Source organism: Barbus barbus, assembly GCF_936440315.1.
Source record: "Barbus barbus genome assembly, chromosome: 16".
Taxonomy (NCBI): Eukaryota; Metazoa; Chordata; class Actinopteri; order Cypriniformes; family Cyprinidae; genus Barbus; species Barbus barbus.
In genome coordinates, this window is record NC_136744.1 from 18,928,396 (window position 1) to 18,989,343 (window position 60,948).

At 35.8% G+C, this 60,948-nt stretch overlaps 4 protein-coding genes across 6 annotated transcripts; 1 reads left to right on the top strand and 3 right to left on the bottom strand.

Annotated features, from left to right (window-relative positions):
* Positions 1-23,148: 23,148 nt before the first annotated feature.
* Positions 23,149-26,991, top strand: LOC306882022 (CUE domain-containing protein 2). The gene is made up of 9 exons (XM_079436449.1): positions 23,149-23,426; positions 24,014-24,088; positions 24,167-24,310; positions 24,419-24,480; positions 24,693-24,817; positions 24,904-25,074; positions 25,555-25,619; positions 25,729-25,789; positions 25,875-26,991. Exons 2-9 carry the CDS (start codon positions 24,015-24,017, stop codon positions 26,019-26,021), a joined length of 849 nt encoding a protein of 282 aa, XP_079292575.1. The 5' UTR covers positions 23,149-23,426; position 24,014; the 3' UTR covers positions 26,022-26,991.
* A 2,250-nt stretch (positions 26,992-29,241) lies between these two features.
* On the bottom strand, positions 29,242-38,604 carry LOC306882328 (hypoxia-inducible factor 1-alpha inhibitor). The gene is made up of 8 exons (XM_079436876.1): positions 38,264-38,604; positions 36,744-36,994; positions 36,031-36,179; positions 35,716-35,861; positions 33,769-33,875; positions 32,044-32,107; positions 31,848-31,958; positions 29,242-31,076 (listed from the first exon to the last, which is right to left on the bottom strand). The coding sequence occupies exons 1-8, from the start codon at positions 38,414-38,416 to the stop codon at positions 31,020-31,022; spliced, it is 1,038 nt and encodes a 345-aa protein (XP_079293002.1). The 5' UTR covers positions 38,417-38,604; the 3' UTR covers positions 29,242-31,019.
* Positions 38,605-43,624: 5,020 nt separating this feature from the next.
* Positions 43,625-49,149, bottom strand: LOC306882309 (protein Wnt-8b; the record flags this gene model as incomplete). Its single annotated transcript, XM_079436848.1, has 6 exons — positions 43,625-44,188; positions 45,155-45,297; positions 46,290-46,415; positions 47,042-47,180; positions 48,543-48,576; positions 49,079-49,149. The coding sequence occupies 6 exons, from the start codon at positions 49,147-49,149 to the stop codon at positions 43,625-43,627; spliced, it is 1,077 nt and encodes a 358-aa protein (XP_079292974.1).
* A 1,520-nt stretch (positions 49,150-50,669) lies between these two features.
* Positions 50,670-60,334, bottom strand: LOC306882313 (acyl-CoA desaturase-like). Of its 3 annotated transcripts, none has more exons than XM_079436854.1 (6): positions 60,269-60,334; positions 57,487-57,682; positions 56,146-56,276; positions 54,057-54,262; positions 52,760-52,992; positions 50,670-52,471 (listed from the first exon to the last, which is right to left on the bottom strand). In XM_079436854.1, exons 2-6 carry the CDS (start codon positions 57,665-57,667, stop codon positions 52,272-52,274), a joined length of 951 nt encoding a protein of 316 aa, XP_079292980.1. In that variant the 5' UTR covers positions 57,668-57,682; positions 60,269-60,334; the 3' UTR covers positions 50,670-52,271. The 3 variants fall into 3 exon arrangements, with proteins under 3 accessions (XP_079292980.1, XP_079292978.1, XP_079292979.1); XM_079436852.1 differs by lacking the exon at positions 60,269-60,334 and adding an exon at positions 58,039-58,103; XM_079436853.1 differs by lacking the exon at positions 60,269-60,334 and adding an exon at positions 57,875-58,058.
* Positions 60,335-60,948: the final 614 nt, after the last annotated feature.

The window sequence follows — 60,948 nt, forward strand, 5'->3', positions numbered from 1 at the left end:
ATTCAATGTGTTCCTCACATTAAGCTATTGTATATCTTCGGAAGATTCAAAATATAGTGAAATAAGTCATATAGACCACTTTTATTGTGTTTGTTGTCCTTTTGTAATTTGACAGTTTGTGTTAAGAACTGCCATTGTACTGAAAAGACCTGTGTTTTAATTTAACAAAACATCCTTTTCTGTTCCACAGACATACTGGTTTTGGAACAACATGAGGATGAGTAAATAATGATAGCATTTTCAATGTAAAAATTTTTTAAAAAAAAATACTGGATAGATACTGGATTTAAAACAGGCTCTGTTGTTGCTGTTGGTCACATCCCAACGGCAAGATATGCAAATCTGTGTGTGAGAGATGACCAGATCTCTCAGGGCTGTATATGAAAGAAGGTGAAGTGGTTTCTGCTGGCAACTAAATCCCTGTTTGTGAGCTTGGTAAAACACACCGCTGGAAGCACTCAGTTCTATGCCCCCAGCACACACGGCCTGACATGGTCAGGGTCATGCCTGAGTGCCTCGGCCTGCCGTCCTTTTACAGCCACTCTCCTCTCTCACAGCTGGGGTGGCAGGGGGATAGACAGCTAGAGAGCAGAGCTTCACACCGGCCAGCTGTACAGGGCAGGAGGATGCACCCGCTTTGGGGAAAATTCATGTTGTTTATAATTGGGGCCACAACCGGAGGGGGATGAAGAAAAGGGGCAATGAATGTCAACAAGACAAGACAGTGAACATTAAAGCATTTTATATTTCAGCCTAGACTGGACAGTTTTTTAATTATTCATTTTTATATTACATTACATTATATTATATTATATTATATTTGACCTAGGACCTGGACACTTTTATATTATATTTGACCCTGGACAACAAATCCAGTAAATATATGGGTCAATTTTTTTTTATTTGAGGTTTATACATCACCTGAAATAAATAAGCTTTTAATTTATGTATGGTTTGTTATGATAGGACAATATTTGGCTGAGATACAACTATTTGAAAATCTGGAATCTGCAAAAACAAATCTAAATATCGAAGAAAATCGAAATATTGAGAAAATTGCCTTTAAAGTTGTCCAAATTAAGTTCTTAGCAATGCATATTGCTAATCAAAACGTTTTTATATATTTACGGTAGGAAATTTACAAAATATCCTTATGGAACATGATCTTTACTTCATATCCTAATGATTTTTGGCATTTCAAAAAATCAATAATTTTGACCCATACAATGTATTGTTGGCTATTGCTACAAATTTACCCATGCGATTTATGACTGGTTTTGTGGTCCAGGGTCACATTTATTATATTATTTATATTATATTATATTATATTATGTCCTTAATGTGTAGTGCAGAACTACATTTTTCCATTCATGCAAAAAGTTTTTAAAATGTCTAAACCAGGTGCTTCCCCCTCCTGTGACACATTATGAACATAACAAAGCCTGTCCTAAATTACAACCGTGTTCTTTTCCTATCTGAATCTCATTATCAGATATTGCAAGAGCAAGGTTTGCTAACAGTTCATGCATTAACACACAAGGGAGGGCCAGCGCATACCCACATTTCAAATACAAATGCTCCCGAGTGCCATGTTATAGCAACAGTATCCTGAAAAATAAGAGCCGTTTTGTCTGCTTCTTGAAGGAAGCCCCCGCCCGACCCTCCCTCCTGACAGCTGACCATGCTGCAGTTTGCCCATCACTGATTAATAAAATCTCCATTCTCCCTGCCGGCAACCAACCGGCACATACCTTGTCTGTGGCTGTTGACAACAACATCAGTGAGTGAACTGTTCAGCGTGGATACAATAGCATTATGTACCGAACAAGGCTCAACAGTGAACACAAGCGCTGATTTCATTTGTAAAACACAGACCACAAAAAAAAAAAAAAAAAAACTTAATCGGACGAGGCAATTAGCAGCGTTCTTCCTGAGGACTTTGCTTTGCCCCTAACCTTTACACAACAGTTTATGTGAAAGGATTTGTCACCTCCACTGTGAGGCCGTCTTGGCTTTTCAAAAATACATAATAGGAGGAAAGAAAGGGGGGGGGGGGGATCTTCCAAGCCTCCGCTGAGGATTTGGGCACTTATATAACTCCCAATTATCAAAACTTCTCCAGGCAGCCTCACAGTCCTCTGCACTGTTTATATGACTCACAAAATATCTAATACTCAACTGTGTATAATGCCACTGTGGCCACATGACTGCAGAAAAGGCTCTTGTGCTTTCTGCCCCACTGAGTCAGGCATAATAGGTGTCTTGAAGGCTCCAGGCTCAGGCCAGCAATGCTAACAAAGCCTGGGTGGCTTGCAGGGAAGAGCATGTCTTCAAGCAACTTGCCAAAAACTAATTTTCAGGAGCACTCAGGGATTTCCTTAGGATGCTTTGGTGGTGCTACGACATGGCAGGCTTTAGATATCATGGCGCATGAGGGATCTAGGGGTGCATCGCATAGAAACGACCAAAATAAAAGCTGTAAACCTGAAATTTAACAAAAGAAAAATCTAAAATGCTTTCTTTTTTAGAATTTAAAGGAATAGTTCTCTCAAAAACAACAATTTGCTGAAAATTCACTCACCCACATGCCATTCAAGATGAAAATCAGCTTGTTTTTCATCAGAAAACACACAAACTTTGCATTACATCACTTGCTCACCAGTGGATCCTCAGTGAATGGGTGCCGTCAGAATAACAGTTCAAACAGCTGATAAAAGCATCACAATAATCCACTAGTAATTCACAAATAATGTCTTGTGAAGTGAAAAGCTGCATTTTTTGTAAGAAACAAATCCATGATTAAGGAGAATAAATATGAAAACAGTCACTTCTAGCCAAAATATGCATCCATAATAATGCTTCCTCCAGTGAAAATGTCAATCCCCTGTTGTGCTCTCACATCAAAATCCACTGCCAGACATGTTTAGAACTTAAACAAGCTTGTAAATTGTGCATATTTCTCTCCTGGTTCAGACTAGATGACTTTTACACTGGAGAAAGCAATATTTAGGATAGAGGACACATATTTTAGCCAGAAGCAACGGTTTGAAGTTAAAAATTTATTAATAGTGACAAGTTTATTACAAACACATAGCTTTTCACTTCACTAGAGTTGTGTTGATTACTTGTGAATTATTGTGATGTTTTTATCAGTTGTTTGGGCTCTCATTCTGACGGCACCTATTCAATGCAGAGGATCCATTGGTGAGCAAGTGATGTAATGCTAAATTTCTCCAAATGTGTTCTGATAAAGAAACAAAATCATCTACATCATGAAAGGCCTGAGGGTGAGTACAATTCCTTTTTGGGTAGATTATTGCTTTAATGAAAAACTGACGTTTCTGAAATTCTAAAAAAAAAATTGGTTTTAATTCTATAAATCAGACAATATTTGCACCTGCCTCTGTAGGTCAAATAACACAGTCCCTCTGGATTAAAAACATTCTGTGGAAATCAACAGGAAAAAAATGGGCATTAGCCTCAATTGAGACCGCCCCCCTATCACTGACCGAATCTTTCACTCTTCCTCTCTCGCTCACTCTCTTTCCCCTTGACTTTTGCTCTCTCCCTTTAGGCCCACGTTAATGTACCTGTTTACCTGATGGGTGGTCTTGAGCCTGGCTCAAATAAAGCCCCTTTCCCCTGAAGATCTAAGTGTAGAGTAGCTGCTAATCCGATTTCAGGAAACAACCAAGCCGCCCTCTAGCTTCCCAGCTTATTTCTACACCGCCAGAGGGAGGAGGTGAGGCGGGGGTGTGAGGGGGGGATGCATCATTCAGCAAATATTCTGAGCCAGACTTCAGGACCACCTAACCTGTGGCTTTTATTGCTGACCCCGTAATGAGGAGGGGAATATTACCTTTTCACTGCCTGTGCTTTCTTAACTACGCTCTGCCCTCGTGGGGACATTACAGTGGCCAAATATAAAGCCGGGTTTCATGAAGCCCGGGCTTATCTGGCCTCAGAAAGTATGTGAGACATGCCAGTGAACAAAGGCCCGTCTCTCTGCCAGCAAGCAGGGTGAGGGGATCTCTTTCAGTGGCCACAGATTGCCCTGTGTTCCCTTAATTGACAGACCCTGCCTGGCTGGGACAAAAATGACATGCAGCTGCCCCTGGCCCGGCCTGCACAGGTAGACCACCTTTCAACAGGGAAATTGTCTCCAATCCTCTATTCTGCATGGGGGTCCTATACCCAAGCCTGAAAACCATGGCAGATAATTTATGACAGACCAAAAAGCAATTAACATTAAAAAATAAAAATTAAATGAGTACAAATTAAAAAATAGATAAAATAAAAAAGTTAAATAATAAATAAAAAAAAACAATTAAATTGATGTATGGCTGACCAAGAAAAAGAAAAAAAAACACAAATTTCAAATCAACAATGAAAATAATATAAAATAATATTAAATAAAAAAGTAAAATAAATAAATAAAATACAAATAAAAATAACTGAAGAGAAAAATAAAAAGAGATTCATTTATAATCCTCAACAATAAAAAAGAAAAGGTAAAATAAAATGTAATGAAATAATTAAAAAAAAACAAATACTAAATTGATTAATGACTGACCAAAACGCAAAACATGGATAAATATTAACAAATCAAAAATAAAATAAAATATTAAAATTTATGCATGACTGATCAAAAAGCAAAACGATTTCATTTATAATAATCAAAAAGTCAAAAATAAAATAAAATTAGACAAAATAAGATAAAATAATGAAATTATTTCTTTTTTCATGTGCATGTGATCGTCTATATCTGACTGCATACAGGAACACAGTGACTCTATATGAAAATGAGGAGGAGGGCTGAAAGGGGTTTTCTCTGTTGAGAAGAACAGATGCAGACTATCCATCCTCTGGTCTCACTGTGTCTGCCCAGTTTGGGGAAAGCATGGCCTCAGCTGGTCAAACATAGGCAATGCAGTTCCTTAAACACTCCCTTCCAAAATATTTCAGTTTGTATCAAGCCATTATATTCATGCCTAAACATTATTTTAAATGACACTTGAAATGAGAAATATTTCTACACTGCTATGAATTCAAGAAATCATACATGTCTCTATGCCTTAAACAGCATTAAAATAATGTACTCTACTGTTGTGTTTCCATTCTGGCAGGAATTAAGCCCATCGCTGCCACTGACATATGTGACCTTGGACCACAAAACCAGTCATAAGTGTAAATTTTTCGAAATTTTGTTATGATAGGACAATATTTGACCGAGGTACAACTATTTGAATATCTGGAATCTGAGGGTGCAAAAAAAATCTAAATACTGAGAAAATCCCCTTTACAGTTGTCTAAATGAAGTTCTTAGCAATGCATATTACTGATCAAAAATTACGTTTTGATATATTTACAGTAGTAAATTTACAAAATATCTTCATGGAACATGATCTTTACTTAATATCCTAATGATTTTTGGCATAAAAGAAAAATCGATAATTTTGACCCATACAATGTATTTTTGGCTATTGCTAAAAATATACCCCAGCGACTTAAGACTGGTTTTGTGGTCCAGGGTCACATATTACAGGTTTCAGTCCACACCTCACAGCTCCAGAATAACACATCTTCAGTGTGCATTAAACAGTGAAGAGCTGAACACATCCGCAGACAGATGACACCACCTCACGTGTGTTTCAGCATGGGCCGGTACATGTGATCACTGACATACTGTATACGATGGCATCAGAACATGAGAGTGTCACTGCTGATCCCTGATGTACTGTCAGATGTCAACAGACCCCAGGGGTGTCTCTTTCTGCTGGGAATACCACCGACCATACGGCATCTGTCGCTGCCGCTCAAATCGCTGAGTCTCACCCACACCACGCCAGACCTGAGCTACAACACACACCACTGACGGCCAGATTTAACAAGCTCTTCAGGCTCTTCCAAACCCTTACCCATTTTTTTTGGGCTTTTAAGATTACATTTTGTATTATAATCATCATAACTTTCTAACATATTTTTAATAAGTGAAACTGGGTCTAAATGTCACATGGGAAAGATCTGTACTTTAGGTTAAGGCTGAGTCAAAACAGCAGTGATTTTGTATGTTGGCATTCAATTTTTAATATTAAATCTTAACAAAAGAAATCATATTTTTGCTTTAGCTCTGTGGTAAACAAGTGAACAATTAATCACACTGACATTCCATTCAAAAATTATCTGTTATGAAGTTTTTTTTAACAGTGCTGTCAAATGATTAATTGCGATTAAATCGCACCCAAAATAAAAGTTTTTGTTCACATAATATATGTGTGTGGTGTGTGTATTTATTATGTATACATAAATACACACACATACAGTATATATTTTGAAAATATTTACATTACTTTTATATACTTATATTCATATAATTTATATTATATATAAATATATTTAATATATAAACATAACATTAATCTTAAATATATACGTGTGTGTGTGTGTGTACTATTTATTATTTTATTTTTGAAAAAAGTCTCTTATGTCCAAGGCTGCATTTATTAGATTAAACAATACAGTAAAAAACATTAAACATTATTACAGTTTAAAATAACTGTTATTTTAACATTTTAAAATGTAATTCATTTCTGTCATGGCAAAGCTGAATTTTCAAAGCTGAATAGTCTTTCAGTGTCACGTGATCTTTCAGAAATCAGAAACTTTTCTTGTAATTATTAATGTTGAAAGCAGTTGTGTTGCGTAATATCTTAAAACTATATCCTAATATCTATAACCGTCACATTTCTTCATTATTTATTTTTATCACTTTTCACTTAAATTTTTTTTAGAATGCTTTGATGAACAGAAAGTTCATTTAAATTAAATAAATATTTCTTTGTATCAATTTAAAGTGTGCTTGCTAAATAAAATTAATTCCTTAAAAAAAAATCTTACTGACCCACAAATGTCAACTATATAATAAAGCTATATTTTTCATATTTATAGATAAGTTGTCATACTTTTAGGTCAATCGATTTTTAGTATAATTAGATTTTTAATACAATATTATAATTTGATTTGATTTTGACAACAATAAATATCCATACAATAAAAAATGTTGATATGCCATCTATAATCTCCAAAAAGCCATCTTTAAACCGCTTTAACATTTGCAGTTTCATGAATTGTTTTCATAAACGTTTTGCTGCTTACATTTTGTTAAAAAGCTTTGAGGTTATTTACGGTTCCCATTGGTAACAACATTGTTCCCATTGTTATGTTCCCAACAACTTGCCCCACATAGTGACAACAAGGGCATCAATGTGTGTTCGATGAACTGTAGTTTTCTTTCAGCGCAATGCTAAAAAATAATGTTTGTAGTTTTTATAATATGTGTCCATACAGAAACTGACTCCCCAAAATAATGTGCCATCAGAAACATTCACGGAGTAAAAAGTGCCCCAGTTTCCCCATTGCTAAAACTAAAGTTAATTCTAGAACAAATTCTCTCAATACAAATGTTCTTTGAGATATAGAGAAACAGCTCCTACACTAATTTAACAAAGATGTTTCAAATGTTTTAGACAAACACATGTGCATATATTGCATACGTGGGACAGGTAGAGGTAAAGAGGCCCACATAGCAGAGGTAACTCCAGATGGAGAGAGAGAGATAAAAGACTCCCATCTCGGTCTTGCCTCACTGTTACCTGAGGAACACCACTGAAGTCAATAAAAGCCCTCTTGTGTCTGTCAGAGCTCTTTCACTGCTCTCTTTGATGGCCCATCACTCTAGCGTTGCTCAGAGATGACCTTGATCCCACACTTACTCCACCTCCCGTAAACAATCGCTACACAGTCCCGCTCCCAGCCGCTTAACAGCCCACACATTACAAACAAAGCTAAATAACACATGGCTTTGAATGTGAAGAGCCATTTTCTCTGGTACCCGAGTGTCTACACGGGAGTCATCTTTACCTGTGTCTGGAAATTACAGAACCTTGATAAACACGCTGTAAATCAATAATTAACCATGAGAAAACAAAACAATATTTTGAAACTTGGAATATCTGTTGTTGCTATTGTTTGTTTGTTTGCTATTATTTTTTTTTATAAACATTGGCTTGCATGTTAAAGTCCAAAATGCTTTATTAGTAACATTAGGAAATTTTCTATTTAAAACTACCTCAGCAAAATATATATTTTTTTTTGTTATAGAAAAAACAATCTAATAAAATACAAATCTAACTCATGCCGTTCCCCTGAGCAAGATTTCAGTTCAAGATATTGTCTGAGGACCATGTCTGTTTTAAAATAACTTGTTTTCTTTGCTTTTGTTCTCCAAAATACTGAGGAAGTCTGAGATGGAGAGGTAGAGCTCTCCAGAGTGAGCAATGGGTATAAATGACCTCTCCACCGGCTCCCGAGGAACACTCAAAGAAGCGAGTCTCGTCTCAAGCACATAAAATGTTATTGCGTGCTCAGTGGAGCTGTAACCAGGGCACCAACAATAGCCATCACCGCTAAAGAGCTTTTTGGCTCCAGTGGGGAGCTAATGAAACTAAAAGAAAACAGCACTAATACTAGTACTGGTGCCCAAAATGGCCTTAACAATTAGGAGTCAGCTAGACTCAGAAATGTTGCAGGGCAAATGCCTCTTTGCAGGAAAAAGGATGACAAACATGCAACCCAACTGACATATTTATGCTTATGAAATACAACATCTGACATGTTTCCAACACCAAACATTTATTTAGAAAATAGAACAGATTTTTGTTTTCAAAATAAGTAAATTTTTCACCGTAAAACATTTAATTTATCATCTATATGTTTGATATATTTAAAGTATGATACATTTTTAAGGGTTTGTTATATTATATCCATAATATATTAACAGTAGCAATTGATATACAATCGTATATTTCCTAAATATTTTTTATAATCTCTTTTAACTGCTTGGATTAGGCATTTTGAGGAAGTATGAAGAATATCAATTGTTGCTTTTGTCAATTAATATTTAAAAAAACAATTCCACTGAAATTGTTTCGTTTTTCATCAGGAAAATGTTTGATAGCTCAGTAAATCAAATATAAAGATCAATCTTTTTATCAGTACATCACTGCAAATGTATTTCCTGGTATTAACTCTTAATGACTTCCTCATTATAGCAAACCCACCAAATACATCACACATAAAACATCAAACACCAGATATTTGTAGATTAAATCTTGAAATGTGTTGCATATTAATAGGTATTGCATTTTAATACTCAAATTTCAACTCTATAGCAATCTCCTAAAGGGCACAAAACATTGAGCATCAACAGTGAACAAAATGCTCAATATATCATAAAACAAATATAAATTCAGTGTGCTTGGCTAGCGTGACAATTTTCACACAAGAGCTTAAAACACAGCAAATATTTCACACTTCTCATTTACACTCTAAAATCACTCCGGGTTTTGTGTTATAAGCAATATACTGACAGTGCATAGGATACACTGAGCTCTGTCCAAACTCAAAGATGCAAACATCCAAATATCATCATTTTAAATTGATTCCTCAAAGAATAAAGCATTAATACCCCAAATTCATGAGCAGAAAGTGAAATACAGTCTTATCATCACCTTTACATAAAAACCATGAAGTGCAGCAACTCATCCACAGCATATTTAAGTATAAGTGCACGACGATACAACAAGCATCCACACACTCAATCGTTACAGAGCTTTATTGCTATGCTCATCGCTGTAATTTCCCAACTGCTGGCCACTGATTGCCTTTCAGCCCAGAGGTGAATATTACATGCTCACTTAGCACCTGAGATCAGACAGGCCTCCGTGTGTCTTCCCCTCCACTGGATACTTGGCAAAGCAAAACTCTGTGAACATAGTACAAACTACACTTCATCCACCTCAGACAACAACATCTGTGATCAGAACAGATAAACATGTATATTTGTGCAGTATGTCTGGGCGTAGATGTGTGCCTTACGTCCACACTCACATTTTAACTGTACTTAAAATTATTAATATGTAACTTTAATTTCTGAGCTTTTATTTTAAATAAAATAATTTACATTATCATTCAAAAGTTTGGGATAAGATTTATTTAATTTTTGGAAAAGAAATTCATATTTTTATTCACCAAGGATGCATTAAATTGATCAATAAAGATCAGTTTCAATGTCAAATATGATTTCTAAGGGATCATGTGACACTGAAGACTGGAGAAGTGACTGCTGATAATTCAGTTTTGCCAACCCAGGAATAAATTACATTTAAAATATATTACAATATATTTTAGAAAAGCCCCAAAACATGTGATTATTGTAACAGAATATATGATTAGAGATATACATTTATATGTTGTAGTTTTATTTCTATACAATTAACTTCTGGTTGAAAAAAAAAATCTTGTTTGGTTTAACCAGTTGTTGGTTCATGTACACATACAGACTGATATTGCGTCTCATCATTTGCTCCATGGGTGCCTTATTTTTAGGACGCCATGTCAAATTAAAAGTAGTTACTTTGAAAAACACTTCTCAAGATCCCTGCATTCTGTTGTTATTACAGCATCAGGCTGTGCTGACTTGCAAAGAGATTCACAATTGACTAACAGAAATATTGTAGTCAATTAACAAATAATTGTGTACATTTCTTGATCACATTATTTCCAAATTAAATCAAGCTAAACTGACAACCCAATATGTAATTGACCACTTTAACCATCAATATTTGTTAAATATTTTGAAACGAGCACAAAAGAAGACCAGTATTAAGATTTCCATTTATGTCATTTAACTCCAGGACAAATAAGAGCAACAATCACTTCTCCTTCAGTGTGAGTTGAATGCATTAGAACGCAGTCAATGTGGCTGAGAGGTGTTTTGTGTATTCACAAGCAGCGGAGGACTTAACCCTGCTATAGATGGGTGAGAATACAATAGCTAAGGCACCAGGGGTCTGAAACTATACACTTTAATAAAGTCAACGGCTAAATGAGGAGCTGCTATCGCACTCACGTTACCAACAACAAGGGCCGCACTATGCCTCAAGGGGCTTTGTTTTCCACAAATATGCTAAGCTAATGCAGACCCAAAAACACAGAAACCTGATCACAACTCAAGGCTAAGGTTGTTCAGGTTTTAGCTGGTGTAAAGGGGTTTTGTACAAGCAACACCAAGAGCTTAGTTGTGGAACTTGAGCTTTTAAAAAAAAAAAAAAAGTCAGCATGCTAAAACATGAAACAAAGCAAGCCGCTCGGCTCTGCTCTTAGCTCTGCATCGATGGCCTTCTTGCTCCGTGTTGGCGCTGGGCGGCACGCTACCTGATGGCTATCCCCAGGCCTGTGTTTGAGCGCTAAATAAATTGTTATCTAGTGTGGTTTTTGTCATTTCTGGTTTGGTGCCAGGAACATCCCTCCCAGCCACCTGTCTTTAGATAGAGAAAGAGAGAGAGAGAGAAAGAGCAGGGCGAGGGAGAGAGGCAAACTTTGGAGAGACTCTCTTTTGGGCTTCCCATTTGGACACAGGAGAGGTCGTAACCTCCCTCTTTATTTTTCCCAAGGCTGTTGGGCTAATGAAGTAACAACAAACTGGGCCGGCGGCTAATTTGGAGTGGCATTTCCTGGCCCCTCTTGGCCCACGGAGATGTGTTTCATTTTCTCTTATCAGTGCTTCAGTCATGTGGCTTTCCGCATGGATGCCCCTGTCTCCCCCCATCGCTGGCCTAATGGAAACTTCGTTAATGTCATTAATCTGCCGACTAGGACATGCACTAAACACACATCAGCCTGTTTGTACCAGAAAACACCAGAGGGCTGTTTAGACTTGAGCGTCTCGCGGAGAAAAGACAATAAGAGAATTTCATCATCTTTATTTGTTTGTGCAGCAGCCATTTTGGGAGACAAGTTCATGAGTCACGCTTGGTGCCCTAGAGTTCAACCTGAGAAAAAAACCTCAGATAACGTCAAATACACGCTATTACATATAAACACATATTGAGTATCATTTACTAATTCCCTCAGCTATAAAATTCCTAAACCAGGGGTTCCGAATTCTTTTTTTTTTTTAGACATAGCCCCAACTCTAGAAAAAAGTATTATATTTTAAATACATTTATTTCATACTAAGTATAGTTAAAATATATGAATATATTTACTGACAGACTAAAGACTTACTGATATCAAAATTATAATTAAACTTTATTTGGCGTACTACTTGTGCACAATGCATTTCAAATACATTTAAGTATTTTGATTTTACATTAAATTATTATAATTTTATATTTACATTAATATTTCAAGTTTAGGTTTATTCTTTACAAGAACTAACACTACAAATTACAATACAAATGTTTCCGTTTCCAATTATCAAGCTTTTAACATGACAAGCTTAAGCTTTTATTTTGGCAGAATATTGTTGAAATTCTGTAAACTTCTGTTCACAAATAAAGTGAACCTAGCACACATTCTGTTCCCAAATGCATGTTAAAATACTGTTTTAGGCAACCATGCCACATAGGAATAGTTCACCAAAAAATGAAAGTTTTGTCATCATTTAGCCACTATCATGTTGTTCCAAACTTTTAGGACTAACTTTCTTCAGTGGAACACAAAAGAAGATATTTTGAGGAATATTTTGGCCGTGGGGTCAAAACAAACACTTGACTCCACTGGTTTTCACTGTATTGGAAAAAAAAAATATCTTCTTTTGTGATCCACCGAAGAACGAAAGCCACACAGCAACATGAGTGTAAGTTCATAACGCAAAAACTTTCATTTTTGGGTGAACTATCCCTTTAACTAGCTTCCGATTCATCTTGGTCCGAGCGCTTCACTGTCGACTCACGCACACAAAGAGAGACGCTCCCTCCCCTGGTCGTATTAAAACAGAGGGCTCCCTTAATGCCACCTTAATGACGAGTCAGGTGACTCGCGGAGGCCGCTCTAATTAAGAGGCTTCATTCACACATTCCCTCAACTCCATGAATGGACACTCTAAGACTGACATGTCATATAGTTCCATTCACTGCGAGCGAAAACACGAGGGGGAGCAGAGCTCAGCTGGGAGGGATGGGTAACCGAGGGGACATTTTCTTTTGTGTGGCTCTAAGCTTCTGGGGCCAAATGCCAGCGGGCTAACCCCTGCGCTGGCTGCCCATGTGTTTCTCCTTCCTCCCAAACGGAGTAATTAGGAAGATCTTAATGGGTTTCCAGGTTTATTAGTGGCCAAGAAAACCTTCAAATGTCACTTTAATTAAAGGGGATTCCACAGACAGCTTGTGTGGCAATGTCAACCGCTCGAAAAAATCCTTGTTTGGGCAGGAGTAGAAGAACGGGCCAAGTCTTGAATGCACACAAAGAAACATGAAGTTCTAAATGGCAGCTGTCTAGACGTGTGGTCAGAGACAAAATAGATCATTTGACCTCGACCAAACATTAAACTGACAGTGATTATCTGCTTATAAATGCCACACATGCATATACGAGTCCCTTCCTTTCATATCAGCGGCGGCAATCCGACTTCCCAAAAACCGTACCATTGAAAACGCACCCTCCCAAATTATTTTGGGGGATGAATTTATTCCAGGCATATCCTATGCTCGTTCATGCAGGATATAAAATCCTAGATTATTTCTTGCTTGGTTAACCTGCATCCGGTCGCCTCGTTCACAAAACCACTCTAATGTTGCCATTAGTTATGCTTCTATGGTGGCCAAAAGATGAATCCTGAGGTCTCCACATTCAATAAATGTGTACATGAATGGTGGAGGAAGATAAAATATATCTCCAAGATAGAGAAGGGGCCAGTTCATTGCTGGAACATCAGAGGGGGAGATAATTAATCAATATGAAAATGACATGGGCTCCACTGAAAATCCGAAGCATGTAAAAGCCTTTCTGATCTGCCTTTTTCACCTCGAGGAAGCTTCAATATTAATTATCTTTGAGAAAAGTACATACATAGTTGTCTATATTATATATTGTGTTTTTGCTGCTTCGTACATTGCCTATTTGGATATTATTCTTTTATTATCTGTGTCCTGTTGCTGTCTTTCTGTTGAACTGTGGAACTTCTGTCACTATAACAAATTCCTTGTATGTGTAAACATACTTGGCCAATAAAGCTCATTCTGATTCTGAAAAACAACAAAAACGACAACACTGTGACACAATAATTTTTCTTATCTTTTCTTTTTGCACAAAATACAATCTTACATTGCATATACATTTATATTGACCTGGTAAAGTAACAATTATTTTTAGAAAAGGTCTTATATATATATATATATATATATATATATATATATATATATATATATATATATATATATATATATATATATATATATATATATATATATATATATATATATATATACACACACACAACTTAAAAAATTTGGTATTAAATACAAATTATTATTTAAGAATTTTAATTATTATTTAATTATCTGAATAAAGTCCACCCTAGTATACTAAAAAAGGTGTAGAAAACAATTTTACTTAGAAATTGCTAGTAAATTCCACAATTAATTAAAAGACAAACAGCAAGTGGCATAAATTAAACATGAAATTTTCAAGTAGAATTGTCTTACTTAAAAAAGCATTCTATAAAGTGTATCCCAGATACAAGTGAAAAAAGATTTAATTTAACAGAAAAAAACCTATAAAAATATACGAAATATAATATATACCCTTAACACAAATACTGCAAGTAGCAATAAAAATTGTAAAGGTTAGTGTCAATAAAAATGAGGCTAAAACAACTATGCCTCTTAAAACAGCTTGCGGGACAAACACACTTTAACCTTTAAGTTAGAGGTGCTTTTGTGGAAGGGGGAAGCTCAATTCAGTAACTGCAAGTAACTGGTGTTGTCTCACTGGGAGAAAAGACAACTTTTCGGAATTTTATAACACAGGTGTGGAATCGTACAAACCAGGAGCCTGGAAAGGTGATCTGGTAATTGGCCATGGGAAAAAGACTGTGTGTCAAGGGATTGTCTGTAGTAGATAAGAGACAGGAACTTGTAATCACTTTTTTTATTAGTATGTGCCAATCTACAACAACAACGCAAATCATCAACAACTTCAAACTTCAGAACACCCCAGAGACACAGTATCATCTTCATGGAACTAAAATAATTAATATGTTCTATATTTGGATGAGAGAATCCATTACATCTTTAATTATCGGAGTTAGGATGAAATTATTAAGGAATATTCTCTTTTTTCTGACACTTTCATAGTAAATAAAAAAAAAGAAAAGAATAATGAATCAAATTATCTGCATCTCTGAGAAAATATACAGAGCTTCACAATGAGTGAAAGACAAACACAAAAAGACAAACGACTACAGTTGTATCATTTGAAAATTAAAATGGTTGGTTTAGAGTAGAAAGTACCCTGCAATTTTTTTGCACAAAGTGCAGAGCCCAGAGACTACCGCCCGTATTTCATGCTGCGAATTGCATCTGGTGGCAGCAAAGCGAAACAGCAAGCTTTATTTTCTTCAGACAGTAATGCTAGCGTACCTTTGGCACAGAAAGTCAGCGTCTCTCATAGCTCACTCGGGGCAACTCAGTCAATGGAACAAAGTTAGAAGAATGGAATACAGTCTCTGAACAAAACACACACATTGGCGAGAGAGCAGGCAGACCGGGGCTGGAATTCCACTCGCTGTGCAAGATGAGCAATATGGTGACGGGCAAGAAGCGCAGGCACAGGGCCCTTACGCTGAAGCCAAGCATGTTTTCTTCTTGAAATAACCTGTATTTTCATAAGCAAGACAATCTTTACAGAGGGCAGGTGAACCCTGTAACCACTTGTGCATCCAACTGCAAAGGTCTGGCTGAGCTTAATCTAATTGTGAAAGGTCTATTTTGCTGTGCACTTCTTGTGCTGAAAACATATGTGCCGCATTTACAATGATAATAAACAAAGGAGCAAAAAATCGAATCCAATTATGGCAACTCAAACTACTCAAACTGTGCAGAGATAGCCATGAGCTATTAATAAAGTAACTGTTAAAGTGTCAATAACAGTTGTAACAATTAAATCCTTGTCGATATCTTATTGAAGTGAAAAAAATGTTCCCAACAGAAATCAAAGGCCTGTTTGAGATGAAATGTACAAAAGGTTCATCAGAGATATCACACAACTTCAAGTGTGGAAGCCCAATTTTGTATTTAAAAAGTAAAACAGTTCAAATAAAGTTAAAAGTAAAAAATAAAATCACTTTGTGAGAAATAAGGCCACAATTATCATAAATAGTTGCAATGAGTTTCAAAAAGTTGAAAAATTAAATTACATTCAGAGGAAATAACCTTGCAGTTGTGAGATATATAAATACAATTGTGATATAAACTAATGACTTACACAAAATAAGTAAAGTTGCAATTACAAATAGCCATAATTCACAGCCATAAAGTTGCAATTATGATAAAGTCACAGTTTTGATATAGTCACATTTACAAAAATTAAAGATACAATTATGAGACATAAAGTTGCAATTATTAAAAATAAACTTGCAATTAGAAGAAATAAAATTGCAGTTACGAAATTTGAGAAATTACGTTTCCATAACAAACAGTGAGCTACCACATATTTAAAAAAAAAAATCAGTACCCAGGTACGAAAAAAAGGGATGCAGAGGGATGATTTCAATTCAACAGCTAAATTTTCATGAATGAACTATAACAAAATGTCACGTAATTCATTCTTATGTCCTTAGACTTGAGCATACAGGGCGATGGCAGCACCTTAGTGTAAATGCAGATGAAGGTTGAGTTGTTTGCTCAGATTGCATTTCCACCTTTATTTATGGATTCCCTCCAGTGGCACAGACATCATGTTTTGACGCGGCTCTAATGTCAAGATAAGATGAAGAATCACTTCAAGGTGCTCTCTGACACAAGATAAATGGCAGTTGACCTGAAGACACCAGGAGGTGAGGAGCCTTGTGGCACTGTTGTAGTGCTGCTCTAAAAACATTTCCTGTCTGTCTTGAGAGACACCACACCTTTGGGCCATTTTTGACACAGGTATATCTCATCTATGAAAACTTTGAGATAAGGCTGAATGAATGAGCCTGCCTGTCCATGCAAATAGCTTAAGCCTATCACATCTGTTATTTTTGAAGTTAATGCCACAACATAAAATGCAACAAAAGGAGGTTTAAAGTCAAGTTTGTTGGCTTCTCCAAGTCGTTACATAAACATAAAAAGTATATTGTTAAAACTTATCTCACAATTTAAAATTCTAAGAAAAAAAGATCTCTCTCACTCTTCAAATTTTGGTTTTGGTGACAAAAACAACATCTTCTCTCGAAACCGAATCTGAAGGAGAAAAACCGTATACACAGAGTTACTCAACTGCATGAACGCATGCCCAATTCTTCTACATTATTCTCTGAGCCGCGTAAATGATCAAACCTGATGACAGTCTCAGTCTGAGGAAGAGACAGAGCCTACAAAAGGGAAAGTGACAGGCCCTTCTACAACAGATGTTTCTACCGAGGGGAGTCTACTCTCCACTGAGCAGTCTCACACATGAGAGACACCCAAAAGCTCTGGAAACAGTCCTGAAAATGTATGTTCACTGGTAAAAATGCCCCCCCCCCATACAGACTACCCACCATTGAATATTCCAGACTTGTTCAAAAACACAGAGGGGTATTAACACATAAAAAGCAAAGTACCGTTGCCAAAGTTTGTACAAAAGGCAAGAAAGAAACCGCTGAAGAGCTATCTTAAAGGGATAGTTCACCCAAAAATGACATTTCTGTCATCATTTACACACCCTCGTGTCATTCCAAAACTTTAATGACTTTCTTTCTTACATGGAAAACAAAAGATGATATTTTGAAAGCATTTTTTCCTCAGGAACAGACATGGACACCACTCACTTTCATTATATGGAAAAGAGAAGCTTGAACATTCTTTTAAGTCACTCTTTTTGTGTTTCACATACAAAAGAAAGACCTACAGGTTTACAATGACATTAGATGAGTAAATAATGACAGAATTTTCACTTTTGGCTGAACTATCCCTTTAAATCCTACCACACAGAGCGTTTGCTTCTATTGATCCACAATCCAGAGAAGAGCCACATTATTGACGGAAAACAAAGCACATTAGAAAGGCCATTTGTCAGAAATGTTGTTCTCCAGATCTATCATGAAAAGAAAAATTTTCCCACTGTAAACGATAACACACGTCTGTTCTTCATTTCCAACAGATCAATGTTAATATGCAGGGGGTCCTGAAGATGGATTGCGGACACACTTTAACCAGTTAAGTGCCGGGGTCACATCACAGATGGGCTTGATAAGAAGTATGAGCCAGAAACAAGGTCTTCATTTGATATGAAGCACTTCATACATCATAAGCCATAAGATCTGTCATATATAGACGCCGTAGCATGCATATACACTTTATGCTCGATTCCAGAGGAGATTTTCAAAAGAGGAAAGACGAGTTCATTGTAGGACAAGCTGACCTTCTTAATGATTTATATCCGATAACTATTGGTGGTTTAAGCTTGTTCACCACAAAACTGCCATTAATAGGATCATTTCATATGAAACCAAACATAGTGATAAAAGGAAAGCTATTTAATAAAACAGAAAATATGCTGCTTTACACATGCTACATGGTAGTGACTTAACTAATAAAAATAATTTCAGAATCAACAAATTCAAGCATGTTAATTTACCAAGTTCAGTGGTTTATTCAAGCATTTAAACTCATCTACAATAGACAACGTCCACTGCACAAAACCGCATTATGCCTCTTGTTCGCAGTGGGTCTTAGGGAGCAGTGGCCAGTCTGGTGCCTATTTCCTTGAGACAGGATCTAAGCAGGAGCCAGACGGGAAGGCAAGCATTGCCTTGCAGGAGTCCGGATAAGCCAGCTCTGATGGCTTGATACAGCTCCAGACCCCCAAGCCTGATACCCTGGCCACAGAAGCGGCTCTAAATAATGTTTGCCATGCCTGCAGAGTGCATGCTACTGTTTGACATTGAGCTTCCTGCTACTAGTCTTTCATAAAGATATGGTCAGAGATCACCACCTGGCAACAAACAACTAAAAATGCACAAAAATAATCATTTAAAAAAGATAATAATATAATAATAATGTATTTTATTATTGTTATTAAATAAATACATCAAATTGTAGTGTAGTTTAAATGGTATATATGGTCTCAGAATACAGCAAAGTTAAGTGAACAAAATGTTTGCTTTTGAACTTAAAATTAATTATAAACTGCATGTGTTTCGAAAACATATATTTAAAAACAATCGAAATTCTTTTCCTCTCATAATAAATGATGGAAAGCACAGCTTCATGCAGTATGACTGTGTGATTAAATTCTATTCATTTATTTCACCATTTGAGGTTTAGGAGGCAAATTGTGAAAGCTTGAAAAAGCTCATTAATAAAACTCGGTGGCTTCAATTACACAATAGATTTGTTCAATTTTTAACGATATCTGTGAGACGAAAACAAAAATCTGTTGATTTGATTTTGGCACTTGGGTAATTCAATTCAGATCATCTAATATATAATAATACACATTCACTTCAAAGTATAATAAAGTTAATAAAAAATGTGAAAGCGCTGTACCTGAACTGTGAATCAAACATTAATAAAATAATTAGAGATGTGTTCCGACAGACAGCTTCTGGTATTATTGTCTAAAGTTGGGGAAAAGGTAATTAATTTGGCAGTAAATTTATTCGCACCGTGTTTGGCTCCTCTAACGAAGGAGAGGAAATTGCAAAGCGGAGATCAAGTCTTCCTCCATTGTGTCTGATCAAATGGAAATCTTTCTCTTTTAACACAATATGCACATTGTGTATCCTGGCCTTCCATTGCTGAATGATATGCTTGAGCATACCAGTAACTATGAGTGAAAAGCTTTTAATTACTTTTTAATGTTTTAAATGCAAAATGTTTTAGATGTAGTTATTCATTTATAACAGACAAATGAAATAGTAAAATTATAATATATATATATATATATATATAAATCTAAAATAGATTTATAATGATATACAATAAAATACACAATAAAATAGGTGTCATCAAAAGACACTACCATCAAAGAAAACTTCTCTACACACTACCAAATTAATCTTTTTAAAACAGAGTGAAACTATTTTTAGAGAGAAACCTAAATTAAACATTTTCCCAACACAGCTGTACGTTCTTGATTTCTCATCTGGTTTCTGAACACAAAGCAACAACCAGGTGTTTTTAACAAACATCAGAGCTGTTCAGAACATTTTAACATATGTAAGTGCATTGTGTTTCACACAGTATGTTAAAGCTCTGTTAAGGGATGTGCTTCATGACACAGTGGTCCCTGCAGGTTCAGTACAGGGTCTCTGTGGCCCACCTTGAGCTCAAGGGTTCTGGCACGCTGGCAGATGGGACACATCGTGCCTTCAACTGGAAAATAGTTCTCTTGTGTCAGTAATGGCAAATAAGAGAACGCAAGGCAAGACTAGGCCAACTATAACAGTGCCTCTGGTAAAAGTATGAAAGTTAAAAAAAAAAAAAAATCAACATACTGTTTTGTCTTTTGCCAAATTAAATAGTTTTGTATATCCATAACAGCATTTTCATATTAAAAGTCAAATAAAATATATAATTCTAAATAATTTATATCCATTCGTTTTAGTATTTACGAAAATCTTTTTAAATTATTAAATGATTTTTGCGTAAGAAAATATTTGCTGAAACCCAAACAGCAAAACTCTGCTTCTAGAAGCAATACAAAACGAACATGTAGAAACTAAAAAAAATCTATTTTCTGCAAACCCCATTAAAACTAAATATAAATTGAGTTTTGTCAACATTACATTTCCCGATTTATAAACTGCTTCTATGCTTCTGTCAAAGTCAACAGTAACGATGCAGAAGTGTATCATGACTCAATGCAGCCACCTAGTGTTCATACCGTGAATCTGACCAAACATTTTCAATATATCTCCAAATTTATATCACAATTTAGCCCACAGACTAAATAAAAACACCGCAACATTTTTCTATAGCTGCTGGGTAACAGACCACAATTAAACTAGGTAGAATTTAAATGAGATATTAACCGTTAACAAATCTTCATTACAGGTCAGGAATTATTATTTTTTATATTTCAACTATTAATTTATAACAATTTCATGGTATGTTACCATTTATATTTTTACTGTTTTATGAAATGTCATCGTGACAACTTACCCCATTTATAGTGACAATTAGCCTCGCCACACTTACAATAAATAAGAGCCACGGATTCCTTCACTTGACTTCCCTTAACCCAGTAAAAAACACAAATGTACTGCTTTAATTCACCTCTAGAATATGTAACCAACATTATGATCTTAACCTATAGCCTTTTTTCCTATGAATAAGTCATATGCATTTATACTTAAGAATGCATATTATTTGATACACATTAAAAGCTAGCTACCTTCCATCCAATTAGGCTGTGTTGTTAGTCAACTTCATTAACAAGTCTAGTATTAAGTCTAAATGAACACACTGCTATATTCTTGATATATATATCAGCTGTGTATATAAAGAATAGGGTTTTTTTCATGCATTCAGTTTGTAAGACAGTTCTACATGCCACTGACCCAAGAGGGTTAAATAGAGTCCAGCCAACATGAAACTAGACTCATTATCAGCTTCATGTACTGTATTTCCCGTACTAATAATGAAACAGTGCAGCTGGATAAAACACACACGCACGATGAAGCATTAATTATGCAGCGCTAAACATCTATGAAACCAATTTGTAATCAGGAGGTGTGACAGCATACACTAGTGTAATAACACTGGAGCTCTCTTTACCCCTTATATGTGTGCTAACAGATGCTGACGTATGTGAGGAAGAGCTTTATAAAAGATCAGTAAAACACTACAGACACCAGCTATTAGAAACAGATCAATAACGGACATTTTGAATTTTTTTTCTGATATTCTTCTAATGTAATGATAAGTGGCATCCTTTGCTAGATCAAATTGAACAGAAAACAACTGTGTTTTACAGGTAAAGTAACTAGTTCAGTGTATTATTTGCATAAATTTCTCAGTTCACATAACAGCCACTCATTCTCAAGAGAGAAACACACAGGATTTGGGCCTAAAGAGGTCAAAACAGAAAACAGAAATAAAAATAAATTGCAATAATAAATTTAATGACATATATAAAATTATTACTGCAATAGCAGTTATTTATGCCAGCAATAAAAACAAAAATACATCAAAATAAACTATATAATAATATATAATAAACTTTATGATAGTTTATGCACAATAATGATCATGGCAATAATATCATTAGTAGTGAAGTGAGTGAAGTGACATACTGCCAAGTATGGTGACCCATCCAACGTGCACACACACAGCAGTGAACACACACACACCGTGAACACACACCTGGAGCAGTGGGCAGCCATTTTATGCTGCAGCGCTCGGGGAGCAGTTGGGGGTTCGGTGCCTCAAGGGCACCTCAGTCATGGTATTGAGGGTGGAGAGAGCGCTGGACATTCACTCCCCCCACCTACAATTCCTGCCGGCCGGAGACTCGAACCCGCAACCTTCGGATTACAAGTCCGACTCTCTAACCACAGGCCACGACTTCCCCACAGTTATGGTAGTTATGGTAGCTAAAAAAAATGGGTGTGTATCTGTAAATAAAATATTTATAATGTATAGGTTTTGTATTATGCATTTTGTTTATATAAAATATTATTTTAATATTAGTTATATAAAATATTTAGTAGGTTTTATAATTATTAGGCCTATTATTACATAAAATAGGCTATGCTCAAATATATTTTATTTACATTTGTTTTTATTGCTATAGCCCATTTTTAAAGGGACAAATGTAGAAATAAAACAATGAACATTTGCATTTATTCTCTTACAGTTAAACCTAAAATTACTCAGTATCGTTGTACAAAATATTGTTCAATCTCTACTTGCAATTAGTTGACTTTAAAAGTTGTTTGCTATGGGTGACTTACTTTGGTCTTTGTTAGTGAATGAGAAGATTACATAAAACAAATGTTCTATTAAAATATATCACAACTACAACTTAGTAATAATAGCAATCATAATCAAGCATAATCAACAATGCAGGTAATGCATCATCAGAGTCACATAATTTGAACTCCAAGCGTAAATCCGCACTATGGCACAGTATCATACAACAGAATATGGAATAACGGGAGAATAATGCGTTTGCTCTGCTTTGTGAATGCAATCAAAACAGTGACACGAGGGTGTTGTTTACATTAAAGCGGACGTGACGTTAAAGGTTTTGAACCTCAGCGACCGCGCGCAGGGCTAATGAATTAGCTAAACATTTTACGGTTTATTGCCAGCTTGCAGACACAAGTTATCAGTTTTTACGAGCTGACTTTTTTTGTTCTTTGTATTCTTTTAGCTGTGCTGTTTGATCCAAAGGTGAGAGGAACATCTAAAGGCCTTTGCGCATGTTATAGTTATGCTAGTTAGCCATCGGCTACCCTACTGAGCACTGATAAACAAACCTTGATATCGGTATCAGATGCTTCTATTTGACAGCCGATGAATGCGTATCATTTGTCCACCGTGTTTCTAAAATGTTAACCATAAGATTGGTTGTGCAATTGTATGATTAAAACAATTTGTTGAGATCGCGTGCAAATGTTGCCGTCTCCAGCACATGAAAACATTATTTGTGAATTAAAAAAACAAAAAATAGTGCACTCAATCTGTATCCATGTCGAAGCCCGCAAAACTATCCGTTTTTGGACTATTTAAGCCTTGCATAAGAAAGTAGTTTGTTGCGACTTTGAAACTGCTGGCAACCAAAACTGTGCAGACTCTTGTTTGCTTTACCTTCAATTTGATATCAGTTGTCTACTCCCATATTGAGCACAATCTCCAACACGCTGCCACAGTAGTGATTGTTTTCCGCAGCAAACCTGCCTTAAAGCTTCTCATATGGTTCTCTTACAAGTTGTCATTGCTTCCTTGTTCTCTCTTCTTTTTGATTCGACTGCATGTAGGATGGATCTTCAAAAAATAATTCAGGACGCGCTGTACGACTTCATTTTGTCATATATTCCTCATGCGGATCTGAGGTGAAGGCGTCACTTAATAGTTACTTTTCTCCTCAATCATTAAAATATACCAATGACGTGTTTTTTTATTTTGATCAGTACTCTAGATGATGTGATTTTGTCCTACATCACTGGGGTGCTAGAAGATTTGGGCTCTCAAGAAAGTGTGGAGGAAAACTTTGATGTAGAGGTGTTTGTTGAAATGTTGGAGGCCTACATTCCTGGTTTTTCAGATATCGACAGGTAGCTGTGGGCAGATTTAATCCTACTGAGATTTACAATTATTTTATATTAATATTGTGTAATATTTTCAACGTTTTTTGACTGCTGGTAAATATTTTTTTCTCATAGTGTCAAAGTTTGTGAGATGATGTTTAATCTGGCATCAAAGTTGGCCTCAGCCCGAGACACAGGTAATTTTCCTTTCGTAACAGATGTTGCATTTTTTTATTATATTATATTAGATACATTTCAGTTTTGTCAAAAAAAACAGATGAACCAAAAATAAAAAACGGCCCCTTGCAAACCTGAATGACCATTTGCTGGTGCACAGGACAAAGGGACTTGTGTGAAGAAACAAGAAAATGTCCTGCACTCTGAAATGTGATTTGTGTCTGTGTTTAAGAATCTGGAGAGATGAAAATAGAGGAAGGTAAATTTCCCCTCTCAGAAAGCTCTTCTTTAGCCCATGGAGGTTCAAGAGAACAGACACACAACCTCACATTACAAGCAGAGGGAGCCACAGCTCAGGTAATGGGCCTTTCAAGCACCTGTACAATGTAGCAGATGCTGGCAAGCTGGTTTGCAAATGAATATGTATTTGGGACTGTTTTCAGGTTAGTGAATTATCATGGGACACACAGGAGCAACATCTTCTTGAGATGTTTCCTAAATGCAGTGTGACTGAGGCCAGAAGTGCGTTGTCTATTGCTAAAGGAGACATGGAGGAAGCTGTTCGTCTCATTATTGAGGGAGATGTCCAGCTTAAGTGCCCGACGTCTCTCAACGTAAGCTCATTTGTAGCTCCTTTCATTTAAAGTAGTTTTATTTCATAAAATTTAATTATAGATAAAATGATCTATAATTAGGGTTTTTGCCTATTATCTCTTAACTGTTATGCAAGATTAATGGTTTTTATATTTGAAAGATATTATATTGATATTTTGTTGCCGATCAGTTCAGTGTTGATAAAACTATTAAAAATAACTTTTGTTAATTGAAATGAAGCTAAAATATAAATATTAGATGGAAAAAAATGTAAGAAAATGAAAAATGTTTCATCGTATATTTGTCAAAAAAAAGTTTTAAGTAAAAAATAAACCGACGCTAAAAAAGAAAAATACGAAAGTATTGTAACTAACTAAAATTGCAATGAAAACTGATAATATAAAATAAAAGGATATTCAAAATATTAAATAATACTATAAAAGTATATAGATAATAAACAGTGTTAAAATAACACTGCCTGAAAAATGTTATATTTTCAGGCAAACCAAGGGAAGACTATTTCTGCTGAAGTTGATCAGAAACTTAAAGCAAGCATTTTAGAAAAGTGAGTTGTTACCTTGATCTCAAATTCTTTTAAACTATTTCTCAAATTGTTATATTGGATGTCACTGCAAGTTGCAAAAAGTGGCTAATCAAATGTTTGGACCCCACAGGTACATGCTGGTTGATAGTGAAGAAGACAAGAAAGTGCACAGACCAGTCACTCCAAAAGATGTACGTTTTTCAGTGATTGCATTGTATAAGATCAATGAATTATGTGGATATTAATTATTTCCACTTCCTGTATGGTCATCTGCAGGCTCCTAAAAAACTGGTGCGCTATCACGGCAGTCAGGTGGTCACCACAAAGGGAGAGCGCTACCATCTAGTCAAGAAAGAAGAACCAGATGACATGAAGAAGACTTACGTTAGTCTCAAACCAGCACGCAAATATCGCTTTCATTGATGAAAGGCATCTTGTTGATGGACCATTCAAAGTCAACCCTCTTTGTTTTTTATATTTGTGTCTGGTTATCTGACTGGAAACAACTGATTTAGTTTTTATTTAAATGTATCTCAGTCCAAATGTGTGTCCATTTACATGCATGGTGCTGGAGGTTTTGTTTCTTGGGAGTTTTGATGTTTGAGTTAATTTGCTGTTCTGTGTAATCTCCCAGCAGGTCTCTTTTTCGAGCCCTTATCCGTTACTGTATTTATTTTTTAACTACTTTTCTACTAAAACTTTAAGCTATTCCTAAAAACATGAAGGTGTTTACATTTGACTGTTTTCTTTATGCCAAACCCTATTCTACAGATCATTTTACTGAAAGTCATTGAAATGTTCCACTAAGTGGTTGTTTTGTTATAAAATCAACCAATTTAGCTTGTTCTCAAAACGGCTGAATATCAGTGTTTGTATTTTGCACTCTGTGTTTATTTTCATATACAGAAATAAAAGGACTTCATATATGTTCCTACAGAGACTAAATAATAGCAGGGTCTGTGTGACAGTTGATTTTAGTTGCAGTTCACAAACAAGGTCTGCCTGTTAATTTGGGATTCAGCACATCATATACACTGGAAAAGCTTTGGATAGACCAAACTATGTATATTAGCTAAAGTTAGTTTGTCTATATTGTGTACTTGCTTTGCATAGTTTTAGTGATGAATGTGCTTTGTGTTCACTATTAACAATTGTATTGTCATATCCATATTACACCAGTATTTGAGATGTATTTGTGCTTGATGTACTCTGTTTACATGTAAACCATATTGTCTTTGGCATAGAATCACAGTACCAGCTGTCTAACATTACTAGTCACCTCCACCATGGCCCTGAAACTGAAGTGCAGTGATTAGATTCAAATATATTTACATTATTTTTCAAGGACTGATGGTGTTTTTGAGAGTAACTAGTAAAGAATTAATGTTTTATGAATGCTGTGTCTTTCCTCAGTTGTCTACTTTAAATACTTTTAAACTTCTTAAAACTGGTTAGAATATGGATTTTCCTACCTTTAAGCACACAGAGCATGAGGTTGTGTTTAATGTTGACGTATCATGAAAATCTTATGTAACTTAGCCGATTGTTTATGTAACTCGTGTGTTTTTAACTAACTTGTGTGTATTTGACTGTTTGCATTTAATCATTTAGCAGACACTTTTATCCAAAGCAACGTACAAATGAGAATAGAAGCAATCAGACCATCGAGAGTGCATCAATATACAAGTGCCATGACAAGTCTCAGTTAGTCTAGCACAGTACACGTAGCTAGTGTTTTTTTTATAAATAGAATAGGTAAGTTTTAGTATTAGTTGGTCAGGTGCTGGCGAAAAAGATGTCTTTAGATTATTTTTTAAAATAGCTAAAGACTCAGCTGTTCGAATTGAGATTAGGAGGTCATTCCACCAACTGGGTACAGTCCAGGAAAAGGTCCGTGAGAGAGATTTGGTACCTCTTTGATGGCACCACAAGGCGTCGTTCACTTGCAGAACGCAAGCTTCTGGAGGGTGCACAAGTTTGCACTAGTGAGTTTAGATATATTGGTGCAGCACTAGTTGTTGTCTTGTAGGCAAACATCAGTACCTTGAATTTGATGCGAGCGGCTATTGGTAGCCAGTGTAACCTGATGAAGAGAGGGGTAACGTGAGCTTTTATTGGTTCATTAAAGACCACTCTGGCTACTGCATTCTGGATCAGTTGCAGAGGCTTGATAGTACTTGCGGGAAGGCCCGCCAAGAGAGCATTACAATAGTCCAGTCTGGAGAGAACAAAAGCTTGGACAAGGAGTTGTGCGGCTTGCTCTGACAGGAAGGGTCTAATCTTCCTAATGTTGTATAAGGCAAATCTGCAGGATCGGGCCTTTGTAGCAATATGGTCTGTGAAGCTTAACTGATCATCGATCACAACTCCAAGGTTCCTGGCTCTCCTGGAAGGAGTTATGGTTGATGAACCCAGCTGTATAGAGAAGTTGTGGTGAAGTGATGGGTTGGCTGAGACCACGAGCAATTCTGTCTTAGCAAGGTTGAGCTGAAGGTGATGGTCCTTCATCCAGCTAGAAATGTCACTCAGACAGACTGCAGTGCGAGCAGCTACCGTCGGATCATCTGGTTGGAATGAGAAGTAGAGTTGAGTGTCATCCGCATAGCAGTGATAAGAAAAGCCATGCTTCTGAATGACCGATCCTAATGACGACATGTAGATGGAGAAGAGCACCAAGCACTGAGCCTTGAGGAACTCCAGTAGCAAGAAGTTGTGACTTCGAAACCTCACCCCTCCAAGACACCCTGAAGGACCTATCTGAGAGGTAAGACTCAAACCACAGGAGCGCGGTTCCTGAGATGCCCGTCTTTCTGAGGGTGGACAGGAGGATCTGGTGGTTAGTGTCAAAAGCAGCAGACAGATCCAGCAAGATGAGTACAGAGGATTTGGAAGCCGCTCTTGCAAGATTGGCTGCTTCTGAAGCCAGATTGGTTGTTGTCCAGAAGATTGTTCTGTGCAAGAAACAAAGAGAGTTGGTTGAACACAACTCGCTCAAGTGTCTTTGCAATGAATAGAAGAAGGGATGTAGGGTCTGTAGTTTTCTAAAAGTGTAGGATTTAGAGGGTTTTTTAAATGTACACATTTGCAGAGAAGGAAGAGAGGAGTGACTGATACGCACTAAGGTCCATAGAGTTTTTGATTTGTACCACTTCCTCTCTGCAGCCCTTAGTTTAGCGCAATGTTCACGGAGAACACGAAGAGTTTAAGCGCAATAAGACGCAAAAGAGAACTTTTATACTCAGTTTAGTACTCACATGCCGTGTGACAGCCGCTTCTGTGTGCGTGCTTCAGATGTGTGCTCTCAGAAAATTACATATAAACTAATATGGTTTAAAACGCATGATTTCAGCGCGATAGACATGATAATCAAAATGTTTTTTAGCAGAGAATCTGAGGAACCAGCTGGAAAGGCACAGAGCTATTTTGGAAAAGGGGGCGGACAGCAGCAGCTTATTTGCATTTAAAGATACATGCACGAAAACAGCTCGTTTCTGCTTCCGCTCAGAATAGGCATTTTCAAAATGTTATAGTTAATGTTATATACAATGTTAAAGGGAGGGGGGGGGGGGGGCATAATAGGTATCCTTTAAATAATAAATTATTTTTAATGTGGAGGAATATACACATCTAAAGACACAAAGGTGAGAAAAGAACAACGAAACATTTTGTTTTAATTTAAAGACTTCCAAGAACAAATGTAAACCACTTTAAGCCACTCAAAAATCAGTGCTGAGAAGTACAGAAATCAAAAGATCATGCAGATAGCCTTTGAACTAACATGTTTTGTTCTCTTACACTTTTACACAACATAGTTCATGATCTAAAGCATATTAAACAATGCTAAAACCTGTTAAATAATCCAAAAGACATGTCTGTGAAAGGCCAAACACTTCAAAATATCTTGGGGAATTTTATCTTGTTACAAGCATTTAAAATTCTTACAAAAATTACACTAGTTATTATTTATTTCGTGTCTGTGATGATAAGCAATTTACATGATAGATGACTACTTGTTGGTACACTGTTTGGCATTTTGGCAAAATAAAAAGTCAGCTGAAGTCCATGATATACCAATAGATTTACAGTATGTAAGGAAAACTTTGAAACATTGTATACATTAAAAAAATTAGAGTGACCATTTGGGTTGTTTGCTTTCTTCCCTGAACAAAAGTGACAGTGAAGATATTTATAATGTTACAAAAGATTTATCTTTCAAATGGATGCTTTTGAGCTTTCTATTCAAAAAATCCTGAAGAAAAATAAATTGCATCAAGGTTTTGAAATATTACAGATACAATCAAATAAATGTAGCCTCGGCTAACTTAATAGACTTCTTATAGACTTTGAAAAAAAAAAAAAAAAAAAAAAGTTTACTGACCCCAAACTAGTGTAGGAAATCTCAGTTTCAGCTTTTAGCACACACATTTTTTTTTTATCTGAAATGCACACATTTTAACAACATTTTTTTTATTAAAAGGATAAAAAAAAAGTTCCAATTAAAAAAAAAAAAAAAACATTCAAAATCTTTTATTTCTTTCAATTCATGGAAACCGCTAATACTTGGCAAGTGTAGTTTGTTCTGAATTACAATCCTTACAGAAATGGTACCATATAATGTTACACAGTAAAATATAACACCAAGAAACTAAAAACATTTGCCTTAATGTACACTTAGCTAAAAAAAAAAAAAAATTGAAAGAAAAAGAATAATTACAAATGCATATAAACTAATGCAAATTTTAATTCAGTGAGTCGCCTATGAAAGGATAAGAAATCCTTTCTGTTTTAAAACATATTGTGGCTGACCATTGTATTCTGCATTACCTCTATCCTAACAGTAACACTGTTAACCCATGAGATCGAATTCAAAAGCAAATACAAAAAACATTGAATCATGATTGTATCAACAGTTTAAAACCGTCAATGAGCTGATGGGTAAGTTTCAAGTTGTAAATCATTCTCCTTTGTAGATATGCTCGAGGCACTCTGCCAGTTTCACTGCGCGGACTCTGAACCACAGGAGTTTAATCCTGACATATGGCACCTTCTTTGTCCCAACATGGGACAAAACCTGACAACAGGCGCTCTGGGTGGTGTAAAAGTGCTTTACAGACTCTGCTAATGCATTCGTCTATTTTTTTTAGCACGTAATACTGCACACATATGAACTTAAGGACTTTAAGGAGAGATCAACTCAAGATTCCTCACCAGTGGTTTTCTCCTTAAACTAACATAGAACTAGCTATAATGGGTCCAGTAAATGAAAGCAGACAAAAGGCAAAAGTCTTTATACTGCCAAAATACTGCCATGCACTGGCATTTCAACAGTCTGAATGTACACACAGGCATATATTCAAATCCACACATACATATAAACAGCCTGTCTTAGCAGCACCCTAAAGAGGGTTCAAGCTCAGACCATTAACTCAGTCCATGATCATATCTGCCTTTGATCATCATGTTCAACAATGGACCAACCTGTGGAAAACAGACAACAATCAATATGAAATGTATTCTTTCAGGGTTTATGCAGCTTTTATAGCTAAATTAAAGACTTTTTAAGACCAAGTAAAGAAAATTCAAGAAATAAGTTGAAGGGAATACAAAATGTCATTATGCTTTGTCTCAGGAGAAAACTGTGTTGTATTAACAACACTGCAAAGTCTGAATAATATAACTCCCCATTGATTTCCAATACCTATTTATTCATTAATCCAAAAATTAGGATTAGCTCAGCTCCCAACCATTAGAATATGGAAATAACTACTTATATTTTCTGTTCAAACTGCAAAAAACTGATGTTCTTTGTCAGTATTTTCGTTTTGTTTGCCAGTGCAAATGTCTAAAGGTTCTAAAATCAAGATACATTCCCTTGAGAAGCAAAATTACTTGTTAAAAAGAGAATTTCTGCCAGTAATGACTTTATAAAGTTAAGACTTTTTGCTCTGATTTAAGAAATTTTAAGGCCTTTATTTGTGAAAAGGCAAATTAGAATGTATTAAGACCCACCAATACAAAACAACTAAAAAGTAGTAGAACGAGGAAAAAGGTTATTAATTTTCTTCTCTAGTCACAGTCAAATGTAGGCATGAACAATTTTATTCAGGTTTAAAGCAGGTTAGCCACAAATATACTTGTAATTAGGTTATTGTCAAGGTCAAAATAGACAGGGAATTCCTTAATGCATTATTCATATCTGAGGACCTAAAAACGGAAAAGGCTTTGATTGACTGTTCTACTTCTCTGTACCTCATGCGGGTCCCCCAAGGCCTCTCCCAACATCTTCTCTATGTTCCTCATTATGGCCACCTTCTGATGAGCTTTCAAAGGGTACTCTATCCTCTTAGGAGTGGGTGCCCCCTGGAAATATTTTGTACAATCCTGGTTGATTTGTGCAAACATATATCATGTTTACAGTGGATGAGATGATGCTGCAAAAGCATACCTTGTACCAGAAGTTTACTGTGACGGTCACTCCTCCATTTAACAGGGACTCAATGTGATGCCACCTTTATAGAGGTAAAAATACAAACATTTATAATTTAAGATCATTTCATACAGTATTATGCAAACATTTAGGGTCACTAATTATCCATTTCTTTTTTAAGAAATTAATACTTCTATTCAGAACACTTAAAGTTTTTCAAATGTGACATTAAAGACTTTTAAATTGTTGCATAAGATTTCTATGTTTAATAAAATCTGTTATTTTGAACTTTCTATTCATCAAATAATCCTGAAAAAAATACATTTCCACAAAAATAGAATAACAATAGTAAATGTTTCTTGAGCACCAAATCAGCATATTAGAATGATTTCTGAAAGATCATGTGAGACTGAAGACTGAGTAATGGCTGCTGAGAATTCAGCTTTGCCATCACAGGAATAAATTACATATAAAAAAAAAAACATAATAAAAAAAAAAAACATTTTAAACATTACTTAAATATTTCACAGAATTTATGTTTTACTGTATCTTAACATTAAATGAACGCAGCCTTAGTGAGCATAATACATCTTTCAAAACATCTATAAAAAAAAATCAGACCCAAAACTTTATACAGTAAAGTATAAAAACATATTTTAAATTTTAAATAATTGACTAAATATTTGTTCACTCAGTTTAGGATTGCTTTAACATTTCTAATTCAGACGCAAATACATTTAGAACTAAATATTTTAAAACTGTTCTAAAATGAATAAACAAAAAAATCTTCCATAAAGCATTTATTTATGATAACATTCAATTGGTATTTATGACACAGACAATTTAGATAAGAGCACCTTGCCTGCAAAAAAGTGAAAATCCCTGAAAAACAGTTAAAATCCCACCCTGGACATTTCTTCCACACCCCTCACTATGACTGTTCTCTTAATATAGTCACTTTTGCAAAGCACATGATGTGTACTTTACACATATAGGCTAAACTGCACTTTCACACAGCTAATGAAAAAAACCTGTTTGGAAAGTTTTTAGAGACTTGCAACACTTTGTGTTTACTCTCTAATTCAAACTGTGCTATTCTGTGACACTAGGTTAAAAGAAGTGGAGAGATGTTCACACACAGGCAGCCATGAGGAAAAAGTATGGACTGTAGAATTACACAGCTGGTTGGCATCATTTTGCCCTCCAGTGACTAGAGGAGCAAGGAGTTGGAAAAGGAAGCCGTCATGGCTGAGTCACTCTCACAGGCTTGAAACTAAGTCAGCAGCCCATGGAGGCGGAGAGGCAGAGGCCTGCCGAATGAGGCACGCAACTGAGAGAGAGCCAACACTAGCTGGGTCACTTCAGGTATACACTTCACTGACTGCTATGTTCAAGCTGTTTAAACATATAAATTGGGAAAGATTTGTAAAACTAAACCACATTTATTAATTTACAAATGTGTATGTATGCATGTGTGAAATCAAACAAATGCTCTCTCAATTTATTGCACTAAAATAAAAATAAAAAGTCATGTGAACTGAAGAGTACTTCTGCACTACTGAACAGAATTACTAAAATATTCCTAACAGGTTTCCCTAAGCACTCCTCCCGTCTGCCATTGGCTGGTCAAACAGATAGTTCTGCCTCAAACTCCACATTTGATGCAGACTGGCTGAATTACACACTTCATCTTAAAGTAATCGTTGTGATCCATCTTTTATGTGTATTTGAAAGCAATCTTACCAGTACATCGGGATGTATAAGACATCACCTGGTCCCACAACAGCCTCATATCCAACAGCATTTTTGAAATTAGGAAACTTGTCATAATCTGGATTCTCAAAATCAACCTATTAATGCAAAATAAAATAAAAACAAACTTCTTGAAGAACATTTTATCATTACAGTCTTAAAGAGTCTGAAAACAAAGATGTTTAGTCAGTGGTTCTCAAACTTTTCATACCAAGAACAATATTTTTTCACATTCAATCTACAATCCATTTCAGTGTACCAGTGCTATGTACAGAGAAGGAAATGTTCTGTGCTACCTTCAAACCTGTAAAATAGGGTCTAGTAAGTCAACACAAGTTTCAATATATCTTGGCATGTCTGTTTATACGTTTAATGTTTTTGTATTCACTGCCATCATTTTGCGACACAGATGGTCATAACTATGGCAAATGAGTGGAAAAAGTCACGTGACTAAAACAGAAGAATGTAATATTTTACTTTATCTGTTGTTGTTGATATTCTCAGCATATGTTTGCATGCCGTATTGCTCAAGTACAATGTAGACTATGCAATAGTCGCATAATATATTACACAACATAACAATTAGAGATCGACCGATATATCGATTTACCGATATTTTCCCGGATATTTAAATTTTTTTACCATAATTGGATATCGGTTTTGTAATATCTGATTCACCGATAAATGTCGCCATCTTGTGGGTGTTTTAAGAATTGCTCGCAGGATTGCCATTGCCGTGCGTCTGAGGGGAGACGAGACAACAACAACGGCGTGCAGGTACTTGATTAGTAAACTTTATTTAGCATAACAGCTATTAATGCACAAATTAGATGTATTACATAAATGCCTGATATGTAGTTTATGCAACTTGGCTCTGAGAAATAAGATAATCTGTCAAGCCCTGTCCCAATAAAGACGTAACTTTGCATGAATTAAATAATACAGCCATGAATTAGCGCATGTTGGAAATAAAAGCACTGAATTTAATTCTCTCTCTGTTGCCTATGTGCTCATCATTAGTTTCGTGAAGCCGCTTTCATATTTCTGGTCACTCAGCAGGTTGATGCTCAAGAAATGCTCAAGCACGCAACCGCATGTAACTTTTAACAAGATTCACTTTTTTGAAGCACCCTAAATTGTATTAGCTCTTACTATATAACCATTATTTTGCTTATAAACATCTAAATAAATACAACTCTATGGAAATTAATTATTTATTATCTCCGCAAGTGATCGCAGTTTGGGTATAGTTCTGTGTAAATGCATAGATAAACCGCTCTGTCAGCAGCATAATTTAGAACGACAAAAAATATAACATGGCAGTTGAGAAATGCAATACAATACAATGTTTGTTATATTCCAATACTCCAGAGACTATTATTCAGTGAATTAACATTATCCAGTGAATTATTCTTCACTCTTTAGCCTATTAAACAGCTTATAAACCTACTAAAACTGTAGTTAAAAATGAAGTTGATATAACTCCTGTCCTTTATTTATTTTCTCCATTTGAAAACATTAGACATTCTACATTTATTTTGCTTACTGCTAATATTAGTGTTGCTGCTGATGCTTTTTTATAAATAAAATGTTTTTTATTGTTGTAATATGAAGATTAAATTTAACATCTTAAAACATTTTTTTTAAAACGACTGAAAGGAGGAAAAACCAAAGTGAAGTATGGACTAACTTTACGCAGTCATTTAAATAAATATCGGTTCTGCAAATCGGTTATCGGGCACATAAACATGCAAATAATTGGTATCGGTTATACAAACTCAATATCGGCCGATCACTAATAACAATATTACATAAAATTAGACATGCAATATTGAACATTTTTTAAATGTATATTTTTTAGACTGTAAACTTCTGTGGTAATATCACATACCAATATTTGAGAACCACTTGTAAAGAGTGTTTTCAAACATATAATACCTGACTCTGTCTGTCACATGGATGATGAACTGGGTAAGGATAGAGGCAGTCAAACTGACCCGGAGGAAAGAGGATGCATCTCTTATGTCCTTTGATTTGTGCAAAGAAATTCTGCTGCTCATCATAGTGTGCTGGTGTCACATTGCCTGATGTGACGTTTTGAGTGGATAAACAAAAACAAAAAATTAGACGATGGTTACTGCAACAACTCACCACGACAACGAAGGACAATTTTCAAGAGGGGAAAGCCAATCAAAATTTTATTTTAACTAATAATGCCAATAATTTGGATAAAAAGGTAAGGTGCACTGATACCTTGCATGCCTACGAGCAGCAAATTTGAGGTCAGCGGTCCCCAGTTTCGTTTAGCTTGCTGTTTGTTAATCCAGTTCCAATTGAATCCAAGGAAATCCACCACTATTTTTCGGCCTACTGTATCATTCAGAGTTTGTTGCAAGTACACTCTACAAATTAAACAGCAATGTAATTTCACATTAAATAAATTTAATTTAAAAGTAACTTAAAATGCAATTCTACCTCGCAGAATTTTCATATATTATTAAGTAAATATATCTGAATTTGCTTAATATTTATTAATTAAAGGTAAAGAGTTAAAGGTCTGGAACCAGAAACAAGATGATTGTAAATGATACAGCGATAATGCCACCAAAGCAGAGTATCAAAAGGTCAGAGATGTGGCCTGGACATCAGCTGGCAGAATTAACTGCTTAGTCATACACTGGAGCGATTTTATTTCCTGGATTGGATTTCACGCATCTCAACACTTTTCTGCCGCACATCTACTGTTCATGTCAATATAATCAGCTCACAACTTTATAGTCAAGGTAAAATTTAAACATACACTGTACACAATTGTACAATTATTTGATACTGAAAGGGTGTTCTAACTGTGAAAGGAAAAAAGACAAGAGAGCAACTGTCTTTGTTTTAATGTCAAATCACCTCAGCCAGCAGTTTTAAACATGGCTATCAGGTACATTAATGCAAATCCCATTGACATAACTTACCTTTCTTTTCCACCTTGTTCCTCTGTCTGATGCATCTTGTCCACAAACTCAGAAAATTTCATCTCTATTCGATGAGATTTGGGCACAAAGTCCTGAAAGTTTGTCATCTTCTTCTCGTCATAATACAAGAATTTGTGATTTTCTGCTATGTAAACAGAGAAGTCCCCATTTCCAATGTTCTCTTGCAAGTAGGGTATGTCCCACTTCAGAGCTGGATATACTAAACTGGTATCTGTTAAAACAACAGGCTCCTACAAAAGAAAAAAAAAGTCAAATTAACTATTTAGAAGAATAATATGAGTCACACATAATTGTTTTTAAAACAGATTAGTGCAGTGCTATTCTGGGTCGTCCGTAGTTTCGCTTCATTATTCTGTAAGCACAGTCACCTTTAACTGTACTGTATGTTTCCTGTAGCACCAAACACACTTCCACACTCATGTTTGCATTATATGCATATTATATTAAATGCATATATTTAGGCTAGAACTTAAATATTAATTTAAACAGAACCGCGAAAAATACGGTCCGAGTCGTGCAGCGACCTCGCCAAGGCTCGGCGTTTATTTGACACAGAATTATTCTGATGCTGCAGCATGAAAAAAAGTGACAAGTGCTACGTGACTAGAAGAACGTAGACTGTTCCAGCACGCGCACGGCCAGACTGCTCTCGCGCTCCGCTGCAGCTAACGATACACTAGACGACCGCTACAAGAGCACACCGCTATGCAGCGACACAAACTTTTAATGTAAATTACTATTATATACATGATATTATTTATTTTTAAATAACTTACCATTTGACTATGCGTCAGAAGTGTTCTGATATATATATAATATATATATATATATATATATATATATATATATATATATATATATATGTGTGAACACATTCAATTAAAAATAATACTTTTTATTAATTCATTCTAAAAAAAAAAAATTAAAACGCACGGACTCGTGAACAGCTAAGATAGTCCCTTGCCACTGTTTACATGAGACAGCCGTCAACACAACAATGAACAACGTGCTTTGACTGATTATAAGCCATTACCACAGCTGTTGTTGTTGTTTTTTGGTAACGTACATAGCAAAGCTTTAATTATACTTTCATTTACGTCTTTTCCTTTCTGTTTGGCGCAGGAACCCCTCCCTTGGTCATATAAAAACACTGTAAATATTTATATTTTTAATCTATCGTTAAAACATAGGAATAAACATTATAAATAATGTTATACAATCTAGTTAGAATGCTAAACGGCTTTAGGAAATGCACTTGCACTTATTTAAATTTACATTTTACGATATCTTACTGCAATAATGTATTGTAAACGTCTCACTTTAAGCAGAAATTACACTTAACGACCCGTTTACTAATTTTCAACATTTAAAACATTTCTTAACATGGCAGTTACAAAACCATCTTACGTTAGGCGCACCTTGCACCCATCCGAACGAGCCTCCACTCCTCCATCTGTCTGTCTAATGCCATGCAGGATAAATCTGCCAACATAACTTACCTCGTTATTGATGAGGATCTCCGCACGCGGATCTGTATGAGCTAGTCGCGGTATCTGTCGGGTTGGAAAAGTATATTGCCGAAACTGCGATTCATTCCAGCCTGGGTCGCGTAGATCTGCGGCGGCGGCAGCTCCATCGCCCTCTGCTGCCATGTCCTCTGAGAGGATTGCTGCTACTTCACAATAAAGTCACACGAGGGTGAACGGCACAGCCGTTGAGCTGAGAGAGGAGCAGTGAGAACCGCTCCTGTCTTTTCACACACCCCACAGAAACACGAACAGACGAGCGGAGCAACCCGCGTAGTCACGCAAACAGCGTGAAAACAGAAAACACCGGAAGTGGGGGGTTTCAAAATAAAAGTCTCTATACTGTTGGACGCCGGTGTTAATGAATGAGTGGGTGTGGAGTAAGGAAACTATTACAAATATGTCAACTGATAAAAACATTTCGCTAAATAAAGCCGACAGGGTATCATTAATAATTAATCGGACGTGAAACGGAAGACACGAACACAGCAAAACTATGAACAAAAGCCATCATCCGGTAAGACAACACAAACAACTAGCCTAAATATCACCATACTTTCCTAGTTGATTGATCGCAGTACATTTACGACATTAATTTTGTATTACACGTTTTCTAAAATGTGTTTACATATAGAAATAAACACCATTTAATTAAATGTGCACTTATTTTCATACATTTTCAAAACAGAATATGAACACTAAATATAGCCAGATGCAAAATTCTTGATTCGCATGCCAATTAAAAAATAAAAAACATGTTTCATCTCTCCATAAATCAGAAAATATCTTAGTCTCTTTATATTTTTGAAAATTACTTCAACAGTCAGTCATCACAATGTTTTTAAGAATAACATGTTAAATCAGGATGATAGCCTGTACGCCTTTGTAAAACACTCGACATATAATTAAGAATAAAACTAAAACTTTTTGCCTGTAAATTACTGAAGTGGAGACGTCTGGCTTAATTCAGGAGGGGAAAACTAATTTCGAGAAACTGTTTTTTGTTGCTATTGTAGGCCTAATTTTGCACTCTCAGACGCAAAAAGATAAAGTGCTATAAAATAAATACTAAAATGTGTATTTTGTATGTTTTCTTTCCACTGGTCTGAAAAAAAAGACATGTTATGGATGGAATTAGCCCAACATTTCTACACGAGTGTAGCCTATAAAAAAATGGTTTTGCCTTCAGAAATATTTTTCCCCTGAAACCGCAATTGACCAATCAGAATCAAGTATTCCAAAGAAATGTATTTTTTCGGTAATTACATCCTTTAAAAAAAAAAAAAAGTCTCACTGTCCCATAGTCCTGGACATCTAACTCGATTAGTTACTTTCCTGTCTCGCTCGCACAAACCTATGAGGAAAGAAAAAGCCAGAGTGCGGATTGAACGGTAGATGGAGATATTGGACAACTGGTTGTTTCGTGGTCGGCCATACTTTATTGTGCTATATAAAAGGGGCTAAGAATATTCTAGTAGATTCATTCGAGTTACCTGGGTATGTATCTTTTTATTTCACTATGCATCACATGACGAGAAACACTTATTAAACTACAGAGAAATACATCCATCTAAGCACATACAATCATATAAGCACCAGCAGGCCCAAATATGCTAGCGAAATACCTATTAAAGGATATTCATGATCCCTTATCTTCTGTCGAATACAAAAGGATATTTTGGAAAATGTCTCAGAGTTTTGCATACTTGAGTAAATTATGGCATATTTTTTATATTTAGATGAACTGTACCTTTAAGAATATCTGTAATCATTTGTCACTGCTTTTTCTTGTGACAGAATTTATGTGTGTGAAAAATGACACAAAGTAACCTTTTCAAACAGTGTTAATTTTAGTCCATGCCTATTTCACTTTTCCCTTGAGCCTTCACGGATTCTCTTCTTATAAAATATAGCCTATATGTAACCTTCGGAGGGCGCCAAAACGTGTCTGAGATCATTGTCAATTTTTTATAACAGTGCTACCTAAAGTAGGCCCACTACAGTTCAGGGGTTTTCTGTGTGGGGTCCGGGGACCACGAGGATGACTCAAAGGGGTGCGGGGAAAATATGAGAAAAATAAATTACAAAAACTGTTTAACTAAAACAAAGGCAACCGATTTTGTGGGGAGAAAATTCTTTTTGACGCCTTTTGTTTGTATATTAAATGAATTAACTAATAAAGGCCTAAATTTAATTGAAAATGAGTCTCCTTTATTTTCGTTTTGGTTAAATGTTTTACAGATAATAAAATATCGTTTTGGCTTTTGTACAGAGACAACTAAAACAATTATTTTTGGGGCAATTAGCTCATGCTTAATAATAATCATGCTTAATATTTTTTGTTTTGGCCATAGTCTGAATATAGCAACTTGTCGTTTTAACACAGCGGCTGCACTTTCCTTTTGGGATGTAATGTTAACCACAGATCTTATTTAGCTCTTTATAAATATTTTATCGTCAATATAAAAACACATAGGAAAATATAGCCTCAGGCTATAAAATACTAATTCTGTTCTGGGTTTTAGGACTACCGAACATAATGATCTACTTATCGTTTCAGTCACCAGCAGATGGAACGATTGTGCCAAACTCAAATATTTCTCTAAATGCACCTGTTAATGCAAATCAATGATTCTTTAAAAAAAAAAAAAAAAACTGCTTGCCTTGCCTCTGCTTGTCTGAATATCTGATCATTTTAGGAATAGGTAGGCCCTATCAAATTCTGCTTTATAATGTTTTAAATATTTTAGCTGTGTTTTGGAGTGTATCTTTTCATCTGAAAGTCATGTGAATCAACTGGTGTGCAAAACTAGGGGAATGTCATAGGGAGAAGACAAATAGTCCTTTCCCACCCACTGCTACACTCACACCCATGCTGACCTTAGCCACCTCTTAGTGTTCTTCCCCCAGATGCCTTAAGTCATAAATCCTATTAGTCAAGGTTTCTCCGAACCAATAAATGTAATTTTCCCAATTTCTGTGGATTGTTTCATCATTTAATTGTGCTGAGAGAGCACATGGCCATCAGTCACACTGCTAAATATACCTCCACAAATAAAAAAGAAAAAAAGTATAACACCGTATAAGCTAAATATTATATTCCAATAGAAAAAAAACTATAATTTTGTAACAGATCTTTATTAATAACAGCTTAAGGATATACACAATTCAATATACTGTAAAAGAATGTTCTCTGCTGTGAATTCCCATATATCAGACAACCTAGCTGACACGAAATATGCCAAAACATGACAAAATCTAATCTTGTTCTCTTCCAGTGTGTTACCTCACTCTCAGCCACCTTAAACTCATGCCCCACGGCAAATCATCCATGGCAAGGCAAACCTTCCAGTCGCGACCCTGCTTTCATGTGAACACATAAAAAAACGGAAGTTTAGCAGTAGGGTTTAAGGTTGACTCGATTTTTATAGATAAAGTGAAATTTGAATGTGAATATCAAAACACACATTTTAACTTAATAAATCACAATGTGTTGCCTTCATTGGCTATCCTAACAAACTAAATTGGAAAAATAGGAGGAATTCACTTAATCTCCACATAATTAGCAAGGTGTCAAGGGGAATTTTTATTTTTGATCTTGATTTCGTAAATAAGATGTCAATGAGGTGCTTCATTGAAACCACAGAAGCATAGCAGAACAAGCGATCACCAATAAATAGAGTTTTAATTAGTTTTTTTTAGTCAACATTTAAAGGGCCACAGTTTTGTCACTGTGTTTTACTGTAGGGCTGGCACTTTTGCCGATGGGACGGTAGCTGGCAAGTATTTGTTTATAAACCCTACTTGTTTGGGTACAATACTTGAACTAACTTCTATTCAGCAAACAGTGTGAATCCATGCAAAGCCTTTTCCCAAAGTCCTTTTGAAGGCGACAGCCCATTGAAGGAGGAGGAGAGGGGGATTAGCGTCTTCAGCAGCAGTGCATTTCCGAGGGAGCTGATTAGCTCGCCATTCATTGTTAAATCGAGCAAAGGAAGGCTCTAGAGGACTGAAAAGAGCCAAATAGGTAGGCCTGGAATAAAACATCCACAGGAAGCCCAACACAGGCTACATGAAGTTTTCCCAACATTTTTTTTTCTCCCGAGATGGTGGCATGAAAAAGGAGATTAGCATACAAAATTAGATGCTAGATGATTTGTGGGGCGACTTGGTTCATGTTTTCCCTCTGTCTACAAAGTTAATTAAACTAGTCTTAAACAGTAAAGAAACATCCAAGCGCAAACAATCGGGAGTGCTTTGAGGATTACTAAGACAGAAAAGGAGGCATTTGTGAAGAAGAAATTGAGAGACGCGTGAAGGAAGGAAGACTATAATTAAATGCTCTCTCTCATTGTCTCTCTGCCCCCGGGTTATGTGACATCAAGCTGAAGAATACAGAAAGAAAAGGGTTATATATGCCAAAGACAAAGAAATCATTAGGTCTGACCAGTGGTCTACAGAAAATCATTTGATTTTACACTGTGTGGGACACTTAAAATGTCACATTTATTTTTCTGAGCACAAGAAATTAGCAGAGGACGGTTTACTATAAAATAACTCAAAAGATGAAACTATTACGCATCTTTAATTATGAAATTGAAAAAAACACAGAAACATGGAAAGAAACTATCATAGAAAAACAGCACTATAGTATCTGTGCAATAAATTAACAATATACAAAGTGCTTCCTCTTATTTACAGTTCATATACAGTGTCAGGGTAAAACTATTGTCAGAATACTAAAACAGATGGAAACGGACAAGAAAAAAATAGGCAAGAAATGATTTTTATGGCAGCTGGAGAAGTGGCCCGATAGTAAATTCAAATCCCCTTTAAAAATGATAATTCAAATAAATTATCCATCAAAGTACATCCTTGTTGGTGAATTAAAAGGTTATTTACAGTCTATTGTGCTATATCGGTTAAATGTGGTGTTCACTGCTATTTTACAAATGTATACGGGAATAATCGTGAAATACTACAGATCAATGCGTTAAAAGTAACAGCTCTGGAGAACTACATTCTTAAAAAATAAAGGTTTCAATGCCATAAAAGAATCATTTTGGTTCCCCAAAGAACCTTTCAGTGAACAGTTCTTAAAAGAACCCATTTTTGTTGGTATGAAGAACATTTTAAAAATGGAATGGAGAGGTTCCATGTATGTAAAGGTTCTTCATGGAACCATAGATGCCAATTAAGAACCTTTATTTTTAAGAGTGTAGGTGTTCATTAAAGCATTCAGATGGACCTTTTTAGCTCACTTCATTCTCAAGCTCAGGATGTATTCCGAATCAAAAACTTCTGGACCACCGTGAAAAACAGTTCATGGCATCTCTAGTGCTGCTTCTTCAACCGATAGCTTTTCCTACGGCTGCCACTGTCGTTCTTGACCTGTTTGGTTCTCTTCACACAGTAGTACTTTGTGACAGTTTTGCGGCACTGCTCGCATTTTACAGCGCAACACCAGTGGAATTTGCAGTTGCAGCTGGACACGGTCTCAGCCCTGCGTTCCTCCACAGCCAGACCACACTCTCCACACAGCCGCTTGCAGCTACGCTTCTCCCATTTGCTCAGATTCTTGCCCTTCCTCAAGCACTCGCGGCCCTCTGTTCCCGGCAAGCCCAGAGTGCGGTTCTCCAAACAGTAGTCGGGGGAATCCTCCAAGTGCACCAGCTCTTTGCGCGAGATCGAGCTGAAGGTCTCTGCGATTGCCCCACGGCTGGCTGCGCTGTTCCCCGCGCCGCGCAACAGGTCCACCTTCACGGCCCTGTGATATTTCTCCTTTAGGTAGTTGCCCACCTCTCGAAACTCGGGCAACTGCAGCCAGCAGGTCTGAGTGGTGCAGCTGCCAGACACTCCATGGCACTTGCACGTCCTCTGCATGGTTCCTTTCACTGCCTGGTTGAAGAGAGGATCTCGTGTTAAAGAACTCACTCATTCATGCATTCTAGAGGCAAATGTTCATGTTTGAAAACATTCTAATCAGGACTGAACTCATCAGTCGAAAAATACAATGCGCTCTTTAGTAGGCACCCTATACATCCACTTAAACAAGCAGAAGGAAACTGCGAGTTAAGAGGGAGAGGTTCAAGGTTCAAGTCTGGGCTTTCTCTTTTCTTGGTGGTCGTACAATAATTCCTGACTTCGGCTGAAACAAACAGCTGTCTTTTAAAAAGGAACGCCTCTTTTCTCATTCGCTCGCGGAAGACGCAGAATCAGGGTTTCACATCGAGCTAGATTGTTCGGCGCAGGAAAGGGGTGTATTTATTTTGCATAGCCATTGTCAACATGTTTTCTGTCATAGGCAGACCCAGTGGCGAGTCCATTGAGGAGGAAGTGAAAAAGAATTCTTTCACATTTTTTCAGTTACAATGATGCTCCAGGTGCCAATGAATTGACAAAACCTGCAGACGGGGCACAGACAGGATAAACAAAGAGCACTTGAGCACATGGCTGTGATCCCCATGGCTCTCTCAAGTACAACAAAGACCAACATAAATGTAAGATCCTTATTGCAAGAATAAAACTAAATACTTATTTGGGAAGCAACAGAATACAGAACCTTTGCAATGTGCGGACCCCTAGGTCATCTAATTAAGCTTGCACCACTGATCCCAAGAATCTCAAGTTAAGGCCTCGTCATAAAGGACATTCACAGGCTGTAAATAGGCCCTTCTGGTACAGCGCGCACACTATTGGGAGAGCGAGTGGCACCTTGCTTATAAGTCTGTGAATGAAACTCTTGGGTGGTAAGCTATCATTAGAAGCACTGAAAAATGATTCAAAAGCCACTCCGCGAGCTGTTGGTGGCCGACGGACGTGCCTCAATTTTAGGCTCCGAACAACCCGAATGACTTCATATACCTTGCGTCCTACTTCGTTGTTGTGCAGGTTCATGGCAGCTCGCGCGTCCTGTCCGGTTTCCAGTGCATCCACAAACTGCTTGGAGATGGCCTCTCCAAATCCAACATTATCGCTGCAGCCTCCCCATAGCCATCCCTGACCACCTGAGATGACAAAGAATTATGTTTTTTGCTAGGCTGAATAAAAATATACTTAAATGTGGCATATACTTTAATAGAAATTACTTTTGTTAAATATTGGCAGCATTTATGGAACAATATTGATTGCCACAAAAATAGTTAGCACTTTTCCTTACAAAAAGCCAAAATCAGGATTATGGGAAGGCACTTAAAATAGAGCCAAATATTGGAGAATTTAAAAGCAATAATTTGAGGCTTATTTAAAAGTTATTATAATTGCACAATGCCGTTCAAAAGTTTGGTGAGAAAATGTTCTTCTTTTTTTTAGAAAAATATATATATATATTCAGCAAGAATGCAAAAGTTGAAAAGTTCAAAAGTGACTGTAAAGATATTTAGAATGTTAGAAATAATTTCTATTTCAAATGAATGCTCTTCTTATGAAATTTCCATTCATCAAAGAACAGAACTGAGATAAATGTATCACCATTTATCACTGAATATTAAGCAGCACAGCTGTTTTCAACATTGATAATAGTAAGAAATGTTTCTTGAGCACCAAATCAGCATATTAGAATGATTTCTGAAGGATCATGTGACACTGAAGACTGGAGTAATGGCTGCAGAAATTCCGCTTTGCCATCACAGGAATAAATTACATTTAAAAAATGTTTGAATAGCAGTTATTTTAAATTGTAATATTTCACAATATTACTATTCTTACTGTATTTTTACTGCAATACATGCAGCCTTTGTAAACATAAGAGAATCTTACTGACACCAAACTTTTGAACTGTAGTTTATATAAAAATATTTAAATGAATTCTTCTGCTAAAACTCATGTTTTATTTGAGCTGTAATGATGTTCTCATTATTTTAGGGTTATAGTTAGAAAGTCATGGGAACAAAGATGTTAAATTGAATATAACTTTACAAAATGTGCAAATTATAGTTAACCCAAAATATCCCTTTAATGTTGACTGGCTTTCCATCTATGTTGAGATTTAGTTTATCACCTCGTTGGCCATTCCTGGTGTCATCACATCCACAGTTGTCAAAATCACCGAGGCTGCAATTCCTGGTGAGGGTATACATGACTCCAGCAGAGCTGATGGCATGGAAAAACGCTGTCTCTCTGTTTGCTGTGATTAGAAACAACACTGAAATGAATATGCATTGAAATGCTATTTTATTCATCTTGTCTATGAAATATTAGGTTCTAGGCTACTAAAATACAAGCATTCAACATCATTGATTTTCTTCCTCATTAGATGATTTACTCAAATCTTTAGCAACCATCTCAGTAATGATGGCTTTTGACTATTATTCCCCCTGCATCAAACATGGAGTTGGTCTGCTCTCATATATTGTCAGTCTGGGGTCGGCACTGGACTGCAACAGGTCCCCTCTTTGGCACTTAAGGAATGCCTAATGAAAGGAGTCTGAGGCAAACCTTTGACCCACACCCTTTGACTTGAGAGGGCGTCCATTTCACTCACTCACTCTGGTGCACAATATCCCCTTGGTGGCTTTTCTATTTGCCTATTAACAGACCAGGTTTAATTGACTCAAGAATGCAGTGTTTTCAGGCACATCAACATTGGGAGACACTTCTCTCTGCTTTAAACAGGATCGTTATGTTTGTTTTAAGTGCTGTATCTGTGATTGATACAGATGGTACTTTTATTCTATTAAAATGTGTGTATTTTCAGAGACTTGAAAGCACAATATACATAAAACAGGCATCAGCAGAGGTCATAGTTCTCACCGCTTCTGAGTCCACTGTGGGTGGAGAGCTGAAGAGCCCTCTCCGGGCAGTTCCAGCGGTCCCACGCAAACTGATACTTGCACTCTTCAATCCCACTTTGAGCTCCTGCGGCCACACTGCTGGAGTAGATCAAGTAGGCCTGAAACAATGCAAACCATACCAAAAAGGTTTGGGATGAAATACACACTCACTATCAAGTGCTTACAAAACACACTGTGACTGAAACTAATGATAAGATTAGATGCTTTTCATTCTCGGCATGCACAGTTCATATAAAAATGCACCTGTATGTTAATTTATTAAATAATGATGTTTAAACATTTTAAAAAGCAGTAAAATTACCCCATTATGTCTATAAAATAATTTTAGAAGTTGTATTAAAGTTTTAAATATTAACTATTGCTGTAAACGTTTCCCTATGGTTCGACTGTAAAATGTTTTTTTGATGTATATTCATTTAATAGATGATATGTTTTAAATATAGTTAACTAAATCCAAAATAGTTATATATATATATAGTTAACTAAATCCACAACACTTTTTGTAACTTGAAATAAAATAAAAAAAAACGTTTTAATTCAGCTAGTTCAAAGAAACATTTCTCATTTTCATTTAGTTTGTCAATGTACTAAAAATAAATGAAATAAAAATTATTAAAAGATGATGTAGACATTGAAAAACAAAAACTAATAAAAATGACTACTAAACACTAAAACTTTAACAAAATTATAAAAACAGAAAATGTAAAAAATAAAAACTAATAATAGCATCTCATTGAGACTAAAATAATGCTAAAAAAGAGCACCAAAATGACCATTACTTATATTACAATCATTTTAGAATTAATAAAAGTTTTAAATATTAGAAATATTAGGGTAAATCCTTCCCTATGGTTGCATGTTTGCTGTATATTCATTTATTAAATTAGATATTTTTTTAAAAACCACCGGAATGATCGCATTATTTATAATGAAATAATTTTTTAAAATTATTATTAACATTTTAAATATAAGAAATTCTGGGGTAAATTTTTTTCCTGTATTTCCATCAGAAATGCACACAAAAAGTAAACAAAAAGGATCTATGTGGCTGTGAAACTGCGGTTTATACAATCTAATACGTCTCAAGTGGTTTAGAAGAGACAGCACCACAAGTGCTCTCACGGGCGGCTGGGTTGCTAATGATGACCACCCACCAAAGGCCCCTTCCCTTGCCACTCAGAAAAAGTCCTCACAACTTCACATTGTGAATGAGCTGAAGTGTGTGAAAGCTATATGGTCCAGTCCACCCCAAGCAGCAAGTAATACCTAATCCACAGAAGATACACGTTCAAGAAATACAGCACCTGTGATGCGGCGAATCTTTTAATTTGCCACTCGCTTGCATTGTGATCACAGGGTCAGCGTCAAACATTAACTACCCAAATCCATCCATTTGGACTTTTTGAAGTTTCCCTCTCCTGATAAAGATCAGCAAAGCAGATCAAAAGATGTTGGCTTACCTTTGGGCCAGTCATCAGGAAATTATTCACTGACCTGGAAGACAGAGCAGCCTATTAAGTCAGCTGACCCATTACTTGTATATGTTCCTCTTGAAATTAGTAAAGCTTCACATTGATAAAACAACTTCTTTTTTTTTTTTTACATTTTAAAATCTAATTACAAATGAGTCACTGATCTTGAGTACATTTTAAAATGGAAATTACAGTCTCAAAATGAAAGGTTTCAATGGAGTTTCATATAGGCTATTAAATATATATATCAAAATATTTTGAACGATGTTCATATATTAAGCCTATATAATGAGAATTTATCAATTTATAATCAGAACAGCGTTTCGCTCTTCATCAGCTTTTGCTCTTAATGAAACGAGACTCAAAGCATCTTTATGACGGAACGGGAACTGATCAGTGGAAGTGTTCGTTTCACCCCGACTTTTTAATCCAGATACCCAGAAATAAACACAGAATGTAAAAGCTCGATATAAACACACGTATATAGGCTAAATGCTTAAAGGAAAACAGAACGCTGAACTCACCAACAGCAACAAGACTTCATGTGAGCCATCAGAATGAAAGCGTAATAATAAACCTCCAAATGCATGAACATCCTGAGAGAGACGACTGGCAGAATTTTCTTCACCTTGGAAAGCAGAGGGGTCTGCAAGAGCTCTATATAACCTACATCCAGAATTCAGAGGCTGGGGGTCTCATGTGTGAGCCAAGGGGGTTCTGAAATGGAGCTCCTCTCATCCCAACAAGAGATTATCTGCTTAATTAAAGATTTTCCCTTTTCTTACTCGTTCAGCCAATCAGAACTATTGTACCAGAGAGAGATTGAAATGATCAAAAGGGCACCCTGCGCTCCTCCAGGACAAATAGCTGGGAAGAGCTCCCTGCGTGCTAACAGTTGGGGTGAATTAATATGAAATCAGGATGGCATCTCTAAGGTTGTGCCTTAAAACTCAATTTCAAGAGCAGCATGAAAGGGTTTGATACAGTAGTGGCAGATAAAGCTCAGGGATTACTGACATTATCTGGATCAAATGACATTCGTAGCGTTTTAGATTCAGTTTAGTAATAGTAAGGATCCGCTGAAGTACGTTTAAATACGATTTAGAAAGGCTACTGACTTGGATTAAATGAAAATAGCCTAGTTTAAACATTTACTAGAATAAAAATAGTAGAATAACAAAAAATAATGCGTAGGCTATGGCTCTTGCTAACATGCTCATTTTTGCCGATTCTGATAAACTTATTACGTTTTAAAGCAATGCATCAAAGTTAAATCCGTGCTCGCTAGGAGTTGAATTAAGAGATTCAAATAAACAGCAGGAATTAGCATAGATAAGAAGGATAATCGATTCGATTGTGTTTGCGTTTTTTTGAAGAGGACTTCATAATTCTTTTCAGTGTTATTTTACATTTTCTCTCAGTTTAGTCTTTAGCTGACCCTTCATGACCTTTAGGTTCAGCTTCTGTGACGTCCGCGTATCTTCTCGTGTGCAAATTAGGATTAGGAAAGTTATTTGGGAGATTCCAGAGGGATGTTTTTGGATTACGCTCTGAAAGGCTTCCAAGTGACTGAAGTAAACGAATTTGCCACTATAAAGAGATTTCTAAATTCATTTCTAAATCCCCTGTTTGGTCTATTTGAATGTGAGTAGGCTACTGTCGTAAAAATCGAAACAAAAAGAAACGTTCCAAAATGAATATAGACCTATTCTTGATTTAAAAACGATGCGCATCATTTAGATTTATAGGCTACCCCCCAAATGTTATTCTTTCACAGCTGAAATATAAACAAAACTGCCGATTAAAAATCAGAAATTTAGTAAACCAGGTTCAGATTTTCAATAAATAAATATTTACTTGCTTAAATTGTGTAATTTAGCTCTCCATAGAAAACCATTAATCAAATAGGCATACAATCAAATTTCAAACCATTAAACAATTTTTTTCCCCCACAAAACTCATGCTATAGCCTATCGCGCACGCGTAAATGATCGGATAAGTCGCAAACCGTTTTCATTTTTGTTTTAAAACTGACATGGTGGTCTCACTCACTTATTATTATGAATATAATCTGTTGTCAGCGCTACAAAAGAAAGATAGCCGATACTTAATTTTCAGATATACACACTTTTATTCAATTAAGAAAAGATTAATATTGATTCATAACAAAACACACGGTACAACTCGCAAAACTCTTCCACTTATAGAAATTTTGGTTTATGGTACATGAAACAACATTCTTTGAAAACGTGCCCATTAAGGCTCCCAGACATCAAAGGTCAACAATTTGTGTTTCTTCTTAAACATGGGTGTATGTTTTAAATATATAAAGCATTTGGCATTTTTTACATCTGGAAAATGCATACCACTAATCAACCTATCAAACATTTATGAGAAAAAATATATACATGTAGGGAGCTACAGATGGTCATTCATTCATCGCAGAAAACAGCCCACCCTGAATGACTTAAAACTTCATAAGTTTGTAATAATTTTTCTGATGCTATACATCATCTTTGTATTTTCAATTCTGAGTCTAACCCAAAATCTGAAGATATATAGGCCTATTATAAGGCAAAGGGCAAGATTCTATCTAATGAAGACATTGAATATTCCAATCCTTGGATTATATCATAAGGACAAATAAATGTCCTATAATAAATCTGCTAGAATAATTGTACACCATAATACTTTTACCCCAACAGCCACATTTCTTTCAAATAGTTTTTTTGGTTAAATACCTTTCATAATACTTGAAATAGTCCTTTAATACTTCAATATATATTTGTAATTAGAAAAGAGTTCACCATATAGGCTTACCTGGTCATTTGACAGGTACTTTTTTACAGGACCACAAGAGTCCAAGGAAACCAGATAGAGCACTATGCAACATGGAAAACATTAAGAAATTAAACTTTCTGATAAATTGCTCATTTTACTTGAGGGAATTCCTCATTATACGCATCACTGATCTGAGGACCTTTGCATTGGCATGTAGAATAAAAATAAATAAGATTAAATAATTTAAATAAAAATATTTTCATCAATAATGCTGGATGTATTTCCATGTATACTGTCAACAAACCTAAACAGAACTAACCTTAGTTATTCAAGTAAACATTTTAGCTCAACTGAGAACAATTTTCCTATGGACTTTTCTATGGCACAGTTTTATTTGACTATGTATACTAACCTATAAATAAATCTTTTGGTGGTCGTTAAATTTGTTTCAAATGGAAAAAATCTTTTATCATCTAAGAAAATGTAAAATAGTGCCTGTATATTAATAGCGTGTCATCTTAGCTTTACAATTTGTATAGCTTGCTGGAATGATGTTTTAAAATCATAACTGCTTAGCCAGAGAAAACATGGGTCAACCTATTCATGAGTGAGAGCTGTAATGAGGCACATGGCTGTTTAACTAGTGAAGTACCATCTCTTGCCTCTTGAGGCAGACTGAGACATTTATCCTCCCAATCTATGGCCTATACCATCTCCGAAAATAATCTCCCACAGTCCAACACACTATGAAAAGGAAAGAATTCTTAAGAACACATATTAGTCCAACACACTCTAGAGTTTCTTATTTCATATGAGAGTGTATATAGATCAATCTTCATTGCACACTAAGAAATGCTGCAAATGCTTTTGTATATGTTTCATTATAACTTTTTTTGTTTGTTTGTTTGTTTGTTTTTCTCATATGTACTGAACAAATCAACCACTTTTGTGGCTGCCATCACCGGTACGTTGAACACGGGCCATGATGGTCTCATGAGTTACCCTCCTGCAATCCTTGGCCAGTCCAAAGAAGCACATGAGATCTATAAACACCTTGGTCAAATTCAGCCGATTGCCAAACTCACTTGCAGCGTAATCATGGGGGAATGTGTGATGATAGTTGTGAAATCCTTCACCTAAAATTAAATCATGCATATAGTTTCCAATCAGTACATACCAAATATGTTTATTTCAAATACATTTTGTTCATTTAAACCATTTTAAACAAAACAGTGTATATATAAAAACTTTGTTTGATAATATTTATATTTCTGTATATATTTTAATACTTTTTTTTAAATACATAAATGCTTTTGCATATTTAAATGTCAATAAATACATTCGCAAACTAAAATATAAAAAAAATGTTCAACAAAAGTGAATGAATTAATATTAAGCTGTAAAAGAAAAGACATTGTTCTTACCGATGGCACTGAAGGCAACAAACTTGTTCTCTCTGGGATTGATGTTGTGGTCATAAGGCCTCATTCCCCACATGTGAGCTGCACTGTTGACCAGCCAGGTGGCATTAAGGGACACGGTGTATCTCAACAGACAAGGAATTAAGTAACTGGTCAAAAGACTCTCTTCCCAAAAGAACCAAGGTACAAACGTGGGAATGAGAAAGCACATCACCACCACAGATAACTTGTAATGCCTATGGGCAGAAAAATGAAGAATTAAAAACAACAATTCCAATAGCCATTTTATCTCTGCTTTACACGTAACTGTCACATGTTCTTCTATGCATGTCACTGATTTTCTGAATTAACACAGGCTGTTAAACCTCAGCTGAAACACAACATACAGTTTGAAATGCTGACTTACCAGCTATTCTCCTATGATCTGATCAGGCAATTCTATGAAATGTGTTTTTAAACCCTTATCAAAAAGCTCAGGACTTTTGTTGGACTTCATTCAAAGTGATGGGAAGGGATATTGATTATTCCACACATTAGCTAGTGCCAAATATGAGACCTGGTTCAGATGACTAAACCTGGATCAACATTTGTCCCATCTTTGTCAGGTTTTAATCCAGTAAATAAACAATTCATTTAATCAAGTTTTGAATTATCAATTGTATTGGTTTTGAGTTCATCAAAAAAAATTTTTTTTTTTTTTTAAGTGTTAAGATGTCAATATAAAAGTAGTGTATGTACTTTACCATTCAAACGTTTGGGGTCGATAAGGTTTGGAAAATGTTTCTGATAGAAGCCTTTTTTTAGCCTTTATTTGATGAAAATTACAATAAAAACAGAAAAATTTTAAAATATTATTACAATTTAAATTAACCGTTTTCTATTGTAATATTTGTTTTCTAATGTAATAATATTTTTTTTAATTTCATGTATTACTCCAGTCTTCAGTGTCACATGATCTTTCAGAAATTATTCTGATTTGGTGCTCAAGAACCATTATTTTCTTATTATTATCAATATTGAGAACAGTTGTGCTGCTTAATATTTTGTGGAATTTGTTTTTTCTTTAGGATTCTTTGATAAACAGAAAGCTCAAAAGAACAGTATTTATTTGAAATTGAAATAACTTGTAACAAAATGAATGTATTTACAGTCATTTCTAATCAATTTGATGCATCCTTGCTGAATAAAAGCATTAATAATAATAATTAAAAAAAATCTTACAGACCCCAAACTTTTATACAGTATTGTAGGTAAGAAGATTTACAAAACTGAATATAAAATATCACAATTTCCCACTGACCTCCTCTGAAACATTACAACCCCATCTGCTTTTAGATCAGCGAGCTCCAGTTTGCGTCCTTTCTCAAGAACTTCTGGGTGTTTGCGGACCAGCAGCCAGCCGATGTGAGCAAAGAAGAATCCTCTGCGGGCATTGTGTGGGTCTGCATGAGTCTCGGAAAACTTGTGATGGACACGATGGTCTCTCGCCCACTCATAGATATCATTCTAAATGGATATACGTATTCATCAATATTGTAATTTTATATTATATCTGTCATACTCTAAGTCGAGTACAAGACTGTTTATATACATATACAGTGCCCTCCAAAAGTATTGGAACAGTAAAGACAAAATTGCTCTGGCTGTGGAGTCAAGACATTTACAAATATGATTAAAAGATGAATATGAGACAAAACTACAGAATGTCACATTTTATTATTGGGTGATTCAACACACAGATGTTTTACCAGCTAAGAAGTTCAGCACTTTTAGACTTTCATCCCTCTATCTGATGTGAGCATAAGTATTGGGACAGTTGCCTCACAGGTAAAAAGCAGGGAATGTGTCGTATCATTTCAGTTATATCCATTACTTCTGTATTCTTGCATTCGATGATGACACACACAAACCAGGATGAAGACGAGGGAGCTGACTTTGAGGGAAAAGCAAGCAATTTGGATGCTAAAAGAAAAGAGGAAGTCAGTTAGAGCTCTAGCAAAAACAAAGGGCATGGAGAAATCAAGAGTTTGGAAACCACCAGCAACCAACAACGACCTGATCAGCTGAGAAAACAACAGTAGTTGATGACAGACAAATCATAAAAGCTGTGAAAATGAACCCCTAAAAGACGTGTCTGTAAAATCACCAACAACTTCCAGAAAGCTGGGGTGATGCTCTGACAATCTACTGTCCTCAGGAGACTTTGACACAGAATTACAGATGCTACACAGCTAGATGCAAACCTCTGACCAGCACGAAAAATAGAAAGGCAAGATTAGAGTTTGCAAAAAAAGCACAAAGGTGAGCCAGAAGAGTTTTGGAACTGTGTTTATGGACCGATGAGATAAAGATAAACCTTTATCTAAGCGATGGGAAAGCAAAAATGTGGAGAAAAAAAGGTAACTGCAATGACCCCAAGCATACAGCCTCATTTGTAAATCATGGTGGAGGTGTTGTCGTGGCATGGGCTGCCTCTGGAACAGGCCCTCTCAACTTTACTGATGACTTAATGTATGATGACAGTAGCAGAATGAATTTGGAAGGGTACAAAACCATCTTGCCTACCAATATTCAAGAAAATGCCACCAGACTCATTGGGAAGTGCTTCATATTGCATCAGGACATTGACCCAAAACACCCTGCCAGTTCAGTCAAAGCATTTATAAGGGCAAAGAAATGGAAAGTCTTAGATTGCCCAAGTCAATCTCCAGATTTAAATCCGATTGAACATGAATTTCACCAGCTGGAGAGGAGAGTAAAGGCAGAAACTCCCCAAAACAAGCAACAATTGGCTGCATTAAAGGCTGGGAAAAGTATTTCAAAGGATGAGACCAAGAGTCTGGTGATGTCTATGGGTCACAGACTCACTGCTGTGATTGTGTGCAAGGGATCTGTAACTAAATAATAGCTTTTAATCTTTTATATCTGCCTTATGCTCAACTGTCCCAATACTTATGCTCACATCAATGAGTGGGATGAACTCTAAAAGTGCTGCTCTTTTTATTTAGTAAAACATATATGTGTTGAAACGGTTAATAATAAAATGTGACATTCTGTAGTTTTGTGAAGTGACATTCATATATTTTGTCTCATATTCATCTTTTGAATCACATTTGCAAATGTCTTGACTCCACAGCCAACAGAGCAATTTAGTCTTTACTGTTCCAATACTTATGGAGGGCACTGTATATGCACATATAGCAAATGTAAGTAGTCATTTGGCAGATGCTTTTATGCAAAGTGTCTTACACTACACTTATTACAGGGACAATCCCAGGTGGACATCCTGGGGTTAATTGCTTTGTTCATGGGCACAATGGCTATCTCTCGGATCTTGTGAGGTTTGAACCTATTAAGAAGATTGTTTCATCCACTTAAAAGTGTTTTACCTGAAAAGCCATGGAGTTTGCAGTCGCTAGGAAGATTCGTAATGGCAACGAGGCTTTGTAAGACCTGTGGCTCCAAAGGCGATGGGCGCCAGCGGTTATTCCTAGAGCGCTTAGCATGAAACACACTCCCGCTGTCACATTAAGAGAGAAAATAGAACAGAATGTTTAAAAACAAATTAGTCTGAACTACACACAGCTTCTATAGTGTGTAACTGTGTGTGCGCCCTTGATTCGCTCTATGAGAGGACAAAATGTCTCGCTGTGTGTTGTCAGACAAGGCTGCAAGGGATGTGGGATACCAGGCCACAGACTGTGAAGAAGGGCACACTGTTATGACCCGGCTCAATTTACAATGGAGAGCCTATTTCAACAGCAATTGTTCTTTGTTCAACAGGGTGCAATATTATGCGGCGCTGTGATGCCAAAAATGTACACAACAGTGGATCACAGTTATAGCTTTTGGTAGGATTTCAAATTATTCACGGGACTGTCTCGCACACATGCTTACAAAATGCTTTTAGCATTGGTCTACATAACAAATTTAGCTGAGACAATGTGGCTTGACATTTTCGCTTTTGAAAAAAAAAAAAAAGTGACAATAATTGATCATATCTGAGAATAGTAATCACAACTTTGAATCTGTAAGAGAAGAACACCTCCACCCTTATGAGAGGAAATACCTGCAAAACAAGCAAGGGAAACCAGAGAGTGTTGCTGAGTTTAACCAATTATACTTCACGTGAGCGATAGGGGTTATATCATACAAGTTGTAAGGCAGTATACAAATTATGAAAGATTTACATGAGAAAAAAAGAAAAAGACTGATATAATACACATCAGCAGGTTTTCCTGATTCATTTGATATATCAAATCCATTCTAATGAATCGATTTCCAATGTATTTCCACTAAACACATGAAGTTTGCAGAAAATAGTGTCCATAAATGTGAAATTAACTAACAACTTTATATTTGATTAAAATCATTAGCTTACATTTGACTTATTTGATATGACCTATTTCCATATTTGTTGCCAATTCTATTTACAATTGTTTTGAATTAAATGTTTACTATATGTTTACCATTTTGAGTCCAAATGTAATCAGGGTTATGGTGGGGATGGTTTATAAAATATTTTATGTGGGCGTGTGTATCTATCTATCTATCTATCTATATATATATATAGCCTACACAAAACACGTAGTTGCAGACATTACAACATTATCCAGTCTCTTTATACATTAACCTTAGGCCATCAAAAAATAAAAACGCATAAACATACGATCAGGTTGCTATTAAAACAAACGTCAATCAGTTCATAGAATCAGAATTAACATACTCACTCCACATCAGCGTTAAAGATGAGACAGATGGAAGAATCGTCAGACCATAAAGTGATCCTAGGTGCAAAAGAGACATTAATACAACGTTCCTCCATACGATTTTCACTGGAGGACTCGGGCCCGGTTTCTCTTCGTAAGCATCATCATAAACATCCTCTGTCGTCGTCGCCATTTCTTTCATGCTCGTTATTGTCTCCTGTAAAGAGAACGAGTCGATTATATTTTCACGATCGTCGGCAAAAAAAAAAGCCATCTGTCATTTCAGTCATCATTGTTATAAAAGACAAAGCCCTCATACAACGAATACATTCAATTCTGCACAAAATGGGTGTGACTTCAGTCTCCATAAAGGCACGCTGGAATAAACGCGCATCTGTAACGCGCTTACCTTGTTTGCGATGCAACCATAAAGAATTATCGCAATTTGATTGATGCTAGCAGGCAGGTTCCGCGTCGAGTGATTTAATTTTTTATTTCTTGCGAATCTAACCCTCTGATTTCGTTTAAAATGATGCAACTGGGCGAGGCTGAGAGGATGCCATCTAGACCTACCAGTTTCATTGGTTGCCTGGTTATCTGATGCTTATGTTACGCTGGTTTTTGATAGCCAGCACTCTAACTGTGTGATACAGATCAGATCACATCTCTACAAAGCTTGTTTTTTTAATGCTCATGAGTAAATCAGAAAACGCAAGTCTTTGCCCAAGTCAATATGGGCTATTTTGCCAAAACACTTTGAATAACCAGGCACATAAAAATAATGTTATTTTTTTAATGACTGAATTAATGTGAATGCACATAAGTTTAAATGTAATACTTTCAGCACATATACATATATCTGTTCATGTTTACTGTATAATGAGTGTTACAATGCTATGCATGCAAATGCAAACCTTTCAATATTTTCCAAGAATAACTAGCTTCGTCTAAAAAGGTAGATTTGGCTTACTGGTGAACACAGGCCATCTTCTGAAGAGCTACACATGCAGCTACGATTTCCTCAAAAGAGGACATATGGATCCTTATGTGCTAAAAACAAAAACAAATCTGTAGTTCCTCAAACAAGAATTAGTTCCTGCGGGTTACTATAATTTCCTATAGCCAGATCTCATCTCCATTTTCAAAATGTACTGCTGAGCACATTACAGTAATTGAATGCCATAGTATTTTGCACTCATGTCACTGTTTCATATTACACAAAATAGCTGCCTTTTGACTCTATTCAAGAAGCATTTACTTAACGTTTCCTGAATCTGTGAACTTACTACAGTTTTTGCCTAGTTCGTGATTCATTGTGAGCTTGCTTCATCCAAATCATCAGCCCTTTTCAGTCACACGGAACTGTGTCATATTGAAGCCCATGATGGTGGCTCTGTGTTTATAGCTACTTAAACAGAAAGAGCACAGTACAGTTGAAAACGATTGTGCTCATCTTTATATTTTCAAATGTGAACTTGTTGTTAATGAATAAGGAATCTGTCCTATTTTCACAACTTGATCATACTTATTATTGGACTTCACAAATTCTGTAAGTATACATAAATACACTGGCTTTTCTGAGCAAGTTGGTTATATAAATAGAACAGATTCTTTAGGCATTCACATTTGAAAATATCTAACTGCATCACATCTCTGCAGCACTGCACAAAATGGAGGGATGACGCAATATCACCCTCTAGTGATCATGTAAGGGATCTGATAGAGTCAAACATAACATAAGGGTTTACTAAATAATGTGTTAATATCATCGAGATAATAGTTGATTGTTTAACTGCTACAAGATAAAATAGCATGTTCTTGTAAAAGAAAAAAAGTTTTACATTGTATATGTCATGTCAGTATCACTGAGATATTTTTATAAATATTTTGAATTATTTTTATTTTTTTCAATTTAATTTCAGTTTTAGTCGTTTTGTATCTTATTAGTTTCTTAATGTCTATACAATTTTTATTTTTAGTTAGTTTTTTTAGTACAGTAAATTAAACTAAACGAAAATATGAAATGTCCTTGTCAACTAGCCAAAATAAACTAGTCTAATACTGTTACCGTTTATTTTATTTCAAGTAGCAAAAATTTATTCTATGGTTTTAGTTAACTATAATAAATATTTAAAGAGAGAGAAACTGCATTGAATATTTTCCAGGACATTTAATGAATAAAAATGTAATGAATAAAAAGTCATTTATCGGAATGAACAACTACTTTCTCAAAAACAGCTATACTATCGCTCAAACACAAGCACTAGTTCACAGTGTGTGTGGAAACATGTCCACATGGATTGCCACAGTTGGTTTGAAGGCTTCTCCAGTGATCTTCCTCTTATAGTCTGAACTGCACAGGTCTCTAAAGTTCCTCATTGCCTCCCCATCAGGTTTGCATGATATATAGACAAGCCTTCTTATGGCTGGGTGGTTCCTCAAGGCTCTGACAACTCGATAATTAAGGCCAGCTCTGGACGGATTCCTCACTGCTGTCAGCCCCCCGTTAGAATTCAAAGTGCCCCTCAGATTTGGTAGAACAACTTCCACTTTGCCTGAGAGAAATTGACAATTATGAACTCCATTTAGTGCTGCATTAAACTTGGCGTCCTCAACCGCCTGCTCAATGAGCTTGAGTTTTACAGGCACGCGACATTGGTGCAGCTTCTCAGGTCACGCGCTCAAAAACTACACTAAATAATGTTATGAAATGATCGCGTCAGAGCTCTAAATATATTTTTGCCTCACAACATACACGTGTAAACTGTCAACAGTCCGGTAAAAAAAATATTGTTCCTTGTACCTTTTTTCCATGTGCCCACAACTTCAGTTGATATCTTTACTAGAGCGCCCACTCTGCTCGAAGACCGCAACAGCCAGTTTCCGGAAGTACAAAGGGTTTTTAATTTTTTTCATTATTATTTTACTGTTAATATGATCTTAAAAGTTTTATAAGCATTATTATTATTATTATTATTATTATTGTTGTTGTGTAGAAATGATGTTGTTCAAACCTTCAGGAGAACAACACTTATCGATAAGCAGAATAAACAAAATAATCAAAGTAAAAAATAACATAACTGTAAATAAATGTTATTTTAAAAATATTTTAATCAAAAAAAAAAAAAGTTTATAAAAATTACATGGAAAACATTCATAAGTAGATCAAACTTTATCAATTACCAATCTATCTATTCCTTATATTGATTCACGAATATGTCGTATTTTTATTTTAGTTAGTTATAGAACTCGATTGAAAAGCAAAGAACATAACATAACATAAAGGGATGGGAAAAATACAAACAGATAAACAAACGACAATCAGTCAGAAATATAATATCGTATAAATTTGTTATATTTATCATTATTTATGAGTTTAAGAGATTTTACACTATGGGAAACCTCAGCAAGAAAGTTACAAAGTGGACTTTTTTTAACTTATGCTTGAACAACATTTGCATAGCCTAACAAAATCGCCAAGGG

Coding starts and splice junctions, on each gene's coding strand:
- LOC306882328 (XM_079436876.1), bottom strand. CDS start 38,416: ATGGCAGCAGAGGGCGATGGAGCTGCCGCCGCCGCAGATCTACGCGAC. Junction 36,995..38,263: donor AGATCCTCATCAATAACGAG/GTAAGTTATGTT, acceptor TTTCTTTTGTAG/GAGCCTGTTGTTTTAACAGA. Junction 33,876..35,715: donor CATGTGACAGACAGAGTCAG/GTATTATATGTT, acceptor TTGCATTAATAG/GTTGATTTTGAGAATCCAGA.
- LOC306882313 (XM_079436852.1), bottom strand. Junction 56,277..57,486: donor ATCTTTAACGCTGATGTGGA/GTGAGTATGTTA, acceptor TTAATGTGACAG/CGGGAGTGTGTTTCATGCTA. Junction 54,263..56,145: donor CAAACTCCATGGCTTTTCAG/GTAAAACACTTT, acceptor ATATCCATTTAG/AATGATATCTATGAGTGGGC.
- LOC306882022 (XM_079436449.1), top strand. CDS start 24,015: ATGGATCTTCAAAAAATAATTCAGGACGCGCTGTACGACTTCATTTTG. Junction 24,311..24,418: donor GGTTTTTCAGATATCGACAG/GTAGCTGTGGGC, acceptor TTTTTCTCATAG/TGTCAAAGTTTGTGAGATGA. Junction 25,620..25,728: donor AAAGCAAGCATTTTAGAAAA/GTGAGTTGTTAC, acceptor TGGACCCCACAG/GTACATGCTGGTTGATAGTG.